Genomic DNA, 71205 nt, shown 5'->3' with positions numbered 1-71205 from the left:
TGCCAATGCTAACAGGTGTGAGGTGATACCTCATTGTAGTTTTGATTTGCATTTCTCTAATAATTAGTGCTGTTGAGCAGCTTTTCATATGCGTCTTGGCCATCTCTGTGTCTTCTTTGAAGAAACGTCTCTTGAGATCTTCTGCCCATTTCAGTATTGGGTGTGTCATGGGAGGGACAGGCTACGAGCTGACGCACGTGTCAGTGCCAGCGTAAGGTCCAGGAGTAGGGTACAGCGTAGGGTAAGGTGTAGGTCTGGTGGTGGGTTTCCGTTCCGGACTAGGTTTAGGGATTGGGAACGGCAAGGCTTAGGGAACAGGTGAGGGTACGGAAACTTGGGAGGCTCAGGCTACGTTCTTATGCACGGGTCAGTGCCAATGTACGGGCCAGGATTAGGCTACGGTGTAGGCTAATGTGTAGGGCTGGTGGTGGGTTTCCGTTCTGTGCTAGGGTTAGGGTTAGGGAATGACAAGGCTTAGGGCACAGGTGAGGGTATGGAAACGTGGGAGGGTCAGGCTATGTGCTGACGCACGGGTCAGTGCCAGCGTACGGCCAGGTATACGTTACGGCGTAGGGTAAGGAGTAGAGCTGGTTGTGAGATACCGTTCAGGGCTACAGTTAGGGTTAGGGAACGGCAAGGCTTATGGCACAGGTGAACGTTCGGAAACGTGGGAGGGTCAGGTTACGTGCTGTCGCACGGTTCAGTGCCAGCGTACGGGCCAGGACTAGGGTACGGCATAGGGTAAGGTGTAGGGCTGGAGGTGGGTTTCCATTCCGGGCTAGTGTTAGGGTTAGGGAACGGCAAAGCTTAGGGCACAGGTGAGGGTTCCGAAACGTAGTAGAGGCAGGCTACATGTTGACGCACGGGTCAGTGCCAGCGTTCGGGCCAGGAGTAGGTTACGGCGTAGGGTAAGGTTTAGGGCTGTTGGTGGGTTTCCGTGCCGGGCAAGGGTTAGGGGTAGGGAACCGCAAGACTTAGGGCACAGGTGAGGTTACGTAAACGTGGGAGGGTCAGACTACGTGCTAACGCACCGGTAAATGACAGCGTACGCCCAGGTGTAGGCTTCGGCGTAGGGTAAGTTGTAGGCCCGGTGGTGGGTTTCCGTTCCGGGCTAGGGTTAGGGTTAGGGAATGGCAAGTCTTAGGGCACAGGTGAGGGTACGGAAACGTGGGAGTGGCAGGCTACATGCTGAAGCACGTGTCAGTGCCAGCGTACGGTCCAGGAGTAGGGTACGGCGTAGGGTAATGTGTAGGGTTAGGGTTAGGGAACGGCAAGGCTTAGGGCACAGGTGAGGGTATAGAAACGTGGGAGGGTCATGATAGGTGGTGAAGAATGGGTCAGTGCCAGCGTACGGGCCAGGAGTAGGGTACGGCCTAGGGTAAGGTGTAGGGCTGGTGGTGGGTTTCCGTTCCGGGCTAGTGTTAGGGTTAGGGAATGGCAAAGCTTAGGGCACAGGTGAGGGTTTGGAAACGTGGGAGAGGCAGGCTACGTGTTGACGCACGTGTAAGTGCCAGCGTTCGGTCCAGGAGTAGGTTACGGCGTTGTGTAAGGTGTAGGGCTGGTGGTGGGTTTCTGTTCCGGGCTAGTGTTAGGGATAGGGAACGGCAAGTCTTAGGGCACAGGTGAGGGTACGGAAACGTTGGAGTGGCAGGCTACGTGCTGACGCACGGGTCAGTGCCAGCGTACGGTCCAGGAATAGTGTACGGCATAAGGTAAGGTGTAGGGCTGGTGGTGGGTTTCCGTTCTGGGCTAGGGTTAGGGTTAGGGAACGGCAAGGCTTAGGGCACAGGTGTGGTACGGAAACGTGGGAGGGTCAGGCTATGTGCTGACGCACGTGTCAGTGCCAGCATACGAGTCAGGGTACGGGTACGGCATTGGGTAAGGTGTAGGGCTGGTTGTGGGGTCCCATTCCGGGCTAGGGTTAGGGTTAGGGAACGGCAAGGCTTAGGGCACAGGTGAGGGTACGGAAACGTGGGAGCGTCAGGCTACATGCTGAAGCATGGGTCAGTTCCAGCGTACGGGCCAGGAGTAGTGTACGGCGTAGGGTAAGGTGTAGGTCTGGTCCTGGGTTTCCGTTTCGGGCTAGGGTTAGGGTTAGGGAATGGCAAGGCTAAGGGCACAGGTGAGCGTACGGAAACGTGGGAGTGGTAGGCTATGTGCTGACGCACGGGTCAGTGCCAGCGTACGGGCAAGGACTAGGGTACGGCGTAGGGTAATGTGTAGGGCTGGTCCTGGGTTTCCGTTCCAGGCTAGGGTTAGGGTTAGGGAACGGCAAGGCTTAGGGCACAGGTGAGGGTACGGAAACGTGGGAGTGGTAGGCTATGTGCTGACGCACGGGTCAGTGCCAGCGTACGGGCCAGGAGTAGGCTATGGCGCTGGGTATGGTGTAGGCCTGGTGGTGGGTTTCCTTTCCGGGCTAGGGTTAGGGTGAGAGAACGACAAGCCTTAGGGCACAGGTGTGGGTACGGAAACGTGGGAGTGTCAGGCTATGTGCTGACGCACGGGTCAGTGCCAGCGTACAGGCAAGGAGTAGGCAACGGCATAGGGTAAGGTTTAGGGCTGGTGGTGGTTTTCCATTCCGGGCTGGGGTTAGGGTTAGGGAACGGCAAGGCTTAGGGCACAGGTGAGGGTACGGAAACCTGGGAGGGTCAGGCTACATGTGAAGCACGGGTCAGTGCCAGGGTGTGGACCAGGAGTATGGTATGGTGTAGGGCTGGTGGAGGGTTTCCTTTCCGGGCTAGGGTTAGAGTTAGGGAAGGGCAAGGCTTAGGGAATAGGTGAGGGTAAGGAAATGTGGGAGGGTCAGGCTACATGCTGTCGCATGGGTTAGTGCCAGCGTACGGGCAAGAAGTAGGGTACGGCGTAGGGTAAGGTTTAGGGCTGGTGGTGGATTTCTGTTCAGGGCTAGGGTTAGGGTTAGGGAACGGCAAGGCTTAGGTCACAGGTGAGGGTTCGGAAACGTGGGAGGGTCAGGCTACGTGCTGACGCTCGGGTCAGTGCGAGCGTACGGGCCAGGAGTCGGGTACGGCGTAGGGTAAGGTGTCGGGCTGGTTGTGGTTTCCCATTACGGGCTAGGGTTAGGGTTAGGGAACGGCAAGGCTTAGGGCACAGGTGAGGGTACGGAAACATGGTAGGGTCAGGCTACATGCTAACGCACGTGTCAGTGCCAGCGTACAGTCCAGGAATAGTGTACGGCGTAGGGTAAGGTGTAGTGCTGGTGGTGGGTTTCCATTCCGGACTAGGGTTAGAGTTAGGGAACGGCAAGGCTTAGGGCACAGTTGAGGGTACGGAAACGTGGGAGAGGCAGGCTACTTGCTGACTGACGTGTCAGTGCCAGCGTACGGGCCAGGAGTAGGATACGGCGTAGGGTAAGGTGTAGGGCTGGTGGTGGGTTACCGTTCCGGGCTAGGGATAGGTTTAGGGAATGACAAGGCTTAGGGTTCAGGTGAAGTTACGGAAACGTGGGTGGGTCAGGCTACGTGCTGACGCACAGGTCAGTGCCAGCGTACGGGCCAGGAGTAGGCTACGGTGTAGGGTAAGGTGTAGGGCTGGTGGTGGGTTTCTGTTCTGGGCTAGGGTTAGGGTGAGGGAACGACAAGCGTTAGGTCACAGGTGAGGGTACGGAAACGGGGGAGGTTCAGGCTATGTGCTGACGCACGGGTCAGCTCCAGCGTACGGGCCAGGTGTTGGCTACTGCGTAGGCTAAGGTGTAGGGCTGGTGGTGGGTTTCTGTTCCGGGCTAGGGTTAGGGTTAGGGAACGGCAAGGTTTAGGGCACAGGAGAGGGTTCGGAAACGTGGGAGGGTCAGGCTACGTGCTGACGCACGGGTCAGTGCCAGTGTACGGGCCTGGAGTACTGTACGGCGTAGGGTAAGGTGTAGGGCTTGTGGTGGGTTTCCGTTCTGGGCTAGGGATAGGGTTAGGGAACGGTAAGGCTTAGGGCACAGGTGAGGGTATGGAAACGTGTGAGAGGCAGGCTACGTGCTGACACACAGGTCAGTGCCACCGTACGGGCCAGGAGTTGGGTACGGCGTAGGGTATGGTGTAGGTGTGGTCGTGGGTTTCCATTCCGGTCTAGGGTTAGGGGTAGGGAACCGCAAGGCTTAGGGCACAGGTGAGGTTACAGAAACCTGGGAGGGTCAGACTACGTGCTGACGCACGGGTCAATGACAGCATACGCCCAGGTGTAGGCTTCGGCGTAGGGTAAGGTTTAGGCCCGGTGGTGGGTTTCCATTCCGGGCTAGGGTTAGGGATAGCGAACGGCAAGGCTTAGGGCACAGGTGAGGGTACGGAAAAGTCGGAGGGTGAGGCTACGTGCTCACGCACGTGTCAGTGTCAGCTTCCGGGCAGGAGTAGGCTTCGACGTAGGGTAAAGTTTAGGGCTGCTGGTGGGTCTCCGTTCCTGGCTATGGTTAGTGTTAGGGAACGTGTAGGCTTAGGGCACAGGTGAGGGTACGGAAACGTGGGAGGGTCAGGCTCCATGCTGACGCATGGGTCAGTTCCAGCAAACGGGCCAGGAGTGGTGTACGGCGTAGGGTAAGGTGTAGGGCTGGTGGTGGGTTTCCGTTTCGGGCTAGGGTTAGGGTTAGGGAATGGCAAGGCTAAGGGCACAGGTGAGGGTACGGAAACGTGGGAGTGGTAGGCTATGTGCTGACGCACGGGTCAGTGCCAGCGTACGGGCAAGGACTAGGGTACGGCGTAGGGTAATGTGTAGGGCTGGTCCTGGGTTTCCGTTCCGGGCTAGGGTTAGGGTTAGGGAACGGCAAGCCTTAGGGCACAGGTGAGGGTACGGAAACGTGGGAGTGGTAGGCTATGTGCTGACGCACGGGTCAGTGCCAGCGTACGGGCCAGGAGTAGGCTATGGCGTTGGGTATGGTGTAGGCCTGGTGGCGGGTTTCCTTTCCGGGCTAGGGTTAGGGTGAGAGAACGACAAGCCTTAGGGCACAGGTGTGGGTACGGAAACGTGGGAGTGTCAGGCTATGTGCTGACGCACGGGTCAGTGCCAGCGTATGGGCCAAGAGTAGGCTACGGTGTAGAGTAAGGTGTAGGGCTGGTGGTGGCTTTCCTTTCGGGGTTACGGTTATGGAACGGCAAGGCTTAGGACACAGGTGAGGTTACGGAAACGTGGGAGGGTAAGGCTACGTGCTGACGCAAGGATTAGTGCCAGCGAATGGGCCAGGCGTAGGCTACGGTGTAGGGTAAGGTGTAGGGCTGGTGGTGGGTTTCCGTTCCGGGCTAGGGTTAGGGTGAGGGAACAGCAAGGCTTAGGGCACAGGTGAACGTACAGAAACGTGGGAGTGCCAGGCTACGTGTTGACGCACGGGTCTGTGTCAGCGTACGGGCCAGGAGTAGGGTCCGTCGTAACGTAAGGTTTAGGGCTGGTGGTGGGTTTCCGTTCCAAGCTTGGGTTAGGGTTAGGGAACGGCAAGGCTTAGGACACAGGTGAGGGTACGGAAACGTGGGAGAGGCAGGCTACGAGCTGACGCACAGGTCAGTGCCAGTGTAGGGGCCAGGAGTAGGGTACGGCGTAGTGTAAGGTCTAGGGCTGGTGGTGGGTTTATGTTCCGGGCTAGGGTTAGGGTTAGGGAATGGCATGGCTTAGGACACAGGTGAGGGTACAGAAACGTAGGATTGGCAGGCTACGTGCAGACGCACGGGCCAGTGCCAGCGTACGGGGCAGGATTAGGTTACGTTGTAGGGTAAGGTGTAGGGCTGGTGTTGGTTTTCCGTTCCAGGTTGGGTTAGGGAACGGCAAGGCTTAGTGCACAGGTGAGGGTATGGAAACGTGGCAGAGGCAGGCTATGTGCTGACGCAATGGTCACTGACAGCGTACGGGTCAGGAGTAGGCTACGGCATACATTAAGGTTTAGGGTTTCTGGTGGGTTTCCGTTCCGGGCTAGGGTTAGGGATAGGTAAAGGCAAGGCTTAGGGCACAGGTGAGGGTACGGAAACGTGGGCGGGTCAGGCTACATGCTGAAGCACTGGTCAGTGCCAGGGTTTGAACCAGGAGTAGGGTACGGCGTAGGGTAAAGTGTAAGGCTGGTGGTGGGGATCCATTCCTGGCTAGGGTTAGGGTTAGGGAGCGGCAATGCTTAGGGCACAGGAGAGGGTACGGAAACGTGGGAGGGTCAGGCTACGTGCTGAAGAACGGGTCAGTGCCAGGGTGTGGACCAGGAGTAGGGTACGGCGTAGGGTATGGTGTAAGGGCGGCGGTGGGTGTCCATTCCGGTCTAGGGTTAGGGTTAGGGAACGTTAAGGCTTAGGGCACACGTGAGGGTACGGAAACGTGGGAGGGTCAGGCTACGTGCTGAAAAACGTGTCAGTGCCAGCGTATGGGCCAGGAGTTGGGTACGGCGTAGGGTATGGTGTAGGGGTCGTGGTGGGTTTCCGTTCCAGGCAAGGGTTAGGGGTAGGGAACCGCAAGACTTAGGGCACAGGTGAGGTTACGTAAACGTGGGAGGGTCAGACTACGTGCTGATGCACGGGTCAATGACAGCGTACACCCAGGTGTAGGCTTCGGCGTAGGGTAAGGTGTAGGCCCGGTGGTGGGTTTCCGTTTCAGGCCAGGGTAAGGGTTAGCGAATGGCAAGGCTTAGGGCACAGGTGAGGGTACGGAAAAGTGGGAGGGTCAGGGTACGTGCTCACGCACGTGTCAGTGTCAGCTTCCGGGCAGGAGTAGGCTTCGACATAAGGTAAGGTGTAGGGCTGGTGGTGGGTCTCCGTTCTGCGCTAGGGTTAGGGTTAGGGATCGGGAAGGCTAAAGGCACAGTTGAGGGTACGGAAACGTGGGAGGGTCAGGCTCCATGCTGACGCACGGGTCAGTTCCAGCGTACGGGCCAGGAGTAAGTTACTACGTAGGGTAAGGTGTAGGGCTGGTGGTGGGTTTCCGTTTTGGTATAGGGTTAGGGAACGGCAAGGCTAAGGGCACAGGTGAGGGTACAGAAAGTTGGGAGAGGTAGGCTACGTGCTGACGGATGGGTCAGTGCCAGCGTACGGGCAAGGAGTAGGGTACGGCGTAGGGTAAGCTGTAGGGCTGGTGGTGTGTTACCGGTCTGGGCTAGGGTTAGGGTTAGGGAACGGCAAGGCTTAGGGCACTGGTCAGGGTGCGGAAACGTGGGAGTGGTAGGCTATGTGCTGAGGCACGTGTCAGTGCTAGCGTATGGGTCAGGATTATGGTACGGCGTAGGGTAAGGTGTAGGGCTGGTGGTGGGTTTCCGTTCCGGGCTAGGGTTAGGGTAAGGGAATGGCAAAGCTTAGGGCACAGTAGTTGGTACGGAAACGTGGGAGGGTCAGGCTACGTGTTGACGCACGGGTCAGTGCCAGCGTACGGGCCAAGAGTAGGGTACGGCGTAATGTAAGGTGTAGGGTTAGGGTTAGGGAACGGCAAGGCTTAGGGCACAGGTGAAGGTACAGAAACGTGGGAGGGTCAGGCTACGCGCTGACGCATGGGTCAGTGACAGCATACGGGCCAGAAGTCGTGTACGGCGTAGGGTAAGGTGTCAGGCTGGCTGTGGTTTCCCGTTCCGGGCTAGGGTTAGGGTTACGGAACGGCAAGGCTTAGGGCACAGGTGAGGGTACGGAAACGTGTGTGGGTCAGGCTACGTGCTGACGCACGGGTCAGTGCCAGCGTACAGACCAAGAGTAGGGTACGGCGTAGGGTAAGGTGTAGGGCTGGTGGTGGGTTACCATTCCGGGCTAGCGTTAGGGTTAGGGAACGGCAAGGCATAAGGCACAGGTGAGGGTACGGAAACGTGGGAGGTTCAGGCTATGTTCTGACGCATGGATCAGTGCCAGCGTACGGGCCAGGAGTAAGGTACGGCGTAGGGTAAGGTGTAGGGCTGGGGGTGGGTTTCCTTTCCGGGCTAAGGTTAGGTTTAGGGAATGACAAGGCTTAGGGTTCGGGTGAGGATACGGAAACGTGGGAGGGGCAGGCTACGTGCTGACGCACAGGTCAGTGCCAGCGTATGGGCCAGGAGTGGGCTATGGCGTACAGTAAGTTGTAGGGCTGGTGGTAGGTTTCCGTTCAGGGTTATGGTTAGGGTTATGGAATGGCAAGGCTTAGGACACAGGTGAGGGTACGGGAACGTGGGAGGGTCAGGCTACGTGCTGACGCACGGATCAGTGCCAGCGTACGGCCCAGGATTAGTCTACAGCGTAGGGTAAGGTGTAGGGCTGGTGGTGGGTATCTGTTCTGGGCTAGAGTTAGGGTTAGGGCACGACAAGCCTTAGGGCACAGGTGAGGGTACGGAAACGGGGGAGGGTCAGGCTATGTGCTGACGCACGGGTCAGTGCCAGCGTACAGGCCAGGAGTAGGCAACAGCGAAGGGTAAGGTTTAGGGCTGTTGGTTGGTTTCCTTTCCGGGCTAGGGTTAGGGTTAGGGAATGGCAAGGCATAGGGCACAGGTGAGGGTATGGACACGTGGGAGGGTCCTGCTACGTGCTGACACACGGGTCAGTGCCAGCATATGGGCCCGGCGTAGGCTACGGCGTACGGTAAGGTGTAGGGCTGGTGGTGGGTTTCCTTTCCGGGCTAGGGTTAGGGTTAGGTAACGGTAAGGCTTAGGGCACAGGTGAGGGTACGGAAACGTGTGAGAGGCAGGCTACGTGCTGACAAACAGGTCAGTGCCACCGTACGGGCCAGGAGTTGGGTACGGCGTAGGGTATACCGTAGGGGTGGTCGTGGGATTCCGTTCCGGGCTAGGGTTAGGGGTAGGGAACCGCAAGGCTTAGGGCACAGGTGAGGTTATGGAAACGTGGGAGTGTCAGACTACGTGCTGACACATGGGTCAATGACAGCGTACGCCCAGGTGTAGGCTTCGGTGTAGGGTAAGGTGTAGGCCCGGTGGTGGGTTTCCGTTCTGGGCTAGGGTTAGGGTTAGCGAACGGCAAGGCTTAGGGCACAGGTGAGGGTACGGAAACGTGGGAGGGTCAGGCTATGTGCTCACGCACGTGTCAGTGTCAGCTTCTGGGCAGGAGTAGGCTTCGACGTAGGGTAAGGTGTAGGGCTGGTGGTGTGTTTCCGTTCCCGGCTAGGGTTAGGGTTAGGGAAAGGCAATGCTTAGGGCACAGGTGAGGGTACGGAAACGTGGGTGGGTCAGGCTACATGCTGAATCACGTGTCAGTGCCAGCGTACGGTCCAGGAATAGGGTACGGCGTAGGGTAAGGTGTAGGGCTGGTGGTGGGTTTCTGTTCCGGGCTAGGGTTAGTGTTAGGGAATTGCGAGGCTTAGGGCACAGGTTAGGGTAAGTTAACGTGGGAAAGGCAGGCTACGTGCTGACACAAGGGTCAGTGCCACCGTACGGGGCAGGAGTTGTGTATGACGTTGGGTATGGTGTAGGGGTGGTGGTGGGTTTCCTTTCCGGGCAACTGTTAGGGGAAGGGAACCACAAGACTTAGGGCACAGGTGAGGTTACAGAAACGTGGGGGGGTCACACTTCGTGCTGACGCACGGGTCAATGACAGCGTACGCCCAGGTGTAGTCTTCGGCGTAGTGTAAGGTGTAGGCCCGGTGGTGGGTTTCCGTTCCGGGCCAGGGTAAGGGTTAGCGAACGCAAGGCTTAGGGAACAGGTGAGGGTATGGAAAAGTGGGAGGGTCTGGGTACGTGCTCACGCACGTGTCAGTGTCAGCTTCCGGGTAGGAGTAGGCTTCGACAAGGGTAAGGGGTAGGGATGATGGTGGGTCTCCGTTCCGGGCTAGGGTTAGGGTTAGGGAACGGCGAGCCTTAGGGCACAGGTGAGGGTACGGAAACGTGGGAGGGTCAGGCTGCATCTGACGCAGGGTTCAGTTCCAGCGTACGCTCCAGGAGTATGGTATGGCGTAGGGTAAGGTGTAGGGCTGGTGGTGGGTTTCCGTTACGGGCTAGGGTTAGGGTTAGGGAACGGCAAGGCTTAGGGCACAGGTGAGGGTATGGAAACGTCGGAGGGTCAGGCTACGTGCTGACACACGGGTCAGTGCCAGCGTACGGGCCAGGAGTAGGCTTCGGTGTAGGGTAATGTGTTGGGCTGGTGGTGCGTTTCCTTTCCTGGCTAGGGTTAGGGTTAGGGATTGGCAAAGTTTGGGCACAGGTGAGCTTACAGAAACTTGTTACAGTCAAGGTACGTGTTGAAACACGGGTTAGTGTCAGCGTATGGATTAGGATTAGGGTACGGCATAGGGTAATGTGTAGGGTTGGTGGTAGGTTTCCGTTCCGTGCTAGGGTTAGGGTTAGGGAATGGCAACGTTTAGGGCACAGGTGAGGGTACGGAAACGTTTTAGGGTCAGGGTACATGTTGACGTACAGATTAGGATTACGGTATGGCTTAGGGTAAGGTGTTGTGTTGGTGGTAGGTTTCCGTTCAAGGCTTGGGTTAGGGTTAGGGAATGACAAGGTTTAGGGCACACGTGAGGGTATTGAAACGTGTTAGGCTCAGGGTACGTGTTGACGCACGGGTTAGTGTGAACGTACAGATGAGGATTATGGTGCGGCATAGGGTAAAGTGTATGGTTGGTGGTAGGTTTCCGTTCAAGGCTAGGGTTAGTGTTAGGGAACGGCAAGGTTTTGGGCACAGATGAGGGTATGGAAACGTGTTAGTGTCAGGGTACGTGTTGACATATGGATTAGCATTAGGGTACGGCTTAGGGTAAGGTGTAGGTTTGGTGGTAGGTTTCCGTTGTGGGCTAGGGTTAGGGTTAGGGAATGGCAAGGTTTAGGTCACAGGTGAAGGTACGGAAACGTGTTAGTGTCAGGGTAAGTTTTGACGCATGGGTTAGTGTCAGCGTACGGAGTAGGTTTATGGTCCTTCGTAGGTTAAAGTCTAGGGTTGGTGGTAGGTTTCCGTTCCAGGCTAGGGTTAGTGTTATGGAACGGCAAGGTTTAGGGCATAGGTGAGGGTACGGAAATGTGTTAGGGTCATGGTACGTGTTGACGCTCGGATTATGATTAGGGTATGGCGTAGGGTAACGTGTAGGGTTGGTGGTAGGTTTCCGTTTTGGGGTAGGGTTAGGGTTAGGCAACGGCACGGTTTAGGGCACAGGTGAGGGAACGGAAAAGTGTTAGGGTCAGTGTACGTGTTGACGCACGGGTTAGTGTCAGTGTACGGATTAGGATTAGGGTACCATGTAGGGTATGCTGTACGGTTTGTGGTAGTTTTCCATTCTGGGCTAGGGTTAGTGTTAGGGTACGGCAAGGTTTAGGGCACAGGTGAGGGTACAGAAACGTGTTAGGGTCATGGTACATGTTGATGCATGGAATAGTTTCATCGTACGCATTAGGATTAGGGTACGGCGTAGGGTAAGGTGTACGGATGGCGGTAGGTTTCCATTCCGTTGTAGGGTTAGGGTTAGCGAATTGCAAGGTTTTGGGCACAGGTGATGGTACGGAAATGTGTTAGGTTCAGGATACGTGATGACTCAAGGGTTAGTGTCAGCGTACGTAGGAGGATTAGGGTACTGCATAGAGTAAGGTGTAGGGTTGGTGGTACGTTTCCGTTCCAGTCTAGGGTTATGTTTAGGGACCGGCAAAGTTTAGGGCACAGGTGAAGGTACGAAACGTGTTAGGGTCAGGGTACGTGTTGATGCACAAGTTAGTGTCAGCATACGAATTAGGATTAGGGTACGGGGTAAGGTAAGGTGTAGGGTTGGTGGTAGGTTTCCGTTCTGGGCTAGGGTTAGGGTTAGGGAACGGCAAGGTTTATGGCAGAGGTGAGGGTACGGAAACGTGTTAGGGTAAGGGTACGTGTTGATGTATGAATTAGGATTAGGGTACGGCTTAGGGTAAGGTGTAGGGCTGATGGTAGGTTTCTATTCCGGGCTAAGGTTATGGATAGGCAACGGCAAGGTTTAGGGCACAGCTGAGGGTACGGAAACGTGTTAGGGTCAGGGTACGTGTTGACTCACCGGTTAGTGCCAGCGTACGGATTAAGATTAGTGTACGGCATAGATAAGGTGTAGGGTTGGTGGTAGGTTTCCGTTCCGGGCTATGGTTAGGGTTAGGGAAAGTCAAGGTTTCTATTTCTAGTTTTTTTAAGGAAACTCCATACTGTTCTCCATAGTGACTGTATCAATTTACATTCCCACCATAGAGGAAGACGGCTCCTTTTGTCCGCACCCTCCCCAGAATTTGTGGTTTGTAGATTTTCTGATGATGCCGATTCTAACAGGTGTGAGGTGATACCTCATTATAGTTTTGATTGCATATCTCTAATAATTAGTGCTGTTGAGCAGCTTTTCATGTGCGTCTTAGCCATCTCTGTGTCTTCTTTGAAGAAACGTCTCTTTAGATATTCTGCCCATTTTTGTATTGGGTTGTTTGTTTTTTTAATATTAAGCTGCATGAGCTGTTTATATATATTGGAGATTAAACCTTTGTCCATTGATTCGTTTGCAACTATTTTCGCCCATTCTGAGGGATGCGTTTTTCCATTCCCGTTTTTTTAACCAAAAAAGAAAGAAAGAAAAAGAAGCAGAACACTAATGTGCATAAAATATATCTTTTGAAACGGTCGTTTTGAAATATGGAAGGCCTTTAAATTTTTTGGTCTATATGTGACCCCAGGATTTGTTTTCGGGCAGGTGTCATTTACAGGCCTGCAATGATTTTGAATATCAACTGACCAGTAGCGCTGGGATTAAAGCTGCTGTTGTGTGAAACGGCCACAAGGTGGCAGCAGTTCTCCCTTAACACATCTGGTTACCAGGGAAACAGAGCCTCAAAGGACGTCGTGTTCTATTTTGGAATTTAGAATGGAATGTGCCAGGAGAAAGCCCCTCAAGTTTGTCTCCCTACTTCTTGTTCGTATTTTTAATTTATTTCTTTTATTTTTTATTATAGCAAGTTTGATTACAATGTTTGGCTTGTTGTAGGTGTGGAAGATGTGGTTCTTTTACACATATACAGATGTCTGTTCTTCCTGGGATCCTTTACCATGTACGTTATGACAGAATATTGAGTAGTCTTCCCTTGGTATTCCATAGGTCTTTGGTGATTATATATGTCACCTCTGTTTGTATATGTCTGTTAACCCCGATATTATAATGAAACCAATCCTCACACCTTTCCATTGGAGAACCATAAGTTTGTTTAATGAACCTGTGATTGCCCTTCTCAGTGGAAATAACTGCCCTGCTATCTATTTTAGGTAACACCTATAAGTGATATGATATGATATGTGTCTTTCACTTTCTGACTTACTACAAGTCACGTGATTACCTCTAGACTCATCTACGGTGCTGCAAATGGCATTGTGTCCTTATTTCCCTGGCTTCTATTCTGCCTTAGCGAGGTCCATTTTCAACAATGTGATTCCCTGAGGGTTGTGGATTAGCTGACCTGGGCAGCCTTACCCTGCCGGCCGGCCCTCCCCAGGTCTGCCTGCTGGAGGTCAATATAAACAGCTCTCCAAACAGCAATAGCCCCTGAAGCTGTGCCTGCCTCCATATTCTCTGCCCCGTGAGCAGTCTCGGGGCTGTGCTGGTGGGAGGGAGTGAGGGGCCATAGATTTGTTGGTGGCCCGGTGTGAGTGGAGTTCTGCTGGCCTTTCTGCAGGAGTTGCCAGGCTGCCACCTGTAAAGAAGAGGATGTGTCACCCATACCTTCCGCTGGAATTTCTCAGTGTACAGAGGTGAGGAAGGAAAAAAGCACTGGGGGCCGGGACAGGTGGGGTATCTCAGGCAGGACAATGGAAAGCTTCCAGAAGAGCGCCCGGGGCCAGTACCACCCTAGCTGGGTTACAGGCATCATGTTGGCCTGCGTGCTGTCGCTGATGTGGCTCCACGGCCCTTGCTCTAGTCTTTCACGCCCTTGTACATATACAGGTGTTTTACCTGGGAAGGGTGGGAAGAGTTCAGCAGCAGCTGGCCTGGGGCTCAGCTCACCTTTATTCAGAGATGCCTCGGCTCGGTCCCCCAGCTTTGCAATGAGGACGCTCCTTGCATGGGGTGTGGGTTGCTGGCTGTATGGGAGATGATTCCCCACCTCTGACCAATTTCAGAATTGTTTACCGCTGGAGCAAGTGCCCTGATAGGGTTTTCCTCTGTATAACCGGTGGGTTCAGGTTTTTTTTATTTATGGTTCAAGTTAGATTTTATTCCTCATTTATATATTTATAAATATAAGCATGGAAATAATTCATTCCTATAAATACATCTGTGTGAAGGGAAGAACTTTTTTCTGTTTTATATTTAAATTTTATTTTTTAAAATTTTGAAATTTAATTTTATTTACTTTTATATTACAGCAGGTTATTATTAGTTATGTATTTTATGCATATATATGTATACAGGTCAATCTCAATCTCCCAACTCGTCCCACCAGTACCACCCCATGGCTTCCCACACTTGGTGTCCATAAGTTTGTTCTCTACCTCTGTGTCTCTATTTCTTCCCTGCAAACCAGTTCATCTGTACCATTTTTTAGGTTCCACATATATGCATTAATATACAATATTTGTTTTCCTCTTTCTGACTTACTTCATTCTGTATGACAGTCTCTAGATCCATCGATGTCTCTACAAATGACCCAGTTTCATTCCTTTTTTTGGCCGAGTAATATTCCATTTTATATATGTACCCCAATTTTATCCATTCATCTGTCTGGTGGCATTTAGGTTGCTTCCATTACCTGGCTATTGTAAATAGTGCTGCAATGAACCTTGTGGTGAATGTGCCTTTTTGATTTATGGTTTTCTTTCGGTATATGCCCAGAAGTGGGATTGCTTGATCAGATGGTAATTCTATTTCGAGTTTTTTTTTAAGGAAACTCCATACTGTTCTCCATAGTGACTGTATCAATTTACATTCCCACCAATAGTGGAAGAGGGCTCCTTTTGTCCACACCCTCCCCAGAATTTGTTGTTTGTAGATTTTCTGATGATGCCGATTCTAACAGGTGTGAGGTGATACCTCATTGTAGTTTTGATTTGCATTTCTCTAATAATTAGTGCTCTTGAGCAGCTTTTCATGTGCGTCTTGGCCATCTCTGTGTCTTCTTTGAAGAAACGTATCTTTAGATCTTCTGCCCATTTTTGTATTGGGTTGTTTGTTTTTTTAATATTAAGCTGCAAGCGCTCTTTATATATATTGGAGATTAAACCTTTGTCCATTGATTCGTTTGCAACTATTTTCGCCCCTTCTGAGGGATGCCTTTTTCCATTCCCGTTTTTTTAACCAAAATAGAAAGGAAGAAAAAGAAGCAGAAAACTAATGTGCATAAAATATGCCTTTTGAAACGGTCGTTTTGAAATATGGACGTCCTTTGAATTTTTTGGTCGATATGTGACCCCAGGATTTGTTTTCAGGGCAGGTGTCATTTACAGGCCTGCAATGATTTTGAATATCAACTGACCATTAGCGCTGGGATTAAAGCTGCTGTTGTGTGAAACGGCCACAAGGTGGCAGCCGTTCTCCCTTACCAATTCTGGTTACTAGGGCAACAGAGCCTCAATGGAAGTCGTGTTCTAGATTGGAATTTAGAATGGAATGTGCCAGGAGAAAGGCCCTCAAATTTGTCTCCCTACTTCTTGTTCGTGTTTTTAATTTAATTTTTATTTTTTATTACAGCAAGTTTGATTACAATGTTTGGCTTGTTGGAGGTGTGGAAGATGTGGTTCTTTTACACATATACACATGTCTGTTTTTCCTGGGATCCTTTTCCCATGTACGTTATGACATAATGATGAGTAGTCTTTTGGTATTCCGTAGGTCTTTGGTGATTATATATGTCGCCTGTTTTTGTATAAGTCTCTTAACCCCGATATCGTAATGAAACCCATCCTCACACCTTTCCATTGGTGAACCATAAGTTTCTTTAATGAATCTCTGATTGCCCTTCTCGGTGGAAATATCTGCCCTGGTATCCATTTTTCGGTAACACCTATAAGTGATATGATATGATATGTGTCTTTCACTTTCTGACTTACTACAAGTCACGTGATTACCTCGAGACTCATCTACGGTGGTGCAAATGGCATTGTGTTCTTTTTTTCCTTGGCTTCTCTTCTGCCTTAGCAAGGTCCATTTTCAACAATGTGATTCCCTGAGATTTGTGGATTAGCTGACCTGGGCAGCCTTACCCTGCCGCCCTGCCCTCCCCAGGTGTGCCTGGTTGAGGTCAATATAAACAGCGCTCCAGGCAGCAATAGCCCCTGAAGCTGTGCCTGACTCCATATTCTCTGCCCCGTCAGCAGTCTCGGGGCTGTGCTGGTGGGAGGGAGTGAGGGGCCACAGCTTTGTTGGTGGCCCGGTGTGAGTGGAGTTCTGCTGGCCTTTCTGCAGGAGTTGCCAGGCTGCCACCTGTAAAGAAGAGGATGTGTCACCCATACCTTCGGCTGTAATTTCTCTCCGGACAGAGGTGAGGAAGGAAAAAAGCAGTGGGGGCCGGGACAGGCGGGGTATCTCAGGCAGGACAATGGAAAGCTTCCGGAAGAGCGCCCGGGGTCAGGACCACCCTGGCTGTCCTGCAGGCACCAAGTTGGCCTGCGTGCTGTTGCTGGTGTGGCTCCACGGCCCTTCCTCTAGTCTTTCAAGCCCTTGTACATATTCAGGTGTTTTACCTGGAAAGGGTGGGAACAGTTCAGCAGCAGCTTTGCTGGGGCTCAGCTCACCTTTATTCAGAGATGCCACGGCACGATCCCCCAGATTTGCAATGAGGACGCTCCTTGCTTGGGGTGTGGGTTGCTGGCTCTATGGGAGATGATTCCCCACCTCTGACCAATTTCAGAATTGTTTACCGCTGGAGCAAGTGCCCTGATAGGGTTTTCCTCTGTATAACTGGTGGGTACAGGTTTTTTTTTTCTTTTATGGTTCAAGTTGGATTTTATTCCTCTTTTATGTATTTATAGATATAAGCATGGAAATAATTCATTCGTATAAATACATCTGTGTGAAGGGAAGAACTTTTTTCTGTATTATTTTTAAATTTTATTTTTGAAAATTTTGAAATTTAATTTTATTTACTTTTATATACAGCAGGTTATTATCAGTTATGTATTTTATGCATATACAAGTATGCAGGTCAATCCCAATCTCCCAACTCATCCCACCACCACCACACCATGGCTTCCCACACTTGGTGTCCTTACGTTTGTTCTCTACCTCTGTCTCTATTTCTTCCCTGCAAACCAGTTCATCTGTACCAGTTTTTAGGTTCCACATATATGCATTAATATACAATATTTGTCCTCTTTCTGACTTACTTCATTCTGTATGACAGTCTCTAGATCCATCGATGTCTCTACAAATGACCCAGTTTCATTCCTTTTTATGGCTGAGTAATATTCCATTTTATACATGTACCACATCTTTATCCATTCATCTGTCTGTGGGCATTTAGTTTCCTTCCATTACCTGGCTATTGTAAATAGTGCTGCAATGAACATTGTGGTGAATGTGCCTTTTTGATTTATGATTTTCTCTGGGTATATGCTCAGAAGTGGAATTGCTGGATCAGATGGTAATTCTATTTCTAGTTTTTTTAAGGAAACTCCATAGTGTTCTCCATAGTGACTGTATCAATTTACATTCCCACCAATAGTGGAAGAGGGATCCTTTTGTCCCCACCCTCCCCAGAATTTGTTGTTTGTAGATTTTCTGATGATGCCGATTCTAACAGGTGTGAGGTGATACCTCATTGTAGTTTTGATTTGCATTTCTCTAATAATTAGAGCTCTTGAGCAGCTTTTCATGTGCGTCTTGGCCATCTCTGTGTCTTCTTTGAAGAAACGTCTCTTTAGATCTTCTGCCCATTTTTGTATTGGGTTGTTTGTTTTTTTTAATATTAATCCGCATGAGCTGTTTATATATATTGGAGAGTAAACCTTTGTCCATTGATTCGTTTGCAACGATTTTCGCCCTTTTTGAGGGATGCCTTTTTCCATTCCCGTTTTTTTAACCAAAAATGAAAGAAAGACAAAGAAGCAGAACACTAATGTGCGTAAAATATGGCTTTTGAAACGGTCGTTTTGAAATATGGACGTCCTTTGAATTTTTTGGTCGATATATGACCCCAGGATTTGTTTTCAGGGCAGCTGTCATTTACAGGCCTGCAATGATTTTGAATATCAACTGACCTTTAGCGCTGGGATTAAAGCTGCTGTTGTGTGAAACGGCCACAAGGTGGCAGCAGTTCTCTCTTTCAAATCTGGTTATTAGTGCACCAGAGCCTCAAAGGAAGTCGTGTTCTAGATTGGAATTTAGAATGGAATGTGCCAGGAGAAAGCCCCTCAAGTTTGTCTCACTACTTCTTGTTCGTGTTTTTAATTTAATTTTTTATTTTTTATTACAGCAAGTTTGATTACAATCTTTGCCTTGTTGTAGGTGTGGAAGATGTGGTTCTTTTACACATATACAGATGTCGGTTTTTCCTGGGATCCTTTTCCCATGTACCTTATGACAGAATGTTGAGTAGTCTTTTGGTATTCCGTAGGTCTTTGGTGATTATATATGTCACCTGTGTTTGTATAAGTCTGTTAACCACGATATCGTAATGAAACCAATCCTCACAACTTTCCATTGGTGAACCATAAGTTTGTTTAATGAATCTCTGATTGCCCTTCTCGGTGGAAATATCTGCCCTGGTATCCATTTTTAGGTAACACCTATAAGTGATATGATATGATATGTGTCTTTCACTTTCTGACTTACTACATGTCACGTGATTACCTCTAGACTCATCTACGGTGCTGCAAAAGGCATTGTGTCCTTTTTTTCCTTGCCTTCTATTCTGACTTAGCGAGGTCCCTTTTCAACAATGTGCTTCCCAGCGGGTTGTGGATTAGCTGACGTGGGCAGCCTTATCCTGCCGGCCGGCCCTCCCCAGGTGTGCCTGGTTGAGGTCAATATAAACAGCGCTCCATGCAGCAATAGCCCCTGAAGCTGTGCCTGCCTCCATATTCTCTGCCCCGTGAGCAGTCTCGGGGCTGTGCTGGTGGGAGGGAGTGAGGGGCCACAGCTTTGTTGGTGGCCCGGTGTGAGTGGGCTTCTGCTGGCCTTTCTGAAGGAGTTGCCAGGCTGCCTCCTGTAAGGAGGAGGATGTGTCACCCATACCTTCCGCTGGAATTTCTCTCCGGACAGAGGTGAGGAAGGAAAAAAGCAGTGGGGGCCGGGAAAAGTGGGGTATCTCAGGCAGTAAAATGGAAAGCTTCCGGAAGAGCGCCCGGGGCCAGGACCACCCTGGCTGGCCTGCAGGCACCAAGTTGGCCTGCGTGCTGTCGCTGGTGTGGCTCCACGGCCCTTCCTCTAGTCTTTCAAGCTCTTGTACATATTCAGGTGTTTTACCTGGGAAGGGTGGGAACAGTTCAGCAACAGCTGGCCTGGGGCTCAGCTCACCTTTGTTCAGAGATGCCTCGCCTCGGTACCCCCGCTTTGCAATAAGGAAGCTCCTTGTGTGGGGTGTGGGTTGCTGGCTGTATGGGAGATGATTCCCCACCTCTGAACAATTTCAATATTGTTTTCAGTTGGAGCAAGTGCCCTGATAGTGTTTTTCTCTGTATAACTGGTCGGTTCAGGTTTTTCTTCGTTTATGGTTCAAGTTAGCTTTTATTCCTCTTTTATGTATTTATAGATATAAGCATGGAAATAATTCATTCCTATAAATACATCTGTGTGAATGGAAGAACTTTTTTCTGTTTTATTTTTAAATTTTATTTTTTATAATTTTGAAATTTAATTTTATTTACTTTTTTATACAGCTGGTTATTATTAGTTATGTGTTTTATGCATATACATGTATACAGGTCAATCTCAAACTCCCAACTCATCCCACCACCACCACCCCATGGCTTCCAACACTTGGTGTCCATACGTTTGTTCTCTACCTCTGTGTCTCTATTTCTTCCCTGCAAACCAGTTCATCTGTACAATTTTTAGGTTCCACATATATGCATTAATATACAATATTTGTTTTCCCCTTTCTGACTTACTTCATTCTGTATGACAGTCTCTAGATCCATCGATGTCTCTACAAATGACCCAGATTCATTCCTTTTTATGGCCGAGTAATATTCCATTTTATATATGTACCCCATCTTTATCCATTCATCTGTCTTTGGGCGTTTAGGTTGCTTCCATTACCTGCCTATTGTAAATAGTGCTGCAATGAACATTGTGGTGAATGTGCCTTTTTGATTTATGGTTTTCTTTGGGTATATGCCCAGAAGTGGAATGCTGGATCAGATGGTAATTCTATTTCTAGATTTTTTAAGGAAACTCCATAGTGTTCTCCATAGTGACTCTATCAATTTACATTCCCACCAATAGTGGAAGAGGGCTCCTTTTGTCCACACCCTCCCCAGAATTTGTTGTTTGTAGATTTTCTGATGATGCCGATTCTAACAGGTGTGAGGTGATACCTCATTGTAGTTTTGATTTGCATTTCTCTAATAATTAGTGCTCTTGAGCAGCTTCTCATGTGCGTCTTGGCCATCTCTGTGTCTTCTTTGAAGAAACGTCTCTTGATATCTTCTGCCCATTTCTGTATTGGGAGGGTCGTGGGATGGTCAGGCTGTGTGCTGACGCACGTGTCAGTGCCAGCGTAAGGGCCAGGAGTAGGGTACAGCATAGGGTAACGTGTAGGGCTGGTGGTGGTTTTCCGTTCCGGGCTAGGGTTAGGGTTAGGGAACGGCAAGTTTGAGGGAACAGGTGATCATAGGGACACGTGGGAGAGGCAGGCTACGTGCTGACAAACGTGTCAGTGCCAGTGTACGGGTCAGGAGTAAAGTATGGTGTAGGCCTGGTTGTGGGTTTCCATTCCGCGCTAGGGTTAGGTTTAGGGAACGGCAAGGCTAAGGCACAGCTGTGGGAACAGAAACGTGGGAGGGTCAGGCTATGTGCTGACGCACGGTTCAGTGCCAGTGTACGGGCCAGGATTAGGGTACGGAGTAGGGTAAGGTGTAGGGCTGTTGGTGGGTTTCTGTTCCGGGTTAGGGTTAGGGAACGGCAAGGCTTAGGGCACAGGTAAGGGTACGGAAACGAGGGGGAGGCACGCTACGTGCTGACACAAGGGTCAGTGCCAGCGTACGTGCCAGAATTAGGGTACGGCATAGGGTAAGGTGTAGGTCTGGTGGTGGGTTTCTGTTCCAGGGTAGGGTTAGGGTTAGGGATCGGCAAGGCTTAGGGCACAGGTGAGGGTATGGAAACATGGGAGTGGCAGGCTACGTGCTTACACAAGGGTCAGTTCCAATGTACAGCCCAGGAGTAGGGTACGGCGTAGGGTAAGGTGTAGGGCTGGTGGTGGGTTTCCGTTCCCGCCTAGGGTTAGGGTTAGGGAATGGCAAGGCTTAGGGCACAGGTGAGGGTACAGAAACGTGGGAGGGTCTGGCTACGTGCTGACGCAAGTGTCAGTGCCAGCGTACGGCCCAGGATTAGGGTATGGCGTAGGGTAAAGTGTAGGGTTAGGGTTAGGGAACGGCAAGGCTTAGGGCACAGGTGAGGGTACGGAAACGTGGGAGGGTCAGGCTACCTGCTGACGCATGGGTCAGTGCCAGCGTATGGGCCAGGAGTAGGGTACGGCGTAGGGTAAGGTGTAGGGCTGGTGGTGGGTTTCTGTTCTTGGCTAGGGTTAGGGTTAGGGAACGGCAAGGCTAAGGACACAGTTGAGGGTACGGAAACTTGGGAGAGGCAGGCTACGTGCTGACGCACGGCTCAGTGCCAGCATACAGGCCAGGAGTAGGGTACGGCATAGGGTATGGTGTAGGGCTGGTGGTGGGTTTCAGTTCAGGGCTAGGGTTAGGGTTAGTGAACGGCAAGGCTTAGGGCACAGGTGAGGGTACAGAAACGTGTTAGGTTCATGGTGCATGTTGATGCATGGAATAGTGTCATCGTACGCATTAGGATTAGGGTACGGCGTAGAGTAAGGTGTACGGATGGCGGTAGGTTTACATTCCAGTGTAGGGTTAGGGATAGCGAATTGCAAGGTATAGGGCACAGGTGATGGTACGGAAATGTGTTAGGTTCAGGGTACGTGTTGACTCACGGGTTAGTGTGAGCGTACGCATGAGGATTAGGGTACCGCATAGAGTAAGGTGTAGGGTTGGTGGTAGGTTTCCGTTCCAGTCTAGGGTTATGTTTAGGGACTGGCAAAGTTTAGGGCACAGGTGAGGGTACGAAACGTGTTAGGGTCAGGGTACGTGTTGATGCACAGGTTAGTGTCAGCATACGAATTAGGATTAGGGTATGGCGTAATGTAAGGTGTAGGGTTGGTGGTAGTTTTCCGTTCCGGGCTAGGGTTAAGGTAAGCGAACGGCAAGGTTTATGGCAGAGGTGAGGGTACGGAAACGTGTTAGGGTCAGGGTACATGTTGACGTATGGATTAGGATTAGGGTACGGTTTAGGGTAAGGTGTAGGGCTGATGGTAGGTTTCTGTTCCGGGCTAAGGTTAAGGATAGGCAACGGCAAGGTTTGGGGCACAGCTGAGGGTACGGAAACGTGTTAGAGTCAGGGTACATGTTGACTCACCGGTTAGTGCCAGCGTACGGATTAGGATTAGTGTACCGCGTAGATAAGGTGCACGGTTGGTGGTAGGTTTCCGTTCCAGGCTATGGTTAGTGTTAGGGAAAGTCAAGGTTTCTATTTGTAGGTTTTTTAAGGAAACTCCATACTGTTCTCCATAGTGACTGTATCAATTTACATTCCCAACAATAGTGGAAGAGGGCTCCTTTTGTCCACACCCTCCGCAGAATTTGTTGTCTGTAGATTTTCTGATGATGCCGATTCTAACAGGTGTGAGGTGATACCTCATTGTAGTTTTGATTTGCATTTCTCTAATAATTAGTGCTCTTGAGCAGCTTTTCATGTGCGTCTTGGCCATCTCTGTGTCTTCTTTGAAGAAACGTCTCTTTAGATATTCTGCCCATGTTTGTATTGGGTTGTTTGTTTTTTTAATATTAAGCTGCATGAGCTGTTTCTATATATTGGAGATTAAACCTTTGTCCATTGATTCGTTTGCAACTATTTTCGCCCCTTCTGAGGGATGCCTTTTTCCATTCCCGTGTTTTTAACCAAAAAAGAAAGAAAGAAAAAGAAGAACACTAATGTGCATAAAATATGCCTTTTGAAACGGTCGTTTTGAAATATGGACGTCCTTTGAATTTTTTGGTCGATATGTGACCCCAGGATTTGTTTTCAGGGCAGGTGTCATTTACAGGCCTGCAATGATTTTGAATATCACCTGATCTTTAGCGCTGGGATTAAAGCTGCTGTTGTGTGAAACGGCCACAAGGTGGCAGCAGTTCTCTCTTTCAAACCTGGTTATTAGTGCAACAGAGCTTCAATGGAAGTCGTGTTCTAGATTGGAATTTAGAATGGAATGTGCCAGGAGAAAGCCCCTCATGTTTGTCTCACTACTTCTTGTTCGTGTTTTTAATTTAATTTTTTATTTTTAATTATATCAAGTTTGATTACAATGTTTGGCTTGTTGTAGGTGTGGAAGATGTGGTTCTTTTACACATATACAGATGTCTGTTCTTCCTGGGATCCTTTTCCCATGTACGTTATGACAGAATGTTGAGTAGTCTTCTCTTTGTATTCCGTAGGTCTTAGGTGATTATATATGTCACCTGTGTTTGTATATGTCTGTTAACCCCAATATCGTAATGAAACCAATCCTCACACCTTTCCATTGTTGAACCATAAGTTTGTTTAATGAATCTGTGATTGCCCTTCTCCGTGGAAATATCTGCCCTGGTATCCATTTTTAGGTAACACCTATAAGTGATATGATACGATATGTGTCTTTCACTTTCTGACTTACTACAAGTCACGTGATAACCTCTAGACTCATCTACGGTGCTGCAAATGGCATTGTGTCCTTTTTTTCCTTCGCTTCTATTCTGCTTTAGCGAGGTCCATTTTCAACACTGTGATTCCCTGAGGGTTGTGGATTAGCTGACATGGGCAGCCTTATCCTGCCGGCCTGCCCTCCCCAGGTGTGCCTGGTTGAGGTCAATATCAACAGCGATCCAGGCAGCAATAGCCCCTGAAGCTGTGCCTGCCTCAATATTCTTTGCCCGTGAGCAGTCTCGGGGCTGTGCTGGTGGGAGGGAGTGAAGGGCCACAGCTTTGTTGGTGGCCCGGTGTGAGTGGAGTTCTGCTGGCCTTTCTGCAGGAGTTGCCAGGCTGCCACCTGTAAAGAAGAGGATGTGTCACCCATACCTTCCGCTGGAATTTCTCTCCGGACAGAGGTGAGGAAGGAAAAAAGCAGTGGGGGCCGGGACAGGTGGGGTATCTCAGGCAGGACATTGGAAAGCTTCCGGAAGAGCGCCCGGGGCAGGACCACCCTGGCTGGCCTGCAGGCCCCAAGTTGGCCTGCGTGCTGTTGCTGGTGTAGCTCCACGGCCCTTCCTCTAGTCTTTCAAGCCCTTGTACATATTCAGGTGTTTTACCTGGAAAGGGTGGGAACAGTTCAGCAGCAGCTGGCCTGGGGCTCAGCTCACCTTTATTCAGAGATGCCTCGGCACAGTCCCCCAGCTTTGCAATGAGGACGCACCTTGCGTGGGGTGTGGGTTGCTGGCTGTATGGGAGATGATTCCCCACCTCTGACCAATTTCAGAATTGTTTGCCGCTGGAGCAAGTGCCCTGATAGGGTTTTCCTCTGTATAACTGGTGGGTTCAGGTTTTTTTTTTTCTTTTAGGGTTTAAGATAGATTTTATTCCTCTTTTATGTATTTATAGATATAAACATGGAAATAATTAATTCCTGTAAATACATCTGTGTGAAGGGAAGAACTTTTTTCTGTATTATTTTTAAATATTATTCTTTTTAATTTTGAAATTTAATTTTATTTATTTTTTATACAGCGTGTTATTATTAGTTACGTATTTTATGCATATACATGTATGCAGGTCAATCCCAATCTCCCAACTCATCCCACCACCACCACACCATGGCTTCCCACACTTGGTGTCCATACGTTTGTTCTCTACCTCTGTCTCTATTTCTTCCCTGCAAACCAGTTCATCTGTACCAGTTTTTAGGTTCCACATATATGCATTAATATACAATATTTGTTTTCCTCTTTCTGACTTACTTCATTCTGTATGACAGTCTCTAGATCCATCGATGTCTCTACAAATGACCCAGGTTCATTCCGTTTTATGGCTGAGTAATATTCCATTTTATACATGTACCACATCTTTATCCATTCATCTGTCTGTGGGCATTTAGGTTGCTTCCATTACCTGGCTATTGTAAATAGTGCTGCAATGAACATTGTGGTGAATGTGCCTTTTTGATATATGGTTTTCTTTGGGTATATGCCCAGAAGTGCGATTGCTGGATCAGATGGTAATTCTATTTCTAGTTTTTTTTAACGAAACTCCATACTGTTCTCCATAGTGACTGTATCAATTTACATTCCCACCAATAGTGGAAGAGGGCTCCTTTGGTCCACACCCTCCCAAGAATTTGTTGTTTGTAGATTTTCTGATGATGCCGATTCTAACAGTGTGAGGTGATACCTCATTGTAGTTTTGATTTGCATTTCTCTAATAATTAGTGTTGTTGAGCAGCTTTTCATGTGCGTCTTGGCCATCTCTGTGTCTTCTTTGAAGAAACGTATCTTTAGATCTTCTGCCCATTTTTGTATTGGGTTGTTTGTTTTTTTAATATTAAGCTGCATGTGCTGTTTATATATATTGGAGATTAAACCTTTGTCCATTGATTCGTTTGCAACTATTTTCGCCCCTTCTGAGGGATGCCTTTTTCCATTCCCGTTTTTTTAACCATAAAATAAAGAAAGAAAAAGAAGCAGAAAACTAATGTGCATAAAATATGCCTTTTGAAATGGTCGTTTTGAAATATGGATGTCCTTTGAATTTTTTGGTCGATATGTGACCCCAGGATTTGTTTTCAGGGCAGGTGTCATTTACAGGCCTGCAATGATTTTGAATATCAACTGACCATTAGCGCTGGGATTAAAGCTGCTGTTGTGTGAAACGGCCACGAGGTGGCAGCAGTGCTCCCTTACCAATTCTGGTTACTAGGGCAACAGAGCCTCAATGGAAGTCGTGTTCTAGATTGGAATTTAGAATGGAATGTGCCAGGAGAAAGCCCCTCAAGTTTGTCTCCCTACTTCTTGTTCGTGTTTTTAATTTAATTTTTATTTTTTATTACAGCAAGTTTGATTACAATGTTTGGCTTGTTGGAGGTGTGGAAGATGTGGTTCTTTTACACATATACACATGTCTGTTTTTCCTGGGATCCTTTTCCCATGTACGTTATGACAGAATGTTGAGTAGTCTTTTGGTATTCCGTAGGTCTTTTGTGATTATATATGTCACCTGTGTTTGTATAAGTCTGTTAACCCCGATATCGTAATGAAACCAATCCTCACACCTTTCCATTGGTGAACCATAAATTTGTTTAATGAATCTCTGATTGCCCTTCTCGATGGAAATATCTGCCCTGGTATCCATTTTTAGGTAACACCTATAAGTGATATGATATGATATGTGTCTTTCACTTTCTGACTTACTACAAGTCACGTGATTACTTCTAGAATCATCTACGGTGGTGCAAATGGCATTGTGTTCTTTTTTTCCTTGGCGTCTCTTCTGCCTTAGCGAGGTCCATTTTCAACAATGTGATTCCCTGAGTGTTGTGGATTAGCTGACCTGGGCAGCCTTACCCTGCCGCCCGGCCCTCCCCAGGTGTGCCTGGTTGAGGTCAATATAAACAGCGCTCCAGGCAGCAATAGCCCCTGAAGCTGTTCCTGACTCCATATTCTCTGCCCCGTCAGCAGTCTCGGGGCTGTGCTGGTGGGAGGGAATGAGGGGCCACAGCTTGGTTGGTGGCCCGGTGTGAGTGGGGTTCTGCTGGCCTTTCTGCAGGAGGTGCCAGGCTGCCACCTGTAAAGAAGATGATGTGTCACCCATACCTTCCGCTGGAATTTCTCTCCGGACAGAGGTGAGGAAGGAAAAAAGCATTGGGGGCCGGGACAGGTGGGGTATCACAGGCAGGACAATGGAAAGCTTCCGGAAGAGCGCCCGGGGGCAGGACCACCCTGGCTGGACAGCAGGCACCAAGTTGGCCTGCGTGCTGTTGCTGGGGTGGCTCCACGGCCCTTCCTCTAGTCTTACAATCCCTGGTACATATTCAGGTGTTTTACCTGGGAAGCGTGGGAACAGTTCAGCAGCAGCTGGCCTGGGGCTCAGCTCACCTTTATTCAGAGATGCCTCTGCACGATCCCCAAGCGTTGCAATGAGGACGCTCCTTGCCTGGGGTGTGGGTTGCTGGCTGTATGGGAGATGATTCCCCACCTCTGACCAATTTCAGAATTGTTTACCGCTGGAGCAAGTGCCCTGATAGGGTTTTCCTCTGTATAACTGGTGGGTTCAGGTTTTTTTTTCTTTTATGGTTCAAGTTAGATTTTATTCCTCTTTTATGTATTTATAGATATAAGCATGGAAATAATACTTTCCTATAAATACATCTGTGTGAAGGGAAGAACTTTTTTCTGTATTATTTTTAAATTCTCTTTTTTTAAATTTTGAAATTTAATTTTATTTATTTTTTTATACAGCAGGTTATTATTAGTTATGTATTTTATGCATATACATGTATGCAGGTCAATCCCAATCTCCCAACTCATCCCACCACCACCACACCATGGCTCTCCACACTTGGTGTCCATACATTTGTTCTCTACCTCTGTCTCTATTTCTTCCCTGCAAACCAGTTCATCTGTACCAGTTTTTAGGTTCCACATATATGCATTAATATACAATATTTGTTTTCCTCTTTCTGACTTACTTCATTCTGTATGACAGTCTCTAGATCCATCGATGTCTCTACAAATGTCCCAGTTTCATTCCTTTTTATGGCTGAGTAATATTCCATTTTATACATGTACCACATCTTTATCCATTCATCTGTCTGTGGGCATTTAGGTTGCTTCCATTACCTGGCTATTGTAAATAGTGCTGCAATGAACATTGTGGTGAATGTGCCTTTTTGATTTATGGTTTTCTTTGGGTATATGCCCAGAAGTGGGATTGCTGGATCAGATGGTAATTCTATTTCTAGTTTTTTTTAACGAAACTCCATACTGTTCTCCATAGTGACTGTATCAATTTACATTCCCACCAATAGTGGAAGAGGGCTCCTTTTGTCCACACCCTCCCCAGAATTTGTTGTTTGTAGATTTTCTGATGATGCCGATTCTAACAGTGTGAAGTGATACCTCATTGTAGTTTTGATTTGCATTTCTCTAATAATTAGTGCTCTTGAGCAGCTTTTCATGTGCGTCTTGGCCATCTCTGTGTCTTCTTTGAAGAAACGTATCTTTAGATCTTCTGCCCATTTTTGTATTGGGTTCTTTGATTTTTTAATATTAAGCTGCATGAGCTGTTTATATATATTGGAGATTAAACCTTTGTCCATTGATTCGTTTGCAACTATTTTCGCCCCTTCTGAGGGATGCCTTTTTCCATTCCCGTTTTTTTAACCAAAAAAGAAAGAAAGAAAAAGAAGCAGAAAACTAATGTGCATAAAATATGCCTTTTGAAATGGTCGTTTTGAAATATGGACGTCCTTTGAATTTTTTGGTCGATATGTGACCCCAGGATTTGTTTTCAGGGCAGGTGTCATTTACAGGCCTGCAATGATTTTGAATATCAACTGACCTTTAGCGCTGGGATTAAAGCTGCTGTTGTGTGAAACGGCCACAAGGTGGCAGCAGTTCTCCCTTACCAATTCTGCTTACTAGGGCAACAGAGCCTCAATGGAAGTCGTGTTCTAGATTGGAATTTAGAATGGAATGTGCCAGGAGAAAGCCCCGCAAGTTTGTCTCCCTACTTCTTGTTCGTGTTTTTAATTTAATTTTTATTTTTTATTACAGCAAGTTTGATTACAATGTTTGGCTTGTTGGAGGTGTGGAAGATGTGGTTCTTTTACACATATACACATGTCTGTTTTTCCTGGGATCCTTTTCCCATGTACGTTATGACAGAATGTTGAGTAGTCTTTTGGTATTCCGTAGGTCTTTGGTGATTATATATGTCACCTGTGTTTGTATATGTCTGTTAACCCCGATATCGTAATGAAACCCATCCTCACACCTTTCCATTGGTGAACCATAAGTTTGTTTAATGAATCTCTGATTGCCCTTCTCGGTGGAAATATCTGCCCTGGTATCCATTTTTAGGTAAAACCTATAAGTGATATGATATGATATGTGTCTTTCACTTTCTGACTTACTACAAGTCACGTGATTACCTCTAGACTCATCTACGGTGGTGCAAATGGCATTGTGTTCTTTTTTTCCTTGGCTTCTCTTCTGCCTTAGCGAGGTCCATTTTCAACAATGTGATTCCCTGAGTGTTGTGGATTAGCTGACCTGGGCAGCCTTACCCTGCCGCCCGGCCCTCCCCAGGTGTGCCTGGTTGAGGTCAATATAAACAGCGCTCCAGGCAGCAATAGCCACTGAAGCTGTTCCTGACTCCATATTCTCTGCCCCGTCAGCAGTCTCGGGGCTGTGCTGTTGGGAGGGAATGAGGGGCCACAGCTTTGTTGGTGGCCCGGTGTGAGTGGGGTTCTGCTGGCCTTTATGCAGGAGTTGCCAGGCTGCCACCTGTAAAGAAGAGGATGTGTCACCCATACCTTCCGCTGGAATTTCTCTCCGGACAGAGGTGAGGAAAGAAAAAAGCATTGGGGGCTGGGACAGGTGGTGTATCTCAGGCAGGACAATGGAAAGCATCCGGAAGAGCGCCCGTGGGCAGGACCACCCTGGCTGGACAGCAGGCACCAAGTTGGCCTGCGTGCTGTTGCTGGGGTGGCTCCATGGCCCTTCCTCTAGTCTTACAATCCCTTGTACATATTCAGGTGTTTTACCTGGGAAGGGTAGGAACAGTTCAGCAGCAGCTGGCCTGGGGCTCAGCTCACCTTTATTCAGAGATGCCTCTGCACGATCCCCAAGCGTTGCAATGAGGACGCTCCTTGCCTGGGGTGTGGGTTGCTGTCTGTATGGGAGATGATTCCCCACCTCTGACCAATTTCAGAATTGTTTACCGCTGGAGCAAGTGCCCTGATAGGGTTTTCCTCTGTATAACTGGTGGGTTCAGGTTTTTTTTTCTTTTATGGTTCAAGTTAGATTTTATTCCTCTTTTATGTATTTATAGATATAAGCATGGAAATAATTCATTCCTATAAATACATCTGTGTGAAGGGAAAAACTTTTTTCTGTATTATTTTTAAATTTTATTTTTTTAAATTTTGAAATTTAATTTTATTTATTTTTTTATACAGCAGGTTATTATTAGTTATGTATTTTATGCATATACATGTATGCAGGTCAATCCCAATCTCCCAACTCATCCCACCACCACCACACCATGGCTTCCCACACTTGGTGTCCATACGTTTGTTCTCTACCTCTGTCTCTATTTCTTCCCTGCAAACCAGTTCATCTGTACCAGTTTTTAGGTTCCACATATATGCATTAATATACAATATTTGTTTTCCTCTTTCTGACTTACTTCATTCTGTATGACAGTCTCTAGATCCATCGATGTCTCTACAAATGACCCAGTTTCATTCCTTTTTATGGCTGAGTAATATTCCATTTTATACATGTACCACATCTATATCCATTCATCTGTCTGTGGGCATTTAGGTTGCTTCCATTACCTGGCTATTGTAAATAGTGCTGCAATGAACATTGTGGTGAATGTACCTTTTTGATTTATGGTTTTCTTTGGGTATATGCCCAGAAGTGGGATTGCTGGATCAGATGGTAGTTCTATTTCTAGTTTTTTTTAACGAAACTCCATACTGTTCTCCATAGTGACTGTATCAATTTACATTCCCACCAATAGTGTTAGAGGTCTCCTTTTGTCCACACCCTCCCCAGAATTTGTTGTTTGTAGATTTTCTGATGATGCCGATTCTAACAGTGTGAAGTGATACCTCATTGTAGTTTTGATTTGCATTTCTCTAATAATTAGTGCTGTTGAGCAGCTTTTCATGTGCGTCTTGGCCATCTCTGTGTCTTCTTTGAAGAAACGTATCTTTAGATCTTCTGCCCATTTTTGTATTGGGTTGTTTGATTTTTTAATATTAAGCTGCATGAGCTGTTTATATATATTGTAGATTAAGCCTTTGTCCATTGATTCGTATGCAACTATTTTCGCCCCTTCTGAGGGATGCCTTTTTCCATTCCCGTTTTTTTAACCAAAAAAGAAAGAAAGAAAAAGAAGCAGAAAACTAATGTGCATAAAATATGCCTTTTGAAATGGTCGTTTTGAAATATGGACGTCCTTTGAATTTTTTGGTCGATATGTGACCCCAGGATTTGTTTTCAGGGCAGGTGTCATTTACAGGCCTGCAATGATTTTGAATATCAAGTGACCTTTAGCGCTGGGATTAAAGCTGCTGTTGTGTGAAACGGCCACAAGGTGGCAGCAGTTCTCCCTTACCAATTCTTGTTACTAGGGCAACAGAGCCTCAATGGAAGTCGTGTTCTAGATTGGAATTTAGAATGGAATGTGCCAGGAGAAAGCCCCTCAAGTTTGTCTCCCTACTTCTTGTTCGTGTTTTTAATTTAATTTTTATTTTTTATTACAGCAAGTTTGATTACAATGTTTGGCTTGTTGGAGGTGTGGAAGATGTGGTTCTTTTACACATATACACATGTCTGTTTTTCCTGGGATACTTTTCCCATGTACGTTATGACAGAATGTTGAGTAGTCTTTTGGTATTCCGTAGGTCTTTGGTGATTATATATGTCACCTGTGTTTGTATAAGTCTCTTAACCCCGATATCCTAATGAAACCAATCCTCACACCTTTCCATTGGTGAACCATAAGTTTGTTTAATGAATCTCTGATTGCCCTTCTCGGTGGAAATATCTGCCCTGGTATCCATTTTTAGGTAACACCTATAAGTGATATGATATGATATGTGTCTTTCACTTTCTCACTTACTACAAGTCACGTGATTACCTCTAGACTCATCTACGGTGGTGCAAATGGCATTGTGTTCTTTTTTTCCTTGGCTTCTCTTCTGCCTTAGCGAGGTCCATTTTCAACAATGTGATTCCCTGAGTGTTGTGGATTAGCTGACCTGGGAAGCCTTACACTGCTGCCCGGCCCTCCCCAGGTGTGCCTGGTTGAGGTCAATATAAACAGTGCTCCAGGCAGCAATAGCCCCTGAAGCTGTTCCTGACTCCATATTCTCTGCCCCGTCAGCAGTCTCGGGGCTGTGCTGTTGGGAGGGAATGAGGGGCCACAGCTTTGTTGGTGGCCCGGTGTGAGTGGGGTTCTGCTGGCCTTTATGCAGGAGTTGCCAGGCTGCCACCTGTAAAGAAGAGGATGTGTCACCCATACCTTCCGCTGGAATTTCTCTCCGGACAGAGGTGAGGAAAGAAAAAAGCATTGGGGGCTGGGACAGGTGGGGTATCTCAGGCAGGACAATGGAAAGCTTCCGGAAGAGCGCCCGTGGGCAGGACCACCCTGGCTGGACAGCAGGCACCAAGTTGGCCTGCGTGCTGTTGCTGGGGTGGCTCCATGGCCCTTCCTCTAGTCTTACAATCCCTTGTACATATTCAGGTGTTTTACCTGGGAAGGGTGGGAACAGTTCAGCAGCAGCTGGCCTGGGGCTCAGCTCACCTTTATTCAGAGATGCCTCTGCACGATCCCCAAGTGTTGCAATGAGGACGCTCCTTGCCTGGGGTGTGGGTTGCTGTCTGTATGGGAGATGATTCCCCACCTCTGACCAATTTCAGAATTGTTTACCGCTGGAGCAAGTGCCCTGATAGGGTTTTCCTCTGTATAACTGGTGGGTTCAGGTTTTTTTTTCTTTTATGGTTCAAGTTAGATTTTATTCCTCTTTTATGTATTTATAGATATAAGCATGGAAATAATTCATTCCTATAAATACATCTGTGTGAAGGGAAAAACTTTTTTCTGTATTATTTTTAAATTTTATTTTTTAAAATTTTGAAATTTAATTTTATTTATTTTTTTATACAGCAGGTTATTATTAGTTATGTATTTTATGCATATACATGTATGCAGGTCAATCCCAATCTCCCAACTCATCCCACCACCACCACACCATGGCTTCCCACACTTGGTGTCCATACGTTTGTTCTCTACCTCTGTCTCTATTTCTTCCCTGCAAACCAGTTCATCTGTACCAGTTTTTAGGTTCCACATATATGCATTAATATACAATATTTGTTTTCCTCTTTCTGACTTACTTCATTCTGTATGACAGTCTCTAGATCCATCGATGTCTCTACAAATGACCCAGTTTCATTCCTTTTTATGGCTGAGTAATATTCCATTTTATACATGTACCACATCTATATCCATTCATCTGTCTGTGGGCATTTAGGTTGCTTCCATTACCTGGCTATTGTAAATAGTGCTGCAATGAACATTGTGGTGAATGTACCTTTTTGATTTATGGTTTTCTTTGGGTATATGCCCAGAAGTGGGATTGCTGGATCAGATGGTAGTTCTATTTCTAGTTTTTTTTAACGAAACTCCATACTGTTCTCCATAGTGACTGTATCAATTTACATTCCCACCAATAGTGTTAGAGGTCTCCTTTTGTCCACACCCTCCCCAGAATTTGTTGTTTGTAGATTTTCTGATGATGCCGATTCTAACAGTGTGAAGTGATACCTCATTGTAGTTTTGATTTGCATTTCTCTAATAATTAGTGCTGTTGAGCAGCTTTTCATGTGCGTCTTGGCCATCTCTGTGTCTTCTTTGAAGAAACGTATCTTTAGATCTTCTGCCCATTTTTGTATTGGGTTGTTTGATTTTTTAATATTAAGCTGCATGAGCTGTTTATATATATTGTAGATTAAGCCTTTGTCCATTGATTCGTATGCAACTATTTTCGCCCCTTCTGAGGGATGCCTTTTTCCATTCCCGTTTTTTTAACCAAAAAAGAAAGAAAGAAAAAGAAGCAGAAAACTAATGTGCATAAAATATGCCTTTTGAAATGGTCGTTTTGAAATATGGACGTCCTTTGAATTTTTTGGTCGATATGTGACCCCAGGATTTGTTTTCAGGGCAGGTGTCATTTACAGGCCTGCAATGATTTTGAATATCAACTGACCTTTAGCGCTGGGATTAAAGCTGCTGTTGTGTGAAACGGCCACAAGGTGGCAGCAGTTCTCCCTTACCAATTCTTGTTACTAGGGCAACAGAGCCTCAATGGAAGTCGTGTTCTAGATTGGAATTTAGAATGGAATGTGCCAGGAGAAAGCCCCTCAAGTTTGTCTCCCTACTTCTTGTTCGTGTTTTTAATTTAATTTTTATTTTTTATTACAGCAAGTTTGATTACAATGTTTGGCTTGTTGGAGGTGTGGAAGATGTGGTTCTTTTACACATATACACATGTCTGTTTTTCCTGGGATACTTTTCCCATGTACGTTATGACAGAATGTTGAGTAGTCTTTTGGTATTCCGTAGGTCTTTGGTGATTATATATGTCACCTGTGTTTGTATAAGTCTCTTAACCCCGATATCCTAATGAAACCAATCCTCACACCTTTCCATTGGTGAACCATAAGTTTGTTTAATGAATCTCTGATTGCCCTTCTCGGTGGAAATATCTGCCCTGGTATCCATTTTTAGGTAACACCTATAAGTGATATGATATGATATGTGTCTTTCACTTTCTCACTTACTACAAGTCACGTGATTACCTCTAGACTCATCTACGGTGGTGCAAATGGCATTGTGTTCTTTTTTTCCTTGGCTTCTCTTCTGCCTTAGCGAGGTCCATTTTCAACAATGTGATTCCCTGAGTGTTGTGGATTAGCTGACCTGGGAAGCCTTACACTGCTGCCCGGCCCTCCCCAGGTGTGCCTGGTTGAGGTCAATATAAACAGTGCTCCAGGCAGCAATAGCCCCTGAAGCTGTTCCTGACTCCATATTCTCTGCCCCGTCAGCAGTCTCGGGGCTGTGCTGTTGGGAGGGAATGAGGGGCCACAGCTTTGTTGGTGGCCCGGTGTGAGTGGGGTTCTGCTGGCCTTTATGCAGGAGTTGCCAGGCTGCCACCTGTAAAGAAGAGGATGTGTCACCCATACCTTCCGCTGGAATTTCTCTCCGGACAGAGGTGAGGAAAGAAAAAAGCATTGGGGGCTGGGACAGGTGGGGTATCTCAGGCAGGACAATGGAAAGCTTCCGGAAGAGCGCCCGTGGGCAGGACCACCCTGGCTGGACAGCAGGCACCAAGTTGGCCTGCGTGCTGTTGCTGGGGTGGCTCCATGGCCCTTCCTCTAGTCTTACAATCCCTTGTACATATTCAGGTGTTTTACCTGGGAAGGGTGGGAACAGTTCAGCAGCAGCTGGCCTGGGGCTCAGCTCACCTTTATTCAGAGATGCCTCTGCACGATCCCCAAGTGTTGCAATGAGGACGCTCCTTGCCTGGGGTGTGGGTTGCTGTCTGTATGGGAGATGATTCCCCACCTCTGACCAATTTCAGAATTGTTTACCGCTGGAGCAAGTGCCCTGATAGGGTTTTCCTCTGTATAACTGGTGGGTTCAGGTTTTTTTTTCTTTTATGGTTCAAGTTAGATTTTATTCCTCTTTTATGTATTTATAGATATAAGCATGGAAATAATTCATTCCTATAAATACATCTGTGTGAAGGGAAAAACTTTTTTCTGTATTATTTTTAAATTTTATTTTTTTAAATTTTGAAATTTAATTTTATTTATTTTTTTATACAGCAGGTTATTATTAGTTATGTATTTTATGCATATACATGTATGCAGGTCAATCCCAATCTCCCAACTCATCCCACCACCACCACACCATGGCTTCCCACACTTGGTGTCCATACGTTTGTTCTCTACCTCTGTCTCTATTTCTTCCCTGCAAACCAGTTCATCTGTACCAGTTTTTAGGTTCCACATATATGCATTAATATACAATATTTGTTTTCCTCTTTCTGACTTACTTCATTCTGTATGACAGTCTCTAGATCCATCGATGTCTCTACAAATGACCCAGTTTCATTCCTTTTTATGGCTGAGTAATATTCCATTTTATACATGTACCACATCTATATCCATTCATCTGTCTGTGGGCATTTAGGTTGCTTCCATTACCTGGCTATTGTAAATAGTGCTGCAATGAACATTGTGGTGAATGTACCTTTTTGATTTATGGTTTTCTTTGGGTATATGCCCAGAAGTGGGATTGCTGGATCAGATGGTAGTTCTATTTCTAGTTTTTTTTAACGAAACTCCATACTGTTCTCCATAGTGACTGTATCAATTTACATTCCCACCAATAGTGTTAGAGGTCTCCTTTTGTCCACACCCTCCCCAGAATTTGTTGTTTGTAGATTTTCTGATGATGCCGATTCTAACAGTGTGAAGTGATACCTCATTGTAGTTTTGATTTGCATTTCTCTAATAATTAGTGCTGTTGAGCAGCTTTTCATGTGCGTCTTGGCCATCTCTGTGTCTTCTTTGAAGAAACGTATCTTTAGATCTTCTGCCCATTTTTGTATTGGGTTGTTTGATTTTTTAATATTAAGCTGCATGAGCTGTTTATATATATTGTAGATTAAGCCTTTGTCCATTGATTCGTATGCAACTATTTTCGCCCCTTCTGAGGGATGCCTTTTTCCATTCCCGTTTTTTTAACCAAAAAAGAAAGAAAGAAAAAGAAGCAGAAAACTAATGTGCATAAAATATGCCTTTTGAAATGGTCGTTTTGAAATATGGACGTCCTTTGAATTTTTTGGTCGATATGTGACCCCAGGATTTGTTTTCAGGGCAGGTGTCATTTACAGGCCTGCAATGATTTTGAATATCAAGTGACCTTTAGCGCTGGGATTAAAGCTGCTGTTGTGTGAAACGGCCACAAGGTGGCAGCAGTTCTCCCTTACCAATTCTTGTTACTAGGGCAACAGAGCCTCAATGGAAGTCGTGTTCTAGATTGGAATTTAGAATGGAATGTGCCAGGAGAAAGCCCCTCAAGTTTGTCTCCCTACTTCTTGTTCGTGTTTTTAATTTAATTTTTATTTTTTATTACAGCAAGTTTGATTACAATGTTTGGCTTGTTGGAGGTGTGGAAGATGTGGTTCTTTTACACATATACACATGTCTGTTTTTCCTGGGATACTTTTCCCATGTACGTTATGACAGAATGTTGAGTAGTCTTTTGGTATTCCGTAGGTCTTTGGTGATTATATATGTCACCTGTGTTTGTATAAGTCTCTTAACCCCGATATCCTAATGAAACCAATCCTCACACCTTTCCATTGGTGAACCATAAGTTTGTTTAATGAATCTCTGATTGCCCTTCTCGGTGGAAATATCTGCCCTGGTATCCATTTTTAGGTAACACCTATAAGTGATATGATATGATATGTGTCTTTCACTTTCTCACTTACTACAAGTCACGTGATTACCTCTAGACTCATCTACGGTGGTGCAAATGGCATTGTGTTCTTTTTTTCCTTGGCTTCTCTTCTGCCTTAGCGAGGTCCATTTTCAACAATGTGATTCCCTGAGTGTTGTGGATTAGCTGACCTGGGAAGCCTTACACTGCTGCCCGGCCCTCCCCAGGTGTGCCTGGTTGAGGTCAATATAAACAGTGCTCCAGGCAGCAATAGCCCCTGAAGCTGTTCCTGACTCCATATTCTCTGCCCCGTCAGCAGTCTCGGGGCTGTGCTGGTGGGAGGGAATGAGGGGCCACAGCTTTCTTGGTGGCCCGGTGTGAGTGGGCTTCTACTGGCCTTTCTGCTGGAGTTGCCAGGCTGCCACCTGTAAAGAAGAGGATATGTCACCCATACCTTCCGCTGGAATTTCTCTCCGGAGAGAGGTGAGAAAGGAAAAAAGCAGTGGGGGCCGGGACAGGTGGGGTATCTCAGGCAGGACAATGGAAAGCTTCCGGAAGAGCGCCCGGGGGCAGGACCACCCTGGCTGGCCTGCAGGCACCAAGTTGGCCTGCGTGCTGTTGCTGGTGTGGCTCCACAGCCTTTCCTCTAGTCTTTCAAGCCCTTGTACATATTCAGGTGTTTTACCTGGGAAGGGTGGGAACAGTTCAGCAGCAGCTGGCCTGGGGCTCAGCTCACCTTTATTCAGAGATGCATCTGCACGATCCCCCAGCTTTGCAATGAGGACGCTCCTTGAGTGGGGTGTGGGTTGCTGGCTGTATGGGAGATGATTCCCCACCTCTGACCAATTTCAGAATTGTTTACCGCTGGAGCAAGTGCCCTGATAGGGTTTTCCTCTGTATAACTGGTGGGTTCAGGTTTTTTTTTCTTTTATGTTTCAAGTTAGATTTTATTCCTCTTTTATGTATTTATAGATATAAGCATGGAAATAATTCATTCCTATAAATACATCTGTGTGAAGGGAAGAACTTTTTTCTGTATTATTTTTAAATTTTCTTTTTTTAAATTTTGAAATTTAATTTTATTTATTTTTTTATACAGCAGGTTATTATTAGTTATGTATTTTATGCATATACATGTATGCAGGTCAATCCCAATCTCCCAACTCATCCCACCACCACCACACCATTGCTTCCCACACTTGGTGTCCATACGTTTGTTCTCTACCTCTGTCTCTATTTCTTCCCTGCAAACCAGTTCATCTGTACCAGTTTTTAGGTTCCACATATATGCATTAATATACAATATTTTTTTTCCTCTTTCTGACTTACTTCATTCTGTATGACAGTCACTAGATCCATCCATATCTCTACAAATGACCCAGTTTCATTCCTTTTTATGGCCGAGTAATATTCCATTTTATATATGTACCCCATCTTTATCCATTCATCTGTCTGTGGGCATTTAGTTTGCTTCCATTACCTGGCTATTGTAAATAGTGCTGCAATGAACATTGTGGTGAATGTGCCTTTTTGATTTATGGTTTTCTTTGTGTATATGCCCAGAAGTGGGATTGCTGGATCAGATGGTAATTCTATTTCTAGTTTTTTTAAGGAAACTCCATTCTGTTCTCCATAATGACTGTATCAATTAACATTCCCACCAATAGTGGAAGAGGGCTCCTTTTGTCCACACCCTCCCCAGAATTTGTTGTTTGTAGGTTTTCTGATGATGCCGATTCTAACAGTTATGAGGTGATACCTTATTGTTGTTTTGATTTGCATTTCTCTAATAATTAGTGATGTTGAGCAGCTTTTCATGTGCGTCTTGGTCATATCTGTGTCGTCTTTGATGAAACGTCTCTTGAGATCTTCTGCCCATTTCTGTATTGGGAGGGTAGTGGGTGGGTCAGGCTACGTGCTCATGCACGTGTCAGTGCCACCGTAAGGGCCAGGAGTAGGGTACTGCGTAGGGTAAGGTGTAAGTCTGGTGGTGGGTTTCCGTTCCGGGCTTGGTTTAGGGTTAGGGAGCGGCAAGGCTTAGGGCACAGGAGAGGGTACGGAAACGTGGGAGGGTCAGGCTACGTGCTGAAGAACGGGTCAGTGCCAGGGTGTGGACCAGGAGTAGGGTACGGCGTAGGGTATTGTGTAAGGGCGGCGGTGGGTGTCCATTCCGGTCTAGGGTTAGGGTTAGGGACCGTTAAGGCTTAGGGCACACGTGAGGGTACGGAAACGTGGGAGGGTCAGGCTACGTGCTGAAAAACATGTCAGTGCCAGTGTATGGGCCAGGAGTTGGGTACGGCGTAGGGTATGGTGTAGGGGTCGTGGTGGGTATCCGTTCCAGGCAAGTGTTAGGGGTAGGGAACCGCAAGACTTAGGGCACAGGTGGGGTTACGTAAACGTGGGAGGGTCAGACTACGTGCTGATGCACGGGTCAATGACAGCGTACTCCCAGGTGTGGGCTTCGGCGTAGGGTAAGGTGTAGGCCCGGTGGTGGGTTTCCGTTCCAGGCCAGGGTAAGGGTTAGCGAATGGCAAGGCTTAGGGCACAGGTGAGGGTACGGAAAAGTGGGAGGGTCAGGGTACGTGCTCACGCACGTGTCAGTGTCAGCTTCCGGGCAGGAGTAGGCTTCGACATACGGTAAGGTGTAGGGCTGGTGGTGGGTCTCCGTTCTGGGCTAGGGTTAGGGTTAGGGATCGGGAAGGCTTAAGGCACAGTTGAGGGTACGGAAACGTGGGAGGGTCAGGCTCCATGCTGACGCACGGGTCAGTTCCAGCGTACGGGCCAGGAGTAAGTTACTGCGTAGGGTAAGGTGTAGGGCTGGTGGTGGGTTTCCGTTTTGGTATAGGGTTAGGGAACGGCAAGGCTAAGGGCACAGGTGAGGGTACAGAAAGTTGGGAGAGGTAGGCTACGTGCTGACGCATGGGTCAGTGCCAGCGTACGGGCAAAGAGTAGGGCACGGCGTAGGGTAAGCTGTAGGGCTGGTGGTGTGTTTCCGGTCTGGGCTAGGGTTAGGGTTAGGGAACGGCAAGGCTTAGGGCACTGGTGAGGGTGCGGAAACGTGGGAGTGGTAGGCTATGTGCTGAGGCACGGGTCAGTGCTAGCGTATGGGGCAGGATTAGCGTACGGCGTATGGTAATGTGTAGGGCTGGTGGTGGGTTTCCGTTACGGGCTAGGGTTAGGGTTAGGCAATGGCAAAGCATAGGGCACAGTAGATGGTACGGAAACGTGGGAGGGTCAGGCTACGTGTTGACGCACGGGTCAGTGCCAGCGTAGGGGCCAAGAGTAGGGTACGGCGTAGTGTATGGTGTAGGGTTAGGGTTAGGGAACGGCAAGGCTTAGGGCACAGGTGAGGGTACAGAAACGTGGGAGGGTCAGGCTACGCGCTGACGCATGGGTCAGTGACAGCATACGGGCCAGAAGTCGTGTACGGCGTAGGGTAAGGTGTCGGGCTGGCTGTGGTTTCCCGTTCCGGGCTAGGGTTAGGGTTACAGAACGGCAAGGCTTAGGGCACAGGTGAGGGTATGAAAACGTGGGAGGGTCATGCTACGTGCTGACGCACGGGTCAGTGCCAGCGTACAGGCCAGGTGTAGGCAACAGCGTAGGGTAATGTGTAGGGCTGTTGGTTGGTTTCCTTTCCGGGCTAGGGTTAGGGTTAGGGAATGGCAAGGCATAGGGCACCGGTGAGGGTATGAAAACGTGGGAGGGTCATGCTACGTGCTGACACACGGGTCAGTGCCAGCATATGGGCCCGGCGTAGGCTACGGCGTACGGTAAGGTGTAGGGCTGGTGGTGGGTTTCCTTTCCGGGCTAGGGTTAGGGTTAGGTATCGGTAAGGCTTAGGGCACAGGTGAGGGTACGGAAACGTGTGAGAGGCAGGCTACGTGCTGACACACAGGTCAGTGCCACCGTACGGGCCAGGAGTTGGGTACGGCGTAGGGTATGCTGTAGGGGTGGTCGTGGGATTCCGTTCCGGGCTAGAGTTAGGGATAGGGAACCCCAAGACTTAGGGCACAGGTGAGGTTATGGAAACGTGGGAGTGTCAGACTACGTGCTGACACATGGGTCAATGACAGCGTACGCCCAGGTGTAGGCTTCGGTGTAGGGTAAGGTGTAGGCCCGGTGGTGGGTTTCCGTTCTGGGCTAGGTTTAGGGTTAGCGAACGGCAAGGCTTAGGGCACAGGTGAGGGTACGGAAAAGTGGGAGGGTCAGGCTACGTGCTCACGCACGTGTCAGTGTCAGCTTCTGGGCAGGAGTAGGCTTCGACGTAGGGTAAGGTGTAGGGCTGGTGGTGGGTCTCTGTTCCGGGCTAGGGTTAGGGTTACGGAACGGCAAGGCTTAGGGCACAGGTGAGGGTACAGAAACGTGGGTGGGTCAGGCTACGTGCTGACGCACGGGTCAGTGCCAGCGTATAGGCCAAGAGTAGGGTACGGCGTACGGTAAGGTGTAGGGCTGGTGGTGGGTTTCCGTTCCCGGCTAGGGTTAGGGTTAGGGAAAGGCAATGCTTAGGGCACAGGTGAGGGTACGGAAACGTGGGTGGGTCAGGCTACATGCTGAATCACGTGTCAGTGCCAGCGTACGGTCCAGGAATAGGGTACGGCGTAGGGTAAGGTGTAGGGCTGGTGGTGGGTTTCTGTTCCGGGCTAGGGTTAGTGTTAGGGAATTGCGAGGCTTAGGGCACAGGTGAGGGTAAGGAAACGTGGGAAAGGCAGGCTACGTGCTGACACACTGGTCAGTGCCACCGTACGGGGCAGGAGTTGGGTATGACGTTGGGTATGGTTTAGGGGTGGTGGTGGGTTTCCTTTCCGGGCAACTGTTAGGGGAAGGGAACCACAAGACTTAGGGCACAGGTGAGGTTACAGAAACGTGGGGAGGTCACACTACGTGCTGACGCACGGGTCAATGACAGCGTACGCCCAGGTGTAGTCTTCGGCGTAGTGTAAGGTGTAGGCCCGGTGGTGGGTTTCCGTTCCGGGCCAGGGTAAGGGTTAGCGAACGCAAGGCTTAGGGAACAGGTGAGGGTACGGAAAAGTGGGAGGGTCTGGGTACGTGCTCACGCACGTGTCAGTGTCAGCTTACGGGCAGGAGTAGGCTTCGACAAGGGTAAGCGGTAGGGCTGATGGTGGGTCTCCGTTCCGGGCTAGGGTTAGGGTTAGGGAACAGCGAGGCTTAGGGCACAGGTGAGGGTACGGAAACGTGGGAGTGTCAGGCTCCATGCTGACACATGGGTCAGTGCTAGCGTACGGGGCAGGATTAGGGTACGGCGTAGGGTAAGGTGTAGGGCTGGTGGTGGGTTTCCATTCTGGGCTAGGGTTAGGGTTAGGGAATGGCAAAGCTTAGGGCACAGAAGATGGCACGGAAACGTGGGAGGGTCATGCTACGTGTTGACGCACGGGTCAGTGCCAGCGTACGGGCCAAGAGTAGGGTACGGCGTAGGGTAATGTGTAGGGTTAGGGTTAGGGAACGGCAAGGCATAAGGCACAGGTGCGGGTACGGAAACGTGGGAGGTTCAGGCTATGTTCTGACGCACAGGTCAGTGCCAGCGTACGGGCCAGGAGTAAGGTACGGCGTAGGGTAAGGTGTAGGGCTGGTGGTGGGTTTCCTTTCCAGGCTAAGGTTAGGTTTAGGGAATGACAAGGCTTCGGGTTCGGGTGAGGATACGGAAACGTGGGAGGGGCAGGCTACGTGCTGACGCACAAGTCAGTGCCAGCGTATGGGCCAGGAGTGGGCTATGGCGTAGAGTAAGGTGTAGGGCTGGTGGTAGGTTTCCGTTCGTGGTTATGGTTAGGGTTATGGAACGGCAAGGCTTAGGACAGAGGTGAGGGTACGGGAACGTGGGAGGGTCAGGCTACGTGCTGACGCACGGATCAGTGCCAGCGTACGGGCCAGGAATAGGCTACGGCGTAGGGTAAGGTTTAGGGCTGGTGGTGGGTTTCTACTCTGGGCTAGGGTTAGGGTTAGGGCACGACAAGCCTTAGGTCACAGGTGAGGGTACGGAAATGGGGGAAGGTCAGGCTATGTGCTGACGCACGTGTCAGTGCCAGCGTACAGGCCAGGAGTAGGCAACAGCGTAGGGTAAGGTGTAGGGCTGGTGGTTGGTTTCCTTTCCGGGCTAGGGTTAGGGTTAGGGAATGGCAAGGCATAGGGCACAGGTGAGGGTATGGAAACGTGGGAGGGTCATGCTACGTGCTGACACACGGGTCAGTGCCAGCATATGGGCCAGGCGTAGGCTACGGCGTAGGGAAAGGTTTAGGGCTGGTGGTGGGTTTCCTTTCCGGGCTAGGGTAAGGGTTAGGGAACGGTAAGGCTTAGGGCACAGGTGAGAGTACGGAAACGTGTGAGAGGCAGGCTACGTGCTGACACACAGGTCAGTGCCACCGTACGGGCCAGGAGTTGGGTACGGCGTAGGGTATGCTGTAGGGGTGGTCGTGGGATTCCGTTCCGGGCTAGGGTTAGGGGTAGGGAATCGCAAGTCTTAGGGCACAGGTGAGGTTATGGAAACGTGGGAGTGTCAGGCTACGTGCTGACACACGGGTCAATGACAGCGTACGCCCAGGTGTAGGCTTCGGCGTAGGGTAAGGTGTAGGCCCGGTGGTGGGTTTCCGTTCTGGGCTAGGGTTAGTGTTAGCGAACGGCAAGGCTTAGGGCACAGGTGAGGGTACGGAAAAGTGGGAGGGTCAGGCTACGTGCTCACGCACGTGTCAGTGTCAGCTTCTGGGAAGGAGTAGGCTTCGATGTAGGGTAAGGTGTAGGGCTGGTGGTGGGTCTCTGTTCCGGTCTAGGGTTAGGGTTAGGGAACGGGAAGGCTTAGGGCACAGGTGAGGGTACGGAAACGTGGGAGGGTCAGGCTGCATCTGACGCAGGGTTCAGTTCCAGCGTACGCTCCAGGAGTATGGTACGGCGTAGGGTAAGGAGTAGGGCTGGTGGTGGGTTTCCGTATCGGGCTAGGGTTAGGGTTAGGGAACGGCAAGGCTTAGGGCACAGGTGAGGGTACAGAAACGGGGGACGGTCAGGCTACGTGGTGACGCACGGGTCAGTGCCAGCATACAGGCCAGGAGTAGGCAATGGCTTAGGTTAAGGTGTAGGGCTGGTGGTTGGTTTCCTTTCCAGGCTAGGGTTAGGGTTAGGGAATGGCAAGGTTTAGGGCAAAGGTGAGGGTACGGAAACGTGGGAGGGTCAGGCTCCGTGTTGACGCACGTGTCAGTGCCAGCGTACGGGCCAGGAGTAGGGTACGGCATAGGGTAAGGTGTAGGGCTGGTGGTGGGTTTCCTTTCCGGGCTAGGGTTAGGGTTAGGGATTGGCAAAGTTTGGGCACAGGTGAGCTTACAGAAACTTGTTACAGTCAAGGTACGTGTTGAAACACGGGTTAGTGTCAGCGTATGGATTAGGATTAGGGTACGGCGTAGGGTAAGGTGTAGGGCTGGTGGTGGGTTTCCTTTCCGGGCTAGGGTTAGGGTTAGGGGACGGCAAGGCTTAGGGCACAGTTGAGGGTACGGAAACGTGGGAGAGTCAGGCTACCTGCTGACGCATAGGTCAGTGCCAGCGTATGGGCCAGGAGTAGGGTACGGCGTAGGGTAAGGTGTAGGGCTGGTGGTGGGTTTCCGTTCTTGGCTAGGGTTAGGGTTAGGGAACGGCAAGGCTAAGGACACAGGTGAGGGTACGGAAACTTGGGAGAGGCAGGCTACGTGCTGACGCACGGGTCAGTGCCAGCATACAGGCCAGGAGTAGGGTACGGCATAGGGTATGGTGTAGGGCTGGTGGTGGGTTTCAGTTCAGGGCTAGGGTTAGGGTTAGTGAACGGCAAGGCTTAGGGCACAGGTGAGGGTACAGAAACGTGTTAGGTTCATGGTGCATGTTGATGCATGGAATAGTGTCATCGTACGCATTAGGATTAGGGTACGGCGTAGAGTAAGGTGTACGGATGGCGGTAGGTTTACATTCCGGTGTAGGGTTAGGGATAGCGAATTGCAAGGTATAGGGCACAGGTGATGGTACGGAAATGTGTTAGGTTCAGGGTACGTGTTGACTCACGGGTTAGTGTGAGCGTACGCATGAGGATTAGGGTACCGCATAGAGTAAGGTGTAGGGTTGGTGGTAGGTTTCCGTTCCAGTCTAGGGTAATGTTTAGGGACTGGCAAAGTTTAGGGCACAGGTGAGGGTACGAAACGTGTTAGGGTCACGGTACGTGTTGATGCACAGGTTAGTGTCAGCATACGAATAAGGATTAGGGTATGGCGTAATGTAAGGTGTAGGGTTGGTGGTAGTTTTCCGTTCCGGGCTAGGGTTAAGGTAAGGGAACGGCAAGGTTTATGGCAGAGGTGAGGGTACGGAAACGTGTTAGGGTCAGGGTACGTGTTGACGTATGGATTAGGATTAGGGTACGGCTTAGGGTAAGGTGTAGGGCTGATGGTAGGTTTCTGTTCCGGGCTAAGGTTAAGGATAGGCAACGGCAAGGTTTGGGGCACAGCTGAGGGTACGGAAACGTGTTAGAGTCAGGGTACATGTTGACTCACCGGTTAGTGCCAGCGTACGGATTAGGATTAGTGTACCGTGTAGATAAGGTGCACGGTTGGTGGTAGGTTTCCGTTCCAGGCTATGGTTAGGGTTAGGGAAAGTCAAGGTTTCTATTTGTAGGTTTTTTAAGGAAACTCCATACTGTTCTCCATAGTGACTGTATCAATTTACATTCCCAACAATAGTGGAAGAGGGCTCCTTTTGTCCACACCCTCCGCAGAATTTGTTGTCTGTAGATTTTCTGATGATGCCGATTCTAACAGGTGTGAGGTGATACCTCATTGTAGTTTTGATTTGCATTTCTCTAATAATTAGTGCTCTTGAGCAGCTTTTCATGTGCATCTTAGCCATCTCTGTGTCTTCTTTGAAGAAACGTCTCTTTAGATATTCTGCCCATGTTTGTATTGGGTTGTTTGTTTTTTTAATATTAAGCTGCATGAGCTGTTTATATATATTGGAGATTAAACCTTTGTCCATTGATTCGTTTGCAACTATTTTCGCCCCTTCTGAGGGATGCCTTTTTCCATTCCCGTGCTTTTAACCAAAAAAGAAAGAAAGAAAAAGAAGCAGAACACTAATGTGCATAAAATATGCCTTTTGAAACGGTCGTTTTGAAATATGGACGAGCTTTAAATTTTTTGGTCGATATGGGGCCCCAGGATTTGTTTTCAGGGCAGGTGTCATTTACAGGCCTGCAATGATTTTGAATATCAACTGACCTTTAGCACTGGGATTAAAGCTGCTGTTGTGTGAAACGGCCACTAGGTGGCAGCAGTTCTCCCTTAACACAACTGGTTACTAGGGCAACAGAGCCTCAATGGACGTCGTGTTCTACATTGGAATTTAGAATGGAATGTGCCAGGAGAAAGCCCCTCAAGTTTGACTCCCTACTTCTTGTTCGTATTTTTAATTTAATATTTTTTTATTATAGCAAGTTTGATTACAATATTTGGCTTGTTGGAGGTGTGGAAGATGTGGTTCTTTTACACATATACAGATGTCTGTACTTCCTGGGATCCTTTTCCCATGTACGTTATGACAGAATGTTGAGTAGTCTTCTCTTGGTATTCCGTAGGTCTTTCGTGATTATATATGTCACCTCTGTTTGTATATGTCTGTTAACCCCGATATCGTAATGAAACCAATCCTCACACCTTTCCATTGGTGAACCATATGTTTGTTTAATGAATCTATGATTGCACTTCTCAGTGGAAATGACTGCCCTGGTTTCTATTTTAGGTAACACCTATAAGTGATATGAAATGATATGTGTCTTTCTCTTTCTGACTTACTACAAGTCACGTGATTACCTCTAGACTCATCTACAGTGCTGCAAATGGCATTGTGTCCTTATTTTCCTTGGCTTCTATTCTGCCTTAGCGAGGTCCATTTTCAACAATGTAATTCCCTGAGGGTTGTGGATTAGCTGACCTGGGCAGCCTTACCCTGCCGGCCGGCCCTCCCCAGGTCTGCCTGGTTGAGGTCAATATAAACAGCGCTCCAGGCAGCAATAGCCCCTGAAGCTGTGCCTGACTCCATATTCTCTGCCCCGTCAGCAGTCTCGGGTCTGTGCTGGTGGGAGGGAGTGAGGGGCCACAGCTTTGTTGGTGGCCCTGTGTGAGTGGGGTTCTGCTGGCCTTTCTGCAGGAGTTGCCAGGCTGCCACCTGTAAAGAAGAGGATGTGTCACCCATAACTTCCGATGGAATTTCTCTCCGGACAGAGGAGAGGAAGGAAAAAAGCAGTGGGGGCCGGGACAGGTTGGGTATCTCAGGCAGGACAATGGAAAGGTTCCGGAAGAGTGCCCGGGGCCAGGACCACCCTGGCTGGCCTGCAGTCACCAAGTTGGCCTGCGTGCTGTCGCTGGTGTGGCTCCACGGCCCTTCCTCTAGGCTTTCAAGCCTTTGTACTTATTCAGGTGTTTGACCTGGGAAGGGTGGGAACACTTCAGCAGCCGCTGACCTGGGGCTCAGCTCACCTTTATTCAGAGATGCCTCGGCACGGTCCCCCAGCTTTGCAATGAGGATGCTCCTTGCATGGGGTGTGGGTTGCTGGCTGTATGGGAGATGATTCCCCACCTCTGACCAATTTCAGAATTGTTTACCGCTGGAGCAAGTGCCCTGATACGGTTTTCCTCTGTATAACTGGTGGGTTCATGTTTTTTTTTCGTTTATGGTTCAAGTTAGATTTTATTCCTCTTTTATGTATTTATAGATATAAGCATGGAAATAATTCATTCCTATAAATACATCTGTGTGAAGGGAAGAACTTTTTTCTGTTTTATTTTTAAATTTTATATTTTAAAATTTTGAAATTTAATTTTATTTACTTTTTTATACAGCGGGTTATTATTAGTTATGTATTTTATGCATATACATGTATACAGGTCAATCTCAAACTCCCAACTCATCCCACCACCACCACCCCATGGCTTCACACACTTGGTGTCCATACGTTTGTTCTCTACCTCTGTGTCTCTATTTCTTCCCTGCAAACCAGTTCATCTGTACCATTTTTTAGGTTCCACATATATGCATTCATATACAATATTTGTTTTCCTCTTTCTGAGTAACTTCATTCTGTATGACAGTCTCTAGATCCATCGATGTCTCTACAAATGACCCAGTTTCATTCCTTTTTATGGCCGAGTAATATTCCATTTTATATATGTACCCCATCTTTATCCATTCATCTGTCTGTGGGCATTTAGGTTGCTTCCATTACCTGGCCTTTGTAAATAGTGCTGCAATGAACATTGTGGTGAATGGGCATTTCTGATTTATGGTTTTCTTTGGGTATATGAGCAGAAGTGGGATTGCTGGATCAGATGGTAATTCTATTTCTATTTTTTTTAAGGAAACTCCATAGTGTTCTCCATAGTGAGTGTATCAATTTACATTCCCACCAATAGTGGAAGAGGTCTCCTTTTGTCCACACCCTCCCCAGAATTTGTTGTTTGTAGATTTTCTGATGATGCCGATTCTAACAGGTGTGAGGTGATACCTCATTGTAGTTTTGATTTGCATTTCTCTAATAATTAGTGCTGTTGAACAGCTTTTCATGTGCGTCTTGGCCATCTCTGTGTCTTCTTTGAAGAAACGTCTCTTTAGATCTGCCCATTTTTGTATTGGGTTGTTTGTTTTTTTAATATTAAGCTGCATGAGCTGTTTATATATATTGGAGATTAAACCTTTGTCCATTGATTCGTTTGCAAATATTTTCGCCCCTTCTGAGGGATGCCTTTTTCCATTCCCGTGTTTTTAACCAAAATAGAAAGAAAGAAATAGAAGCAGAACATTAATGGGCATAAAATATGCCTTTTGAAACGGTCGTTTTGAAATATGGACGTCCTTTAAATTTTTTGGTCGATATGTGACCCCAGGATTTGTTTTCAGGGCAGGTGTCATTTACAGGCCTGCAATGATTTTGAATATCACCTGACCATTAGCGCTGGGATTAAAGCTGCTGTTGTGTGAAACGGCCACAAGGTGGCAGCAGTTCTCTCTTTCATATCTGGTTACTAGGGCAACAGAGCCTCAATGGAAGTCGCCTTCTAGATTGGAATTTAGAACTGAATGTGACAGGAAAAAGCCCCTCAAGTTTGTCTCACTACTTCTTGTTCTTTTTTTTAATTTAATTTTTTATTTTTTATTACAGCAAGTTTGATTACAATGTTTGGCTTGTTGTAGGTATGGTAGATGTGGTTCTTTTACACATATACAGATGTCTGTTCTTACTGGGATCCTTTTCCCATTTACGTTATGACAGAATGTTGTGTACTCCTCTCTTTGTATTCCGTAGCTCTTTGGTTATTATATATATCACCTGTGTTTGTATGTCTGTTAACCCCAATATCGTAATGAAACCAATCCTCACACCTTTCCATTGGTGAACCATAAGTTTGTTTAGTGAATATGTGATTGCCCTTCTCCGTGGAAATATCTGCCCTGGTATCCATTTTTAGGTAACACCTATAAGTGATATGATACGATATGTGCCTTTCACTTTCTGACTTACTACATGTCACATGATTACCTCTAGACTCATCTACGGTGCTGCAAATGGCATTGTGTCCTTATTTTCCTTGGCTTCTATTCTGCCTTAGCGAGGTCCATTTTCAACAATGTGATTCCCTGAGGGTTTTGGATTAGCTGACCTGGGCAGCCTTACCGTGCCGGCCGGCCCTCCCCAGGTGTGCCTGGTTGAGGTCAATATAAACAGCGCTCCAGGCAGCAATAGCCCCTGAAGCTGTGCCTGACTCCATATTCTCTGCCCCGTCAGCAGTCTCGGGGCTCTGCTGCTGGGAGCGTGTGAGGGGCCACGGCTTTGTGGGTGGCCCGGTGTGTGTGGGGCTCTGCTGGACTTTGTGCAGGAGTTGCCAGGCTGCCACCTGTAAAGAAGAGGATGTGTCACCCATAAGTTCCACTGGAATTTCTCTCCGGGCTGAGGTAAGGAAGGAAAAAAAGGGGTGGGGTCCGGGACAGGAGGGGTATCTCAGGCAGGGAAATGGAAAGCTTCCAGAAGAGCGCCCGGGGTCAGGACCATCCTGCCTCGACTGCAGGCACCAAGTTGGCCTGTGTGCTGTCGCCTGTGTGGCTCCACGGCCCTTCCTCTAGGATTTCATGCCCTTGTACATATTCAGGTGTTTTACCTGGGAAGGGTGGGAACAGTTCAGCTGCAGCTGGCCTGGGGCTCAGCTCACCTTTATTCAGAGATGCCTCGGCACGGTCCCCCAGCTTTGCAATGAGGACGCTCCTTGCACGCGGGTTGGGTTGCTGGCTGTATGGGAGATGATTCCCCACCTCTGACCAATTTCAGAATTGTTTACCGCTGGAGCAAGTTCCCTGATAGGGCTTTCCTCTGTATAACTGGTGGGTTCAGGTTTTTTTTCGTTTATGGTTCAAGTTAGATTTTATACCTCTTTTATGTATTTATAGATATAAGCATGGAAATAATACATTCCTATAAATACATCTGTGTGCAGGGAAGAACTTTTTTCTCTTTTATTTTTAAATTTTATTTTTTAAAATTTTGAAATTTAGTTTTATTTTTTTATACAGCAGGTTATTATTAGTTATGTATTTTATGCATATGCATGTATGCAGGCCAATCCCAATCTCCCAACTCATCCCACCTCTACCACCCCATGGCTTCCCACACTTGGTGTCCATAAGTTTGTTCTCTACCTGTGTCTCTATTTCTTCCCTGCAAACCAGTTCATCTGTACCACTTTTTAGGTTCCACATATATGCATTAATATACAATATTTGTTTTCCTCTTTCTGACTTACTTCATTCTGTATGACAGTCTCTAGATCCATCGATGTCTCTACAAATGACCCAGTTTCATTCCTTTTTATGGCCGAGTAATATTCCATTTTATATATGTACCACATCTTTACCCATTCATCTGTTTGTTGGTATTTAGTTTGCTCCCTTACCTGGCTATTGTAAATAGTGCCGCAATGAACATTGTGGTGAATGTGCCTTTTTGATTTATGGTTTTCTCTGGGTATATGCCCAGAAGTGCGATTGATGGATCAGATGGTAATTCTATTTCTAGTTTTTTTAAGGAAACTCCACACTGTTCTCCATAGTGACTGTATCAATTTACATTCCCACCAATAGTGGAAGAGGGCTCCTTTTGTCCACACCCTCCCCAGAATTTGTTGTTTGTAGGTTTTCTGATGATGCCGATTCTAACATGTGTGAGGTGATACCTCATTGTAGTTTTTTTTTGTTTTGTTTTTTAATTATTTATTTATATATATATTTTTTTGTACGCGGGCCTCTCACTGTTGTGGCCTGTCCCGTTGCGGAGCACCGGCTCCGGACGCACAGACTCAGTGGCCATGGCTCACGGGCCCAGCTGCTCCGCGACATGTGGGATCTTCCCGGACCGGGGCACGAACCCGTGTCCCCTGCATTGGCAGGCGGACTCTCAACCACTGCGCCACCAGGGAAGCCCCCTCATTGTAGTTTTGATTTGCATTTCTCTAATAATTAGTGATGTTGAGCAGCTTTTCATCTGTGTCTTGGCCATGTCTGTGTCTTCTTTGAAGGATCGTCTCATGAGATCTTCTGACCATTTCTGTATTGGGAGGGTGGTTGGAGGGTAAGGCTATGTGCTCACGCACGTGTCAGTGCCAGCGTAAGGGCCAGGAGTAGGGTACTGCGTAGGGTAAGGTGTAGGTCTGGTGGTGGTTTCCGTTCCGGGCTAGGTTTAGGGTTTGGGAACGGCAAGGCTTAGGGCCCAGGTGAGGGTACGGAAACGTGGGAAGGTCAGGCTACGTTCTTACGCATGGGTCAGTGCCAATGTACGGGCCAGGAATAGGCTACGGCGTAGGCTAATGTGTAGGGCTGGTGGTGGGTTTCCGTTCCGTGCTAGGGTTAGGGTTAGGGAATGACAAGGCTTAGGGCACAGGTGAGGGTACGGAAACGTGGGAGGGTCCGGCTATGTGCTGACGCACGGGTCAGTGCCAGCGTACGGGCCAGGAATAGGGAACGGCGTAGGGTAAGGAGTAGGGCTGGTTGTGAGATACCGTTACGGGCTAGGGTTAGGGTTAGTGAACGGCAAGGCTTAGGGCACAGGTGAACGTAAGGAAACGTGGGAGGGTCAGGCTACGTGCTGACGCACGGGTCAGTGCCAGCGTACGGGCCAGGAGTAGGGTATGGCGTAGGGTAAGGTTTAGGGCTGGTTGTGGGTTTCCGTTCCGGGCTAGGGTTAGGGTGAGGGAACAGCAAGGCTTAGGGCACAGGTGAACGTACGGAAACGTGGGAGTGGCAGGCTACGTGTTGACGCAGGGGTCTGTGCCAGCGTACGGGCCAGGATTAGGGTACGTCGTAGCGTAAGGTTTAGGGCTGGTGGTGGGTTTCCGTTCCAGGCTAGGGTTAGGGTTAGGGAACAGCAAGGCTTAGGACACAGGTGAGGGTATGGAAACGTGGGAGAGGCAGGCTACGTGCTGACGCACAGGTCAGTGCCAGCGTAGGGGCCAGGAGTAGGATACAGCGTAGGGTAAGGTTTAGGGCTGGTGGTGGGTTTATGTTCCGGGTTAGGGTTAGGGAACGGCAAGGCTTAGGGCACAGGTGAGGGTACGGAAACGTAGGAGTGGCAGGCTACGTGCTGACGAACGGGTCAGTGCCAGCGTACGGGGCAGGATTAGGGTACGGCGTAGGGTAAGGTTTAGGGCTGGTGGTGGGTTTCCGTTCCAGGCTAGGTTTAGGGTTAGGGAACGGCAAAGCTTAGGGCACAGAAGATGGTACGGAAAAGTGGGAGGGTCAGGCTACGTGCTGACGCACGGGTCAGTGCCAGCGTATGGGCCAAGTGTAGGGTATGGCGTAGGGTTAGGTGTAGGGTTAGGGTTAGGGAACGGCAAGGCTTAGGGCACAGGTGAGGGTACGGAAACGTGGGAGGGTCAGGCTACGTGATGACGCACGGGTCTTTGCCAGCGTACGTGCCAGGATTCGGGTACGGCATTGGGTAAGGTGTAGGGCTGGTTGTGGGTTTCCGTTCCAGGTTAGAGTTAGGAAACGGCAAGGCTTAGTGCACAGGTGAGGGTATGGAAACGTGGCAGAGGCAGGCTATGTGCTGACGCAAGGTTCACTGCCAGCGTACGGGTCAGGAGTAGTCTACGGCGTACGTTAAGGTTTAGGTTTTGTGGTGGGTTTCCGTTCCGGGCTAGGGTTAGGGATAGGGAAAGGCAAGGCTTAGGGCACAGGTGAGGGTACGGAAACGTGGGAGGGTTAGGCTACATGCTGAAGCACGGTTCAATGCCAGGGTATGGACCCGGAGTAGGGTACGGCGTAGGGTAAAGTGTAAGGCTGGTGGTGGGTGTCCATTCCGGGCTAGTGTTAGGGTTAGGGAACGTTAAGGCTTAGGGCACAGGTGAGGGTACGGAAACGTGGGAGGGTCAGGCTACATGCTGAAGAACGGGTCAGTGCCAGGGTGTGGACCAGGAGTAGGGTACGGCGTTGGGTATGGTGTAAGGGCGGTGGTGGGTGTCCATTCCGGTCTAGGGTTAGGGTTAGGGAACGTTAAGGCTTAGGACACAGGTGAGGGTACGGAAACGTGGGAGGGTCAGGATACGTGCTGAAGAATGGGTCAGTGCCAGCGTACGGGCCAGGAGTAGGGTACGGCATAGCGTAATGTGTAGGGCTGGTGGTGGTTTCCGTTCCGGGCTAGGGTTAGAGGTAGGGAACTGCAAGGCTTAGGGCACAGGTGAGGGTACGGAAACGTGGGAGAGGCAGGCTACGGGCTGACACATGGGAGAGTGCCAGCTTACGGGCCAGCAGTAGGCTACGACGTAGGGTAGGGTGTAGGGCTGGTGGTGGGTTTCCGTTCCGGGCTAGGGTTAGAGTTAGGGATCGGCAAGGCTTAGGGAACAGGTGAGGGTAAGGAAAAGTAGGAGGGTTAGGCTACATGTTGACGCACGGATCAGTGCCAGCGTACGGGCCAGGTGTAGGGTACGGCGTAGGGTAAGGTTTAGGGCTGGTGGTGGGTTTCCGTTTGGGGTTATGGTTAGGGTTATGGAACGGCAAGGCTTAGGACACAGGTGAGGGTACGGGAACGTGGGAAGGTCAGGCTACGTGCTGACGCACGGATCAGTGCCAGCGTACGGGCCAGGATTAGGCTACGGCGTAGGGTAAGCTGTAGGGCTGGTGGTGGGTTTCTGTTCTGGGCTAGGGTTAGGGTTAGGGAAGGACAAGACTTAGGGCACAGTTGAGGGTACGGAAATGGTGGAGGGTCAGGCTATGTGCTGACGCACGGGTCAGTGCCAGCGTACAGGCCAGGAGTAGGCAACAACGTAGGGTAAGGTGTAGGGCTGGTGGTTGGTTTCCTTTCCGGGCTAGGGTTAGGGTTAGGGAATGTCAAGGCTTAGGGCACAGGTGAGGGTATGGAAACGTGGGAGGGTCATGCTACATGCTGACACACGTGTCAGTGCCAGCGTATGGGCCAGTCGTAGGCTAAGGCGTAGGGAAAGGTGTAGGGCTGGTGGTGGGCTTCCTTTCCGGGCTAGGGTTAGGGTTAGGGAACGGCAAGTCTTAGGGCACAGGTGCGGGTACGGAAACGTGGGAGAGTCAGGCTATGTGCTGACCCACGGGTCAGTGCCAGCGTACGGGCCAGGAGTAGTGCACGTCGTAGGGTAAGGTGTAGGGCTGGTGGTGGGTTTCCATTCTGGGCTAGGGTTAGGGTTAGGGAACGGCAAGGTTTAGGGCACACGTGAGGGTATCGAAACGTGTTAGGCTCAGGGTACGTGTTGACGCACGGGTTAGTGTGAACGTACAGATGAGGATTATTGTGCGGCATAGGGTAAAGTGTATGGTTGGTGGTAGGTTTCCGTTTCAGGCTAGGGTTAGTGTTAGGGAACGGCAAGGTTTTGGGCACAGATGAGGGTATGGAATCGTGTTAGTGTCAGGGTACGTGTTGACATATGGATTAGCATTAGGGTACGGCTTAGGGTAAGGTGTAGGCTTGGTGGTAGGTTTCCATTGTGGTCTAGGGTTAGGGTTAGGGAATGGCAAGGTTTAGGTCACAGGTGAAGGTACGGAAACGTGTTAGGGTCAGGGTAAGTGTTGACGCATGTGTTAGTGTCAGCGTACGGAGTAGGTTTATGGTCCTTCGTAGGTTAAGGTCTAGGGTTGGTGGTAGGTTTCCGTTCCAGGCTAGGGTTAGTGTTATGGAACGGCAAGGTTTAGGGCATAGGTGAGGGTACGGAAATGTGTTAGGGTCAGGGTACGTGTTGACGCTCGGATTATGATTAGGGTATGGCGTAGAGTAACGTGTAGGGTTGGTGGTAGGTTTCCGTTTTGGGCTAGGGTTAGGGTTAGGCAACGGCACGGTTTAGGGCACAGGTGAGGGAACGGAAAAGTGTTAGGGTCAGTGTACGTGTTGACGCACGGGTTAGTGTCAGTGTACGGATTAGGATTAGGGTACCATGTAGGGTATGCTGTACGGTTTGTGGTAGTTTTCCATTCTGGGCTAGGGTTAGTGTTAGGGTACGGCAAGGTTTAGGGTACAGGTGACGGTACAGAAACGTGTTAGGGCCATGATACATGTTGATACATGGAATAGTGTCATCATACGCATTAGGATTAGGGTACGGCGTAGGGTAAGGTGTACGGAGGGCGGTAGGTTTCCATTCCGTTGTAGGGTTAGGGTTAGCGAATTGCAAGGTTTTGGGCACAGGTGATGGTACAGAAATGTGTTAGGTTCAGGGTACGTGTTGACTCACGGGTTAGTGTCAGCATACGCATGAGGATTAGGGTACCGCATAGAGTAAGGTGTAGGGTTGGTGGTACGTTTCCGTTCCAGTCTAGGGTTATGTTTAGGGACCGGCAAAGTTTAGGGCACAGGTGAGGGTACGAAACGTGTTAGGGTCAGGGTATGTGTTGATGCACAGGTTAGTGTCAGCATACGAATTAGGATTAGGGTACGGCGTAAGGTAAGGTGTAGGGTTGGTGGTAGGTTTCCGTTCCGGGCTAGGGTTAGGGTTAGGGAACGGCAAGGTTTATGGCAGAGGTGAGGGTACGGAAACGTGTTAGGGTCAGGGTACGTGTTGATGTATGAATTAGGATTAGGGTACAGCTTAGGGTAAGGTGTAGGGCTGATGGTAGGTTTCCGTTCCGGGCTAAGGTTAAGGATAGGCAACGACAAGTTTTAGGGCACAGCTGAGGGTATGGAAACCTGTTAGGGTCAGGGTACGTGTTGACTCACTGGTTAGTGCCAGCGTACGGATTAGGATTAGTGTACGGCATAGATAAGGTGTAGGGTTGGTGGTAGGATTCCGTTCCGGGCTATGGTTAGGGTTAGGGAAAGTCAAGGTTTCTATTTCTAGTTCTTTGAAGGAAACTCCATACTGTTCTCCATAGTGACTGTATCAATTTACATTCCCACCATAGTGGAAGAGGGCTCCTTTTGTCCACACCCACCCCAGAATTTGTTTGTAGATTTTCTGATGATGCCGATTCTAACAGGTGTAAGGTGATACCTCATTGTAGTTTTGATTTGCATTTCTCTAATAATTAGTGCTCTTGAGCAGCTTTTCATGTGCGTCTTGGCCATCTCTGTGTCTTCTTTGAAGAAACGTCTCTTTAGATCTTCTGCCCATTTTTGTATTGGGTTGTTTGTTTTTTTAATAAGCTGCATGAGGGGTTTATATATATTGGAGATTAAACCTTTGTCCATTGATTCGTTTGCAACTATTTTCGCCCCTTCTGAGGGATGCCTTTTTCCATTCCCGTGTTTTTAACCAAAAAAGAAACAAAGAAAAAGAAGCAGAACACTAATGTGCATAAAATATGCCGTTTGAAACGGTCATTTTGAAATATGGACGTCCTTTAAATTTTTTGGTCGATATGTGACCCCAGGATTTGTTTTCAGGGCAGGTGTCATTTACAGGCCTGCAATGATTTTGAATATCAACTGACCATGAGAGCTGGGATTAAAGCTGCTGTTGTGTGAAACGGCCACAAGGTGGCAGCAGTTCTCCCTTACCAATTCTGGTTACTAGGGCAACAGATCCTCAATGGAAGTCGTTTTCTAGATTGGAATTTAGAATGGAATGTGACAGGAGAAAGCCCCTCAAGTTTGTCTCACTACATCTTGTTCGTGTTTTTAATTTAATTTTTTGTTTTTTATTACAGCAAGTTTGATTACAATGTTTGGCTTGTTGTAGGTGTGGAAGATGTGGTTCTTTTACACATATACAGCTGTCGGTTTTTCCTGGGATCCTTTTCCCATGTACGTTATGACAGAATGTTGAGTAGTCTTTTGGTATTCCGTAGGTCTTTGGTGATTATATATGTCACCTGTGTTTGTATAAGTCTGTTATCCACGATATCGTAATGAAACCAATCCTCACACCTTTCCATTGGTGAACCATAAGTTTGTTTAATGAATCTCTGATTGCCCTTCTCGGTGGAAATATCTGCCCTGTTATCCATTTTTAGGTAACACCTATAAGTGATATGATATGATATGTGTCTTTCACTTTGTCACTTACTACAAGTCACGTGATTACCTCTAGACTCATCTACGGTGGTGCAAATGACATTGTCTTCTTTTTTTCCTTGGCTTCTCTTCTGCCTTAGCGAGGTCCATTTTCAACAATGTGATTCCCTGAGTGTTGTGGATTAGCTCACCTGGGCAGCCTTACCCTGCCGCCCGGCCCTCCCCAGGTGTGCCTGGTTGAGGTCAATATAAACAGCGCTCCAGGCAGCAATAGCCCCTGAAGCTGTTCCTGACTCCATATTCTCTGCCCCGTCAGCAGTCTCGGGGCTGTGCTGGTGGGAGGGAATGAGGTGCCACAGATTTGTTGGTGGCCCGGTGTGAGTGGGGTTCTCCTGGCCTTTCTGCAGTAGTTGCCAGGCTAACTCCTGTAAAGAAGAGGATGTGTCACCCATACCTTCTGCTGGAATTTCTCTCCGGACAGAGGTGAGGAAGGAAAAAAGCAGTGGGGGCCGGGACAGGTGTGGTATCTCAGGCAGGACAATGGAAAGCTTCCGGAAGAGCGCCCGGAGCCAGGACCACCCTGGCTGGCCTACAGGCACCAAGTTGGCCTGCGTGCTGTCGCTGTTGTGGCTCCACGGCCCTTCCTCTAGTCTTTCAAGCCCTTGTACATATTCAGTTGTTTTACCTGGGAAGGGTGGGAACAGTTCAGCAACAGCTGGCCTGCGGCTCAGCTCACCTTATTTTAGAGATGCCTCGGCTCGGTCCCCCAGCTTTGCAATGAGGACGCTCCTTGTTTGGGGTGTGGGTTGCTGGCTGCATGGGGATGATTCCTCACCTCTGACCAATTTCAGAATTGTTTGCCGCTGGAGCAAGTGCCCTGATAGGGTTTTCCTCTGTATAACTGGTGGGTTCAGGTTTTTTTCCTTTTATGGTTCAAGTTAGATTTTATTCCTCTTTTATATATTTATAGATATAAGCATGGAAATAATTCATTCCTATAAATACATCTGTGTGAAGGGAAGAACTTTTTTCTGTTTTATATTTAAATTTTATTTTTTAAGATTTTGAAATTTAATTTTATTTACTTTTATATACAGCAGGTTATTATTAGATATGTATTTTATGCATATACATGTATACAGGTCAATCCCAATCTCCCAACTCATCCCACCACCACCACCCCATGGCTTTCCACACTTGGTGTCCATACGTTTGTTCTCTACCTCTGTGTCTCTATTTCTTCCCTGCAAACCAGTTCATCTGTACCATTTTTTAGGTTCCACATATATGCATTAATATACAATATTTGTTTTCCTCTTTCTGACCTACTTCATTCTGTATGACAGTCTCTAGATCCATCGATGTCTCTACAAATGACCCAGTTTCATTCCTTTTTATGGTTGAGTAATATTCCATTTTATACATGTACCATATCTTTATCCATTCATCTGTTTCAGGGCATTTAGGTTGCTTCCATTACCTGGCCTTTGTAAATAGTGCTGCAATGAACATTGTGGTGAATGTGACTTTTTGATTTATGGTTTTCTCTGGGTCTATTCCCAGAAGTGGGATTGCAGGATCAGATGGTAATTCTATTTCTAGTTTTTTTAAGGAAACTCCATAGTGTTCTCCATAGTGAGTGTATCAATTTACATTCCCACCAATAGTGGAAGAGGTCTCCTTTTGTCCACACCCTCCCCAGAATTTGTTGTTTGTAGATTTTCTGATGATGCCGATTCTAACAGGTGTGAGGTGATACCTCATTGTAGTTTTGATTTGCATTTCTCTAATAATTAGTGCTGTTGAACAGCTTTTCATGTGCGTCTAGGCCATCTCTGTGTCTTCTTTGAAGAAACGTCTCTTTAGATCAGCCCATTTTTGTATTGGGTTGTTTGTTTTTTTAATATTAAGCTGCATGAGCTGTTTATATATATTGGAGATTAAACCTTTGTCCATTGATTCGTTTGCAACTATTTTCGCCCCTTTTGAGGGATGTCTTTTTCCTTTCCCGTTTTTTTAACCAAAAAAGAAAAAACGAAAAAGAAGTAGAAAACTAATGTGCGTAAAATATGCCTTTTGAAACGGTCGTTTTGAAATATGGACGTCCTTTGAATTTTTTGGTCGATATGTGACCCCAGAATTTGTTTTCAGGGCAGGTGTCATTTACACGCCTGCAATGATTTTGAATATCAACTGACCATTAGCGCTGGGATTAAAGCTGCTGTTGTGTGAAACGGCCACAAGGTGGCAGCAGTTCTCCCTTACCAATTCTGCTTACTAGGGCAACAGAGCCTCAATGGAAGTCGTGTTCTAGATTGGAATTTAGAATGGAATGTGCCAGGAGAAAACCCCTCAAGTTTGTCTCCCTACTTCTTGTTCGTGTTTTTAATTTAATTTTTATTTTTTATTACAGCAAGTTTGATTACAATGTTTGGCTTGTTGTAGGTGTGGAAAATGTGGTTCTTTTACACATATACAGATGTCGGTTTTTCCTGGGATCCTTTTCCCATGTACCTTATGACAGAATGTTGAGTAGTCTTTTGGTATTCCGTAGGTCTTTGGTGATTATATATGTCACCTGTGTTTGTATAAGTCTGTTAACCCCGATATCTTAATGAAACCAATCCTCAAAACTTTCCATTGGTGAACCATAAGTTTGTTTAATGAATCTCTGATTGCCCTTCTCGGTGGAAATATCTGCCCTGGTATCCATTTTTAGGTAACACCTATAAGTGATATGATATGATATGTGTCTTTCACTTTCTGACTTACTACATGTCACGTGATTACCTCTAGACTCATCTACGGTGCTGCAAAAGGCATTGTGTCCTTTTTTTCCTTGCCTTCTATTCTGACTTAGCGAGGTCCGTTTTCAACAATGTGATTCCCTGCGGGTTGTGGATTAGTTGACGTGGGCAGCCTTATCCTGCCGGCCGGCCCTCCAAGGTGTGCCTGGTTGAGGTCAATATAAACAGCGCTCCATGCAGCAATAGCCCCTGAAGCTGTGCCTGCCTCCATATTCTCTGCCCCGTGAGAAGTCTCGGGGCTGTGCTGGTGGGAGGGAGTGAGGGGCCACAGCTTTGTTGGTGGCCAGGTGTGAGTGGGGTTCTGCTGGCCTTTCTGCAGGAGATGCCAGGCTGCCTCCTGTAAAGAGGAGGATGTGTCACCCATACCTTCCGCTGGAATTTCTCTCCAGACCGAGGTGACGAAGGAAAAAAGCAGTGGGGGCTGGGACAGGGTGGGTATCTCAGGCAGGACAATGGAAAGCTTCTGGAAGAGCGCCCGTGGCCAGGACCACCCTGGCTGGCCTGCAGGCACCAAGTTGACCTGCGTGCTGTCGCTGGTGTGGCTCCACGGCCCTTTCTCTAGTCTTTCAAGCCCATGTACATATTCAGGTGTTTAACCTGGGAAGGGTGGGAACTGTTCAGCAGCAGCTGACCTGGGTCTCAGCTCACCTTTATTCAGAGATGCCTTGACTCGGTCACCCAGCTTTGCAATGAGGACGCTCCTTGTGTGGGGTGTGTGTTGATGGCTGTATGGGAGATGATTCCCCACCTCCGACCAATTTCAATATTGTTTGCCGTTGGAACAAGGGCCCTGATAGGGTTTTCCTCTGTATAACTGGTGGGTTCAGGTTTTTCTTCTTTTATGGTTCACGTTAGCTTTTATTCCTCTTTTATGTATTTATAGATATAAGCATGGAAATAATACTTTCCTATAAATACATCTGTGTGAAGGGAAGAACTTTTTTCTGTATTATATTTAAATTTTATTTTTTAAAATTTTGAAATTTAATTTTATTTATTTTTTTATACAGCAGGTTATGATTAGTTATGTATTTTATGCATATACATGTATGCAGGTCAATCCCAATCTCCCAAGTCATCCCACCACCACCACCCCATGGCTTTCCACACTTGGTGTCCATAAGTTTGTTCTCTACATCTGTGTCTCTATTTCTTCCCTGCAAACCAGTTCCTCTGTAAAATTTCGTAGGTTCCACATATATGCATTAATATACAATATTTGTTTTCCTCTTTCTGACTTACTTCATTCTGTATGACAGTCTCTAGATCCATCGCTGTCTCTACAAATGACCCGGTTTCATTCCTTTTTATGGCTGAGTAATATTCCATTTTATACATGTAGCACATCTTTATCCATTCATCTGTGTGTGGGCATTTAGGTTGCTTCCATTACCTGGCCTTTGTAAATAGTGCTGCAATGAACATTGTGGTGAATGGGCATTTCTGATTTATGGTTTTCTTTGGGTATATGAGCAGAAGTGGGATTGCTGGATCAGATGGTAATTCTATTTCTATTTTTTTTAAGGAAACTCCATAGTGTTCTCCATAGTGAGTGTATCAATTTACATTCCCACCAATAGTGGAAGAGGTCTCCTTTTGTCCACACCCTCCCCAGAATTTGTTGTTTGTAGATTTTCTGATGATGCCGATTCTAACAGGTGTGAGGTGATACCTCATTGTAGTTTTGATTTGCATTTCTCTAATAATTAGTGCTGTTGAACAGCTTTTCATGTGCGTCTAGGCCATCTCTGTGTCTTCTTTGAAGAAACGTCTCTTTAGATCAGCCCATTTTTGTATTGGGTTGTTTGTTTTTTTAATATTAAGCTGCATGAGCTGTTTATATATATTGGAGATTAAACCTTTGTCCATTGATTCGTTTGCAACTATTTTCGCCCCTTTTGAGGGATGTCTTTTTCCTTTCCCGTTTTTTTAACCAAAAAAGAAAAAACGAAAAAGAAGTAGAAAACTAATGTGCGTAAAATATGCCTTTTGAAACGGTCGTTTTGAAATATGGACGTCCTTTGAATTTTTTGGTCGATATGTGACCCCAGAATTTGTTTTCAGGGCAGGTGTCATTTACACGCCTGCAATGATTTTGAATATCAACTGACCATTAGCGCTGGGATTAAAGCTGCTGTTGTGTGAAACGGCCACAAGGTGGCAGCAGTTCTCCCTTACCAATTCTGCTTACTAGGGCAACAGAGCCTCAATGGAAGTCGTGTTCTAGATTGGAATTTAGAATGGAATGTGCCAGGAGAAAACCCCTCAAGTTTGTCTCCCTACTTCTTGTTCGTGTTTTTAATTTAATTTTTATTTTTTATTACAGCAAGTTTGATTACAATGTTTGGCTTGTTGTAGGTGTGGAAAATGTGGTTCTTTTACACATATACAGATGTCGGTTTTTCCTGGGATCCTTTTCCCATGTACCTTATGACAGAATGTTGAGTAGTCTTTTGGTATTCCGTAGGTCTTTGGTGATTATATATGTCACCTGTGTTTGTATAAGTCTGTTAACCCCGATATCTTAATGAAACCAATCCTCAAAACTTTCCATTGGTGAACCATAAGTTTGTTTAATGAATCTCTGATTGCCCTTCTCGGTGGAAATATCTGCCCTGGTATCCATTTTTAGGTAACACCTATAAGTGATATGATATGATATGTGTCTTTCACTTTCTGACTTACTACATGTCACGTGATTACCTCTAGACTCATCTACGGTGCTGCAAAAGGCATTGTGTCCTTTTTTTCCTTGCCTTCTATTCTGACTTAGCGAGGTCCGTTTTCAACAATGTGATTCCCTGCGGGTTGTGGATTAGTTGACGTGGGCAGCCTTATCCTGCCGGCCGGCCCTCCAAGGTGTGCCTGGTTGAGGTCAATATAAACAGCGCTCCATGCAGCAATAGCCCCTGAAGCTGTGCCTGCCTCCATATTCTCTGCCCCGTGAGAAGTCTCGGGGCTGTGCTGGTGGGAGGGAGTGAGGGGCCACAGCTTTGTTGGTGGCCAGGTGTGAGTGGGGTTCTGCTGGCCTTTCTGCAGGAGATGCCAGGCTGCCTCCTGTAAAGAGGAGGATGTGTCACCCATACCTTCCGCTGGAATTTCTCTCCAGACCGAGGTGACGAAGGAAAAAAGCAGTGGGGGCTGGGACAGGGTGGGTATCTCAGGCAGGACAATGGAAAGCTTCTGGAAGAGCGCCCGTGGCCAGGACCACCCTGGCTGGCCTGCAGGCACCAAGTTGACCTGCGTGCTGTCGCTGGTGTGGCTCCACGGCCCTTTCTCTAGTCTTTCAAGCCCATGTACATATTCAGGTGTTTAACCTGGGAAGGGTGGGAACTGTTCAGCAGCAGCTGACCTGGGTCTCAGCTCACCTTTATTCAGAGATGCCTTGACTCGGTCACCCAGCTTTGCAATGAGGACGCTCCTTGTGTGGGGTGTGTGTTGATGGCTGTATGGGAGATGATTCCCCACCTCCGACCAATTTCAATATTGTTTGCCGTTGGAACAAGGGCCCTGATAGGGTTTTCCTCTGTATAACTGGTGGGTTCAGGTTTTTCTTCTTTTATGGTTCACGTTAGCTTTTATTCCTCTTTTATGTATTTATAGATATAAGCATGGAAATAATACTTTCCTATAAATACATCTGTGTGAAGGGAAGAACTTTTTTCTGTATTATATTTAAATTTTATTTTTTAAAATTTTGAAATTTAATTTTATTTATTTTTTTATACAGCAGGTTATGATTAGTTATGTATTTTATGCATATACATGTATGCAGGTCAATCCCAATCTCCCAAGTCATCCCACCACCACCACCCCATGGCTTTCCACACTTGGTGTCCATAAGTTTGTTCTCTACATCTGTGTCTCTATTTCTTCCCTGCAAACCAGTTCCTCTGTAAAATTTCGTAGGTTCCACATATATGCATTAATATACAATATTTGTTTTCCTCTTTCTGACTTACTTCATTCTGTATGACAGTCTCTAGATCCATCGCTGTCTCTACAAATGACCCGGTTTCATTCCTTTTTATGGCTGAGTAATATTCCATTTTATACATGTAGCACATCTTTATCCATTCATCTGTGTGTGGGCATTTAGGTTGCTTCCATTACCTGGCCTTTGTAAATAGTGCTGCAATGAACATTGTGGTGAATGGGCATTTCTGATTTATGGTTTTCTTTGGGTATATGAGCAGAAGTGGGATTGCTGGATCAGATGGTAATTCTATTTCTATTTTTTTTAAGGAAACTCCATAGTGTTCTCCATAGTGAGTGTATCAATTTACATTCCCACCAATAGTGGAAGAGGTCTCCTTTTGTCCACACCCTCCCCAGAATTTGTTGTTTGTAGATTTTCTGATGATGCCGATTCTAACAGGTGTGAGGTGATACCTCATTGTAGTTTTGATTTGCATTTCTCTAATAATTAGTGCTGTTGAACAGCTTTTCATGTGCGTCTAGGCCATCTCTGTGTCTTCTTTGAAGAAACGTCTCTTTAGATCAGCCCATTTTTGTATTGGGTTGTTTGTTTTTTTAATATTAAGCTGCATGAGCTGTTTATATATATTGGAGATTAAACCTTTGTCCATTGATTCGTTTGCAACTATTTTCGCCCCTTTTGAGGGATGTCTTTTTCCTTTCCCGTTTTTTTAACCAAAAAAGAAAAAACGAAAAAGAAGTAGAAAACTAATGTGCGTAAAATATGCCTTTTGAAACGGTCGTTTTGAAATATGGACGTCCTTTGAATTTTTTGGTCGATATGTGACCCCAGAATTTGTTTTCAGGGCAGGTGTCATTTACACGCCTGCAATGATTTTGAATATCAACTGACCATTAGCGCTGGGATTAAAGCTGCTGTTGTGTGAAACGGCCACAAGGTGGCAGCAGTTCTCCCTTACCAATTCTGCTTACTAGGGCAACAGAGCCTCAATGGAAGTCGTGTTCTAGATTGGAATTTAGAATGGAATGTGCCAGGAGAAAACCCCTCAAGTTTGTCTCCCTACTTCTTGTTCGTGTTTTTAATTTAATTTTTATTTTTTATTACAGCAAGTTTGATTACAATGTTTGGCTTGTTGTAGGTGTGGAAAATGTGGTTCTTTTACACATATACAGATGTCGGTTTTTCCTGGGATCCTTTTCCCATGTACCTTATGACAGAATGTTGAGTAGTCTTTTGGTATTCCGTAGGTCTTTGGTGATTATATATGTCACCTGTGTTTGTATAAGTCTGTTAACCCCGATATCTTAATGAAACCAATCCTCAAAACTTTCCATTGGTGAACCATAAGTTTGTTTAATGAATCTCTGATTGCCCTTCTCGGTGGAAATATCTGCCCTGGTATCCATTTTTAGGTAACACCTATAAGTGATATGATATGATATGTGTCTTTCACTTTCTGACTTACTACATGTCACGTGATTACCTCTAGACTCATCTACGGTGCTGCAAAAGGCATTGTGTCCTTTTTTTCCTTGCCTTCTATTCTGACTTAGCGAGGTCCCTTTTCAACAATGTGCTTCCCTGCGGGTTGTGGATTAGCTGACGTGGGCAGCCTTATCCTGCCGGCCGGCCCTCCCCAGGTGTGCCTGGTTGAGGTCAATATAAACAGCGCTCCATGCAGCAATAGCCCCTGAAGCTGTGCCTGCCTCCATATTCTTTGCCCCGTGAGCAGTCTCGGGGCTGTGCTGGTGGGAGGGAGTGAGGGGCTACAGCTTTGTTGGTGGCCCGGTGTGAGTGGGGTTCTGCTGGCCTTTCTGAAGGAGTTGCCAGGCTGCCTCCTGTAAAGAGGAGGATGTGTCACCCATACCTTCCACTGGAATATCTCTCCGGACAGAGGTGAGGAAGGAAAAAAGCAGTGGGGGCCGGGACAAGTGGGGTATCTCAAGCAGTACAATGGAAAGCTTCTGGAAGAGCGCCCGTGGCCAGGACCACCCTGGCTGGCCTGCAGGCACCAAGTTGGCCTGCGTGCTGTCGCTGGTGTGGCTCCACGGCCCTTCCTCTAGTCTTTCAAGCCCTTGTACATATTTAGGTGTTTTACCTGGGAAGGGTGGGAACTGTTCAGCAACAGCTGGCCTGGGGCTCAGCTCACCTTTGTTCAGAGATGCCTCGGCTCGGTCCCCCCGCTTTGCAATGAGGAAGCTCCTTGTGTGGGGTGTGGGTTGCTGCCTGTATGGGAGATGATTCCCCACCTCTGAACAATTTCAATATTGTTTACCGTTGGAGCAAGTGCCCTGATAGTGTTTTTCTCTGTATAACTGGTCGGTTCAGGTTTTTCTTCGTTTATGGTTCAAGTTAGCTTTTATTCCTCTTTTATGTATTTATAGATATAAGCATGGAAATAATTCATTCCTATAAATACATCTGTGTGAAGGGAAGAACTTTTTTCTGTTTTATTTTTAAATTTTATTTTTTATAATTTTGTAATTTAATTTTATTTACTTTTTTATACTGCTGGTTATTATTAGTTATGTGTTTTATGCATATACATGTATACAGGTCAATCACAATCTCCCAACTCATCCCACCACCAGCACCCCATGGCTTCCCACACTTGGTGTCCATACGTTTGTTCTCTACCTGTGTGTCTCTATTTCTTCCCTGAAAACCAGTTCACCTGGACCATTTTTTAGGTTCCACATATATGCATTAATATACAATATTTGTTTTCCTCTTTCTGACTTACTTCATTCTGTATGACAGTCTCTAGATCCATCGATGTCTCTAAAAATGACCCAGATTCATTCCTTTTTATGGCCGAGTAATATTCCATTTTATATATGTACCCCATCTTTATCCATTCATCTGTCTTTGGGCGTTTAGGTTGCTTCCATTACCTGCCTATTGTAAATAGTGCTGCAATGAACATTGTGGTGAATGTGCCTTTTTGATTTATGGTTTTCTTTGGGTATATGCCCAGAAGTGGAATTGCTGGATCAGATGGTAATTCTATTTCTAGATTTTTTAAGGAAACTCCATAGTGTTCTCCATAGTGACTCTATCAATTTACATTCCCACCAATAGTGGAAGAGGGCTCCTTTTGTCCACACCCTCCCCAGAATTTGTTGTTTGTAGATTTTCTGATGATGCCGATTCTAACAGGTGTGAGGTGATACCTCATTGTAGTTTTGATTTGCATTTCTCTAATAATTAGTGCTCTTGAGCAGCTTCTCATGTGCGTCTTGGCCATCTCTGTGTCTTCTTTGAAGAAACGTCTCTTGAGATCTTCTGCCCATTTCTGTATTGGGAGGGTCGTGGGATGGTCAGGCTGTGTGCTGACGCACGTGTCAGTGCCAGCGTAAGGGCCAGGAGTAGGGTACAGCATAGGGTAACGTGTAGGGCTGGTGGTGGGTTTCCGTTCCGGGCTAGGGTTAGGGTTAGGGAACGGCAAGGTTTAGGGAACAGGTGAGCATAGGGACACGTGGGAGAGGCAGGCTACGTGCTGACAAATGTGTCAGTGCCAGCGTACGGGTCAGGAGTAAAGTATGGTGTAGGGCTGGTTGTGGGTTTCCATTCAGTGCTAGGGTTAGGGTTAGGGAACGGCAAGGCTTAGGGCACAGCTGAGGGTACAGAAACGTGGGTGGGTCAGGCTATGTGCTGACGCACGGTTCAGAGCCAGTGTACGGGCCAGGATTAGGGTACGGAGTAGGGTAAGGTGTAGGGCTGTTGGTGGGTTTCTGTTCTGGGTTAGGGTTAGGGAACGGCAAGGCTTAGGGCACAGGTGAGGGTATGGAAACATGGGAGTGGCAGGCTACGTGCTTACACAAGTGTCAGTTCCAGTGTACGGCCCAGGAGTAGGGTACGGCGTAGGGTAAGGTGTAGGGCTGGTGGTGGGTTTCCGTTCCCGGCTAGGGTTAGGGTTAGGGAATGGCAAGGCTTAGGGCACAGGTGAGGGTACAGAAACGTGGGAGGGTCAGGCTACATGATGACGCAAGTGTCAGTTCCAGCGTACGGCCCAGGAATAGGGTATGGCGTAGGGTAAAGTGTAGGGTTAGGGTTAGGGAACGGCAAGGCTTAGGGCACAGGTGAGGGTACGGAAACGTGGGAGGGTCAGGCTACATGCTGAAGCACGGGTCAGTGCCAGGGTGTGGACCAGGAGTAGGATACGGCGTAGGGTAAGGTGTAAGACTGGTGGTGGGTGTCCATTCCGGGGTTTGATTAGGGTTAGGGAACGTCAAGTTTTAGGGCACAGGTGAGGGTACGGAAACGTGGGAGGTTCAGGCTACCTGCTGATGCATGGGTCAGTGCCAGCGTATGGGCCAGGAGTAGGGTACGGCGTAGGGTAAGGTGTAGGGCTGGTGGTGGTTTTCCGTTCTGGGCTAGGGTTAGGGTTAGGGAACGGCAAGGCTAAGGGCACAGGTGAGGGTACGGAAACTTGGGAGAGGCAGGCTACGTGCTGACGCACGGGTCAGTGCCAGCATACAGGCAAGGAGTAGGGTACGGCATAGGTTATGGTGTAGGGCTGGTGGTGGATTTCAGTTCAGGGCTAGGGTTAGGGTTAGTGAACGGCAAGGCTTAAGGCACAGGTGAGGGTACAGAAACGTGTTAGGTTCATGGTGCATGTTGATGCATGGAATAGTGTCATCGTACGCATTAGGATTAGGGTACGGCATAGAGTAAGGTGTACGGATGGCGGTAGGTTTACATTCTGGTGTAGGGTTAGGGATAGCGAATTGCAAGTTATAGGGCACAGGTGATGGTACGCAAATGTGTTAGGTTCAGGGTACGTGTTGACTCACGGGTTAGTGTGAGCGTACGCATGAGGATTAGGGTACCGCATAGAGTAAGGTGTAGGGTTGGTGGTAGGTTTCCGTTCCAGTTTAGGGTTATGTTTAGGAACTGGCAAAGTTTAGGGCACAGGTGAGGGTACGAAACGTGTTAGGGTCAGGGTACGTGTTGATGCACCGGTTAGTGTCAGCATACGAATTAGGATTAGGGTATGGCGTAAGGTAAGGTGTAGGGTTGGTGGTAGTTTTCCGTTCCGGGCTAGGGTTAAGGTAAGGGAACGGCAAGGTTTATGGCAGAGGTGAGGGTACGGAAACGTGTTAGGGTCAGGGTACGTGTTGACGTATGGATTAGGATTAGGGTACGGCTTAGGGTAAGGTGTAGGGCTGATGGTAGGTTTCTGTTCCGGGCTAAGGTTAAGGATAGGCAACGGCAAGGTTTGGGGCACAGCTGAGGGTACGGAAACGTGTTAGAGTCAGGGTACATGTTGACTCACCGGTTAGTGCCAGCGTACGGATTAGGATTAGTGTACCGCGTAGATAAGGTGCACGGTTGGTGGTAGGTTTCCGTTCCAGGCTATGGTTAGGGTTAGGGAAAGTCAAGGTTTCTATTTGTAGGTTTTTTAAGGAAACTCCATACTGTTCTCCATAGTGACTGTATCAATTTACATTCCCAACAATAGTGGAAGAGGGCTCCTTTTGTCCACACCCTCCGCAGAATTTGTTGTCTGTAGATTTTCTGATGATGCCGATTCTAACAGGTGTGAGGCGATACCTCATTGTAGTTTTGATTTGCATTTCTCTAATAATTAGTGCTCTTGAGCAGCTTTTCATGTGCGTCTTAGCCATCTCTGTGTCTTCTTTGAAGAAACGTCTCTTTAGATATTCTGCCCATGTTTGTATTGGGTTGTTTGTTTTTTTAATATTAAGCTGCATGAGCTGTTTATATATATTGGAGATTAAACCTTTGTCCATTGATTCGTTTGCAACTATTTTCGCCCCTTCTGAGGGATGCCTTTTTCCATTCCCGTGTTTTTAACCAAAAAAGAAAGAAAGAAAGAGAAGCAGAACACTAATGTGCATAAAATATGCCTTTTGAAACGGTCGTTTTGAAATATGGACGTCCTTTAAATTTTTTGGTCGATATGGGGCCCCAGGATTTGTTTTCAGGGCAGGTGTCATTTACAGGCCTGCAATGATTTTGAATATCAACTGACCATTAGCACTGGGATTAAAGCTGCTGTTGTGTGAAACGGCCACTACGTGGCAGCAGTTCTCCCTTAACACATCTGGTTACTAGGGCAACAGAGCCTCAATGGAAGTCGTGTTCTACATTGGAATTTAGAATGGAATGTGCCAGGAGAAAGCCCCTCAAGTTTGACTCCCTACTTCTTGTTCGTATTTTTAATTTAATTTTTATTTTTTATTATAGCAAGTTTGATTACAATGTTTGGCTTGTTGTAGGTGTGGAAGATGTGGTTCTTTTACACATATACAGATGTCTGTACTTCCTGGGATCCTTTTCCCATGTACGTTATGACAGAATGTTGAGTAGTCTTCTCTTGGTATTCCGTAGGTCTTTGGTGATTATATATGTCACCTCTGTTTGTATATGTCTGTTAACCCCGATATCGTAATGAAACCAATCCTCACACCTTTCCATTGGTGAACTATAAGTTTGTTTAATGAATCTATGATTGCACTTCTCAGTGGAAATGTCTGCCCTGGTTTCTATTTTAGGTAACACCTATAAGTGATATGAAATGATATGTGTCTTTCACTTTCTGACTTACTACAAGTCACGTGATTACCTCTAGACTCATCTACAGTGCTGAAAATGGCATTGTGTCCTTATTTTCCTTGGCTTCTATTCTGCCTTAGCGAGGTCCATTTTCAACAATGTGATTCCCTGAGGGTTGTGGATTAGCGGACCTGGGC

General features: G+C 47.5%; 2 long non-coding RNA genes across 2 annotated transcripts; both read right to left on the bottom strand.

The window, feature by feature from the left end:
• Positions 1-14031: 14031 nt before the first annotated feature.
• Positions 14032-33203, bottom strand: LOC308611306. The gene is made up of 2 exons (XR_014014839.1): positions 32863-33203; positions 14032-14139 (listed from the first exon to the last, which is right to left on the bottom strand). It is a non-coding gene; the product is annotated as an uncharacterized lncRNA (long non-coding RNA).
• Positions 33204-35474: 2271 nt separating this feature from the next.
• On the bottom strand, positions 35475-51000 carry LOC308611305. Its single transcript, XR_014014838.1, has 2 exons — positions 50783-51000; positions 35475-35584 (listed from the first exon to the last, which is right to left on the bottom strand). It is a non-coding gene; the product is annotated as an uncharacterized lncRNA (long non-coding RNA).
• Between the last annotated feature and the right edge of the window lie 20205 nt (positions 51001-71205).

The sequence above is a fragment of the Mesoplodon bidens genome, assembly GCF_964165515.1.
Source record: "Mesoplodon bidens genome assembly, contig: HAP1_SCAFFOLD_59, whole genome shotgun sequence".
In the NCBI taxonomy this organism is placed as follows: Eukaryota; Metazoa; Chordata; class Mammalia; order Artiodactyla; family Ziphiidae; genus Mesoplodon; species Mesoplodon bidens.
This window is presented reverse-complemented; position numbering and strand designations above follow the sequence as displayed.